Source organism: Dipteris shenzhenensis, chromosome 8, assembly GCF_047967505.1.
Source record: "Dipteris shenzhenensis isolate YYH24624 ecotype China chromosome 8, Dip_SZ_1.0, whole genome shotgun sequence".
Classification (NCBI taxonomy): Eukaryota; Viridiplantae; Streptophyta; class Polypodiopsida; order Gleicheniales; family Dipteridaceae; genus Dipteris; species Dipteris shenzhenensis.
In genome coordinates this window covers 14,111,512-14,183,600 of record NC_141603.1, presented here as the reverse complement: position 1 = coordinate 14,183,600, position 72,089 = coordinate 14,111,512, and the positions used below count along the sequence as shown (strand labels likewise).

The 72,089-nt window shown below is 42.1% G+C and overlaps 2 protein-coding genes across 2 annotated transcripts in view; one reads left to right on the top strand and one right to left on the bottom strand.

The window, feature by feature from the left end:
* The window catches only part of LOC147899152 (Serine/Threonine-kinase), a 13,927-nt gene extending 3,730 nt beyond the window's left edge, over positions 1-10,197 (bottom strand). The window contains exons 1-4 of the mRNA XM_087378403.1: positions 9,982-10,197; positions 2,324-2,397; positions 2,133-2,213; positions 1,473-1,565 (exon numbers count right to left, since the gene is read on the bottom strand). Of these exons, the coding sequence (XP_087234529.1) occupies positions 1,473-1,565; positions 2,133-2,213; positions 2,324-2,397; positions 9,982-10,156 (423 nt within the window). The 5' untranslated portion in view covers positions 10,157-10,197. The remainder of the gene's footprint in view (positions 1-1,472; positions 1,566-2,132; positions 2,214-2,323; positions 2,398-9,981) is intronic.
* A 28,989-nt stretch (positions 10,198-39,186) lies between these two features.
* LOC147899151 (protein LOL1-like) lies at positions 39,187-67,835 on the top strand. The gene is made up of 7 exons (XM_087378303.1): positions 39,187-39,452; positions 40,319-40,432; positions 58,172-58,285; positions 58,359-58,468; positions 60,142-60,222; positions 66,994-67,059; positions 67,174-67,835. Exons 1-7 carry the CDS (start codon positions 39,395-39,397, stop codon positions 67,213-67,215), a joined length of 585 nt encoding a protein of 194 aa, XP_087234429.1. The 5' UTR covers positions 39,187-39,394; the 3' UTR covers positions 67,216-67,835.
* The last annotated feature ends 4,254 nt before the right edge of the window (positions 67,836-72,089 follow it).

Sequence of the window (72,089 nt, the reverse complement as noted above, 5' to 3'; positions counted from 1 at the left end):
CTTTCCAGGATATAGACATAATTAAGAACTCTTACAAGGTTGTTATCTCTTGCTATCAGCTGCCTTCTTGCAACATTAAACGCATTTATATTTGGTAAACAGATCTCTGGGAGCTGACAGTGCACGTAGATTAGGCTCAGCTCTATTCCAAAACTTCTCATAGACATACATAAATTGAATGTAATCTGCACGCTATGACAGTAGACGCAGAGAAATTCTTCAGCATGCATAGTGTGCAACTGTATTCTAAAAAAATACATTTCTACACAATTCAGCAGGTGAAGCCTGAAGGTAATGCCAGAAATTGATGAACGAGAATATTATGCTATCATTCTGGAAGCATAACACAGAGACTCGCATGAGAAAAGCAAGCATTTTTGGTACTTCACTTCCCCATGTTAAAAGACGGACAGACTCACAAAAATGGAGAGCACGGCTAGAGACAACAACAAAGCAGGCTAAACTTTGTCATTGTCAACCCAAAAAACAAAGAAACGCATCTTGAATGCAGCCAAATAGTCCAAGAAAAAGGGGAGAAGCAAATAGGAAATGCCCTAGTTTCATAAGAAACAAGCAAATGGAATATTTGTATTGTTGGCCTTGTTGTTTATAGGCCCCTGGGTTAGTTCTTTCAATTCTTTTGATGATGTGATAGTTCTGTATTGGTGAGTACACAACTATCGCTTGTGTTGTAATTGTTGGGCATGATTGTTTGTTTAAATCACTTCTATAGTTATTGCATTGTGTGTAAAAGCTGTGAGGGGCTACTTCTTTGGTCATATCAATGTGTCTTGTTCTTCCTTTTTTCACCTATTTTTCTATGCACACTACTTTTTTACTTATTGATTTCTGTCTCGTTTCCTGAGAGTCTATTGGGAGCATTCCCAAATTTACATCAAGGACATTGATTCCTAGAGGGGACAAAATATTACATTCTAGTTAGAATGTATTATGTAGCATGAATTTTGGATGCTTTGGTTGACAAAAGTCTTTACAAAGTGGTTTGTTGTAACTCAAAGGTGTAAAGAAATGTAAAAAAGTTGTAGATTTTATGTGTGAAGTCCTATGTTATGTTGCGGATCAATAGGTTCATTCAATTGCAGGACTTAATTGATTGTAGAAAGATGTTTGTTGAGGTTAGTGTTGTGGGATGCAAGAAGACCAAGTATTTGCAAGGCTACGCATGTTCACATAGTGAAGATGTATGTAATGCCATATGAGACTATGGTACTACCAAAGAAGTGATGTGTTGCCAAATTGCATCAAGGATCAAAAAATCAAAAGAGGCTAAGGGACAGTCCTTTGCATGTAAAACTCCCATGCTGGCAGAAGAGGCATGGGGAATTGAGCAACCTATACAAGGCCTAGTTAATACCTTACTATATCTATAGCCCTAGATCATCCTCAAGTGAGATATGATTCCAATGCAAATAAGATCAATAGCAGTTTGGACTTGGGAAATATATGCTTACCTGGGCAAGGTAATCATCAAAAAACATTATTCCATAATCATCTTGGCCGGTGCTCAACTTAAAGATACGAATGGACATTTGTTGCTTCAAAACCTGCAAAGGCCATGAAAATATAATGAGTTCATGCAGCTTGACTTTATAAGAACAATAAAGTACAAAGGGGATCAAGGGCCTAGACATTTTCTCCTGGTCACCTAAGCTTGAGACAAAACGATTTCCAATTGTATTTCTTTACCACATACCAAGTACTACATTCAATATGAGGCTTGGTGCACAGACAATGTATGTAGACTAAACGAGGAGAAATACTTGTAAAGGATGGACAGTTCAACAAGAGTAAGGTGGCTTAGGACTTTATACAAAGACATACGATGTACAATCAATTTATAACTATAATATGATCCTTTTTTTACAAACGTCCTCAAATTGTGAATGCTAACCTTCAAATCTGGAGACTAACAAAAAAAAAAAAATACGTGAGAGAGTCAAAACTAGAAAAAAGTTGAGACGTTGGTCCTTTAAGGCACAAACGGGTCTCCAAGAATGAATCTTAAACATTTAGTTTGTAAAACGCAAGCTCACAAGAGAAGGGAGATTCTACCTAAGTGGCATGCCCACTTCTGCAAGTGTAAACATTCGATGGAAAGGTTTAAGGCAAACCTCTAGCTCTCTATCCACTAAAGTTCGATCCTTTACACTACTATATAGTTGAGAACGAAGTACAAATGGAGGAACCACAACCTGCAAGGAAACCAATGCCTTCTTTAGTTTTACAAAGGCGAATTCAATTAGACATTTTTTACATTTGGAAGAATATAAAAGGATTCATACAGGAAAAAATAGGAATCAACCTTATCTATCTTAGGAAACTGGGCATGCATCATTTTTAGAGCAATGGTTGTATCGGAAGGAATGTTCCAATCCTCTGCCATCCATCCAAAACATGAGCATGTAAGTGGCATTTTCATCTGTAAAAAACCCTTAAAAGATATCAACAACAGCATCCAACAAATGTCAACATTTCAATAGCTTGAAACCCTACCTTCAAGGATTTGAAACATTCAAACTATTTTCTTCTCTATGTTTTTACAAACTCTCTGCCCACAAGTTGAAGACATGCAAACCCAACATAAGAGAACTTCTATTCTCCAACATGTCTTTACGTATCCATTACAGGCACAATTTTCTAGGCAATATTGAATACTTCATACAACTAACAAAAAATCTTTCTACCAACTTTTGGAATCATTTATGAATTTCACGTGTAAGCAGCAACTTCCACGTCGTGAAGTTCGTTCATAATACTTCTTTTTATTTTTGCCTTTTCTAGGCTTTTTTTATGTAACATACTCCTCTTCATGGTGTCGAGGTTGCACATTGCGGAAGCATAACCGAGAGAGAGAGAGAGACCAACACAGAATGAGGCAAGATAACTTTGTTTAATGGAAAACAGTGCCAACCAAAGGTGAGTGAGCATGAAATGGAGCACCCAAATAGTGGCAAGGGAACCCTATTTACATTGCGGAAACATAAACGAGAGAGAGAGAGAGAGAGAGAACGAGGCAAGATGACTTCGTTTCTAGCACGGAAAACAGTGCCAACCAGAGGTGTGTGAGGAGAAATGGAAGACCCAAAGAGTGGCAAGGGAACCCTATTTATAGGGAAAACCCCGCCAGCAAACCAACCGACTAGGTCAGTAACCTAGATGACTCAACAGGACCAGATCTGGTTGGGGTGATCCGACTTCATTAGGTCGATTGACCTGACACTATCTAGGTCCTAGGCTGGCCTTAACCTAGCCATTACCTAGCCTGGTCTCTAGCCCAGATAATGGCCTATACCAAGCCCTAAATAGCCTCTACCAGGCCTACTAACTCACTGAGAAAACTATACCTCACTTTGGGCGCGGTGCACCCACATAGAAGCCCTCACTCACCAATCATAGTGTACAAATAGTCTAAAGAAGAAAGCTGATAAACATGCAACCATGGACCCTCTAGCACTGCAAATACTTAAATCAGGATCCTCCAATGTAATGAAGGGGGAAAAAAGGGCTACTTCAGTATCCCTTTAGCTAAAATTAGTGGGAAATGTGGAGGGATTATATAAGTCCCCATTGTACAGTTTTGATGTGACATTTAATCCTATCTGCTATCCTCCTTCCTCCTCCTACTTGCTGCCCCCCCCCCCCTTCTCTCTCTCTCTCTCTCTCTCTCTCTCTCTCTCTCTCCCCCCTACCCCTTCTCCTTGTTGGAAAGGTCACCTCCCCATCTATAAGCCCCCATATGAGGAGAGCATGCGGGAGGGAGGGGGAGAGCGTGCGGGAGGGACCTAGGGCATGTGCCAAAAGAAAAGGTGAGGGAGGGGGCTGCCACATGGGCAGCACCTCACAGGGAAAGGACAGCCAAAAGGGGCTGCCACATGGGCAGCACAGGAGCTGCCATGTGGGCAGCACAGCGGCCTGGTAGAGGCACTTCAAGGAGTGTGTGTACGGGCTGGAACAGGCCCCTAACAGAGGCGCGCAGGAGGCAGGACAGAGGCTGCATGTGGCGCAGCAAAAGGCGTCTGCAGAGCTGGCACATGACGCAGCAAAGGGGCAGAGGTGGAGGCTATGGATGCATCCAAGAATCTATAACCCTAATGTGCATCCAAACTTAAAAGTTTACAAAATATACATACATAAGGAAATATATAGAGAGGCAACATTAAGCCCTAAACTTGCCCCAACACCATACAATGAAGGATGAAGCAAGACACACTAGCAATAAACGAAGTAAAACATAGCCAGGGTTTTGTTTTGAATGGACTGTAATTGAAGAAGCAGGAGGAATGATAGTGGGTGGCCATCAAGTGTCTATCTAGATTGACACCTCATTATTATCAATCCAGATTGGCATCCCACTGTGGGTGAGCTAGATTCCTAGATCATCATAAATGAACTAGATTGGTGATGAACCATAACATGATTCCTAGGTCATGTCATCAGGTGATTATTAGTGTTATTCTTGTCAGCCAGTCTGGTCAGCCAGGATGAGGCTGGCTGGTTGGTTTTTACAGCAGGCCTTTGGGCCTATAAAAGAGGGCCATTCAGCCCTCACAAAATATCTTTTGGAGCAGCACTTCAGGGAGCAGGAAGGAGCAGCAGAGCAGCACCAGTTGGGGCTATGACCAAAAGGTGAACTGGGCTGAGCTGCAGACTTAGCTCACAGAGGGCTGCCTGCCTAGGCTGTACACAGGCAGTAAGGTAGAAGGATCTAGACGGAAAGTCTACATACGCTCGAGGTGGAGCACGCAGACTCGAGTCTAGAGATATCCGGCAGATAGTAGAAGTACCTTGTGGTAAGATCAAAGTACCACACTCTGGTGGGACTTTGGATCTACCTCTCTTTTGTTGTGTCCATAGTTTTGGACGGAAAAATATTCTTTTGGTAGCTTCTATATCTGGCTGGTTCATTGTCTATTGATGAGTCTGCACATCTATGTGATGCACATTAAGTAAAGAAGTTTGTGATTCCACACCCCACACACACTGTGTGAGCTCCTGGGCTATTCTATCAGTCTTCCGCTGTGCGTACCCTCCGTTGGTCGATTTCTAACATGGTATCAAAGCCCATGTAGGAGGCTCACACGTGTGGGAGCCTGAAGGCAAGGACCTTGCTAAAGGACGACCCTGATTCAAAAGCTCTTGGGAATTGACTTCCATGACTGGAGGATAGTGCCCTTGTGAGAAGGAGGGTGACTCAGGTTCAATCAGGTGCGTAAGGAGTTCTAATCTATGGAAGGTTGAGTTTGTTCGACTTTGCTGTGTGGTTTAGCAGCAGAGATGTCGATCTCAGAAGCCTCTTCAGCCTCTTCAGCCCCTTCTCTCCCTTCCTCCTCCCCCAGATTTCTTTCTTCCACCATCCCTAACTTTAGAGAGTCTCGGAAACTGGATGGGACAAATTACCCAATCTAGAAGGTGAAGATCCGGAATCATTTACTGGCTCGGAAGCTATGGAAACTGACAACGGGAACGGAGGAGAAGCCGAAGGATAGACAACAAGGGGAAGATACTCATACCAGTAGATGGAGAGGAGCTCGAAGCTTGGGAAGATAGAGACACCCATGCCCTGGCATTGATCATAGGGACTACAATAGACTCTGTGCTTTCTCACATCCAGATGGCCGAGACATCAATAGAGGCATTGGCCATTCTAAAGGATCTGTATCAGACAGATAACACATCCGAGATCTTGCTTTTTCAACATCAGCTCTATAGCTTGGATATGGATGAGGGAGATTCGGTACATGACCACTTGACGAAGGTCAAAGTGGTGAGGGATCAACTAGCATCAGTTGGTCAGAAGGTAGACTCGTGCCAGTTGGCCTTGATGGTACTGAGGAGGCTACCTCAGAGTTTCAAAAGCTTTGTTACGACTGTGACAGTAGGACAGAGGACCAAACCTCTGACTTTTGAGGAGTTGGGTCCATTACTGCTCTAGGAAGAAGCTAGGGAGAAGCTTTACAACAACGATAAAGATGACAAAGCGTTTCTGGCGAAGGATTACGCTAACAAAGGGAAGGGCAGGCCTAACGGTGGCAAGTCCAAGAAGGATGACTATGATGACGAGGAAACTTCCAAGAGGAAGCAGAAGAAGAAGTGCTTCTATTGTGACATGCCAGGCCATTTTGCAAAGGATTGCAAAAAGAAGAAGGTGGATCAGAAAAACAAGGGAGTCCGAGTCAAATTTAGAGGGCAACACAAAAGCCAAAGCTAATGTGGTAATCGAAGAGCTGTTCTTGGTGACATCTCCGTGTGTTACTAATGTCAGATATGCCGACCTAGAAACCGCAGTGATGATGTCTGACATTGAGATGTGGGTCAACGAGTCAGAGATCTTTGTGAAGGTGAAGGACAGTATGGAGCGCTTGGAATCTTCCGTGTGCGTGGCTGTTGATACTGACACGTGGGTGGATTCCATGGAGTGCCCTAGGGTTTCATGTTCAGATGGTTGCTATACTTCAGAAGGGGACAGTACAGGATTACACAGGTTTTTGGTATGTGCCTTGATGAGGTGCATGGTTTGCTTTCAGAGCAAGCACACAGGCAATACGACGATCTAGTATGTACTTCATGTTCTTAATTTGAACCTTCATAGCATGTTGTGAAGAGAATCTGCTCTTCATATGTCTTAGGTAATGCGAGATTGGAAGGAATGGGCCTTCTTCGAAGGCAAAAGGGGAAGTATGGGTGCTTCTTGAAATCTCGGACACAGATTGCTGGAAGGTTGCAATGAAAGGGGGAAGGACAGATTAGAGAAAGGAGTAGAATTGGTAGGAGGGAGAGGGAGAAAGGAGAAGAAGGAAACCAAGGGGTAGAGGGAGAGGAAGAGAGAGAGGAAGACTGAGGGGAAGAGAGAGATAGAGAGAGATTGGGAGAGACAGTGTAGGCACACCTCACTAGCCCTTTAGACCCCTCTATCTTGCAAACACCCCAAATACTAATTATCCTAACCCCCACTAACTTGACCCACTTTTGGCCTTCATTACAACCATCCCTCCTTAAAAAAGTAATTTTGTCCTCAAAATTGCAAGTGATGGGCCCCCCTGCTGTAAAGAGGACATACGCCATCATGCATACCACCAGGGTCTAAAGGAAATGTAATATATTCCTGTATATTGGGTGTTTTGGCACCTCCAAGGTCATGTGGCTCCTGCCACGATCATGATCATGAAACTCCATAATAACATAAGTTCTGGCTGTCCCCATGGTTTTTCTTCTGCACACCACATTGTGCTTTGCTGTCCACTTTTGTCCACATGTAAAGCATTGATTGCTTTGCCATATACCCTCAATGGTAGCTTCCATCAGCGCTTCAATGAGCCATCTTTACATTGCATCTCTGGTTATGCTGTCCTTGCCAAATGTCAAGAACTAAAAATCATCTTCATTATAGCTGCTGTATTTGGATTAAAACAGTTCCATAAGCTTCTTCGATACCCCAACATGCCATGGATCTAGAATTCTCCCATTAGAGACAACACAAGACTCCAATATTTGGATGCTAGTAGCATAAATGTCTTTCAGACGGCTTCCAGGTGCATCTAGCCTGCGAACAGCCAAATAATCTGAGAGAGACGAATTAGGCCTGCCAGGAGTCACATTGGCATAGGCCTGCCAGGAGTCACATTGGCATGGTCCCACAACCTTTCCTTGTCACTGGATACACAAAGTCCAACCCCATGACAACAAAATATTAAAATATATTGTTTGAACCTAATGTGGTAAAACAAGGAGGGGGCATTGGATAAAACAAGCAAATGCCAGATCTTGTGTGACCTCCGTTTGCTTCAGGCTGAAAAAGGTCAGCTGTCCATGGTACTGTTACAGCATAAACATGCCCATCCCCCAAAAGCTATCACCCATGTGCAACCCAAAGTGCATGTGGTGACCCATAGTCTTGAGTGTGCATGCCATATTGACTGCATCTGAGCACCATTGAGCAAGTCATCTCTGCCATAATCTACTAACCAAGCTCCAGTCAAGCACTCTAATGAGTAGCCCTTCTTTCTTGAAGGTGATACATGAAATTGCATATGTAGATGTGCTGCAACCAAATCTGGAACAGAATTACCATTCCCTGGTTGCATGCTTCTGGCCCTTTTCCCAAACAACACCAGCAGGTTGCGTGTAACATGAACAATAAATTTGGACTGACAAGGCCTAGCCATATATTCTCGTCAATCATTATGTTCCACGTGGCTCCTTCAAGCTCAGTTAGTTCTTTTGCAAAGCTGCCCCTGCTTAAGCTCTCCATACAAGGTACAATTCCCAAGATTGATATCATTGTAGGGTTTCCAATCAGCTGATAAATGAGGCTCCATAAATCCTCGTTGTGAATGGACTGAAATAGTGGCATGCTCGTAAGGCTGTGTAATGCATCACCCCTTGAAAAGAATTGCATCAAAAATTTCAGATCCATAGCCGCCATGCTCAAATCTGGAAGTGCAGAGGCTTCATTTCCGTCCAGGCTTGAAAGCATGTCTATCAAGCAGCCATTCATTTCAACTGCATGATTACCTTCTATGATTACATTTTGCATGTGGAATGAAGGAAATGGCAAACACATGGTGATCTTCCTGTGATATCAACACCCATGGACCTTCATTGTTAGTAAGCTGTAATAACTGCATGCAGCATAAAGAAGTATAATGTCCTGATGACAAATATGCCAAAATTTGTGCCCCACAAACATCACCATCACACTGCATTAGGACTGCAATCATAACAGCGCAGACATCATGCGCTCTGCTGCAATCATCATGATTATGAAACCATTGTAGCTTTGGGGAAGCATGCCAAGCGCTAACTTTGCCATCTAGGACAAAAAAAAGTGCTGAAAGTTGGTCCCTCGCTAGTTCACCTTAACAGTAAATTGTTCAAACAGGTGTCTCCTCTTTCTCGTGAGGGACTCCTTCCTTCAAACTCCATGTCAATCACAAGAGTGGTTGATGAGGCTCTGATACCATGTCCAAGAAAAGTGGTGTAGCTTCTGTGAAAACTCACAGTGGATCTCCCTCACACTCTCAGACCACACTTTGAACAGCAAACTGTAGATGAACCCACAAAACAGACGTATGCAGAAGATAAGACAGCAATGTTGAAGGCCAAAACATCTCAGTATAATCCTCTACAAACGTGGGCAAAGAGGTCAGAAAAGAGCCTAGACAAAACACAGCCAAGGACGGCTTCCAGAAGACTAAGGAAGGAAGGCTGAATATGATTCTGAGGGATGGGCTCTTGTGTGCCTCAAATGAGGGTTTCTCTGGGATACGCAAATGACCCACTTTATATAGGGCTAGGGCACTCTACACACAAGGCCAACCTGGTCTGTAAACCAGCCGGACTGCAGATTGGCCGACTGGGGGTCTGTTTGACCCGACCAGATGGTCTGTTCCAGCTGACCTGATAGCCAACTGGAAGGCCTCAGCTCTGGCCTATGAAAGTCCCAGACCACGACCTGTTCATGCCCTTCTGCCCTGCACAAACACTCCTGCAGCCTGCAGGTACCGATAATGAGCCTCTGACTGCACCTGTTTGTGTCCACATCTTATTGTTGTTGTCTGCAACCCCAACCTGCAGCAGAACAACCTCAGACAGACGACTGTTGCAGTGTCTACCTGCCCACATCAACCCCCCTTAGATCTACTGCCCCGATGTCCTCATCATATGGGGGCTCACAGTGATCACCAACACATACTTCCAATCAAAGATTAGCCGTCTCCTGGTCACTAAGCTTTCATGCGGATAATGTGTTGATGTGGCAAATTCAAAACCTTACATAGGTATGCTCTGGTTAAAGTCAAACCTGTAACATTTTTCGAAGAAAAACCCGGCAAGTTACTCAATTCTGGAATGCCAAAAGAGATCTGAAGTTCCTTTTCCAAGCAAGTATCATCGCTTGCTAGCAAACGTCTCGATTTTCGTGTCAAATGAAAATAAGACTAGGATTAAAAAAGGCAGTCCAACCTTCTTGTTGCTCCTCATGCGGCTTGTCCACTTTTGCATCTTCCAAAGAAGATTCGGCGGCCTGCTTTTGTGTAGAGGATGCATCTTTTGCACGTTTCCTGGACGTGTTTGGGTCTGAAGAGGAGGCAATGGATTGCGCCCACGAATAGACAGACTTGAGATCCCGCTTGTGCATGGAAGCGTTTGATCTGAATCTCTCGAGACTATTATATTTCAGTTTCTACTTAAAAAGTATTTTATGTTTCAATGAAAGGAGCCTTCTCCTTAAAATGCTTCCCTCTAGCAAGGCAATGGAAGTGTGGGTCCCCTGCATGACCATACACAATATTAGAGCAACCTATTATTTGTTGCTACCCTCTTAACTTGCAAAGAGGTTTTCAAAGAATTTGCATAATAAAATTAAGCAAGAATCTCACATTTGTCTTCCTCTATATAGTCTTATAAATTCCTAAAGAAAGTCCTTTCTCTTTATATCTATTTGAGGTTTTAATTTTTTTGCAAATTTCAAGTAAAATATATAGTAGCTTAGTTCATCATTTTCTAATACCTAACATATTCTCATTTTTTTATAATGAAATGCAAGGAAAAGGCATGACCTAGGAGATTTTGAGTGTATCAAAGGTGTTCTAGACTATCTTTTGAAAAGAAATAACATTTAAAAGAGTAAATTTGTAATTCATCGTATCCATACACTGTTTTAATTTTTTTACCTAATTTTATTTTCACTTTTTAAAAAATTGCAAACACGGATAATCCAAAAGAATGTAACAAAAAAAAGAATAGTTAAAGGAGTGATGACAAAGGAGAAAAGCAAACCTTGATTTCTCAGTTTACGAGTAAAAGTACAAATCATCTTCTTTGAAGCCAATATATTCTTAATTTCAGTATGATTAAAGGATTATGGCGATGAGATCCCACCAATGAGGATTTGTCTACCTTGCTTCAATATCGTGCTCTTTGATAGAGGTTATGAGAGGTAGGCGTGGAGACTCTATTCAACCGTGATTTCTTAGTTTATGAGTAAAAGTACAATTCATCTTCTTTGAAAACAATATATTCTTAATGTTAGTACGATTAAAGGATTATGGATGAGATCCCACCGATGAGGAGAAAGATTAGTCTGCCTTGCTTCAATATCATGTTCTTTGATAGAGGCTATGTCTTGACACCAATAAACCCCACCAAATATTTTCAAAACTAATGAGAAAGCTCTATGTTTATTTATGGATTGTATTCAAACACTAGGGAATCGTTTTTTTTAAACTAAATTCCCTTGTGCAATCAACCCATAAACAAACCTAGACCCCTTCTTGGACAACAATTTCATCTCATTATCCTTATATCCTTGCATCATTGTCTCATTATCTTTTAAAATAATTGATAGGGTATTGTAATCAAATGTAGTAAAAATTGTTGCAAATTGTCTAGCTTCGTAAGAGTCAATGAGAGATTCCTTATCAAAATCCTTAGCAACTTATTGGGGAAAGGTTGTTCAACAAGTTTAAATATGAACAATGGTGAGTCATGTCTATCCTATCAAGACTAAACTAGGTTGATGAACTAGTCCTTGCCCAAGTAGCCCAATAGCTTGACCCTTTGCCACTCAAGCAAATCAAAGTCCCCATCAAGCTCTCGGTTCAAGTATCTAGGATTAAATAATGCCTCCATGCTCTAATCTGTATTACTTAGAGTAATAGCAACTAAGGCATCTATGCAAAACTACACTCTAAGAGGCACCTTGGTCCCAGAGAACTACCCAAACTAATGTGGAGAGGATGAGGTATGTGTAAACCATCCCACCATGACTCCAAGGTCATGGATTTAAACTCCATCATTAGGCTCACATTCATGCCTCTACCTCCATGGCAGTGGGGAGGTGGCTTTGTGCCCCAAAGGAATTAATTGTTGTGCTATCCCACTATGCCCATCCAAAGTGAGCCAACTGTCCTAGCATGAGACCCTCCTAATCATAGACATTTGGATTCCAGGGGCTACCACTAAAACTCCTCATGACATTGTGGCCTGGCCCTAATGAGACACCTCCAACCAAATGCTGCCACACTTTGTGAAGGCTCCACATCAAGGGGGGTCCTTCCCTATGAGGGATCCTATGGAAGAATCCACCTATGGGACTACTACCACTAGCCTCTCGTGAAGGGTGTCTTCACTAAGCAAGAGCTTCTGAGGCTTCAAGCCTAGAGTGAGACCTCAAACCGCTAGCTTGCCCAAAAGGGCTCTACTCTACATACTTGAATCAATGATGCCGAGCCCTCCCTCTACCTAGGGCAAGATCATTGTTTGCCAAGCAACCTTGTACTCTAGTGTTTTGCATGACATCTAATCTCACCTATAGGAAGTTGCACTTAGGTGCTTGAGCTATCCGATGTAACCTAACATGAGGCTATGTACTAAGTTATAGCTAGGAGATTTCGCTGGTCACCAAGATCATGCTTTTGCAAGAGAGTTTGTTCGAGCTCCAATACAAAATCTTGCATCGCACATTCTGGAGCACGAGGGCAATTTGTTGTTTGTTGGAATGTTGATGCCCACCTAACAACCTAGGTATCTTGTTTTCTGTCCTCTTAAAATCCAATAGAAGCCTAGCACGGTTCCTGAATCTGGAATATCCTAAACCTAGTGAGGTATGCTGCTTTGGTATGCAAAAAATAACCCAATGCCTTTCAACAAAGAGAAAGGAGTGAGGGGGAAACCCTAATGCACTAAATGATAAATATCAAAGGTCTCTCTTGTGTGTTCTCCTATGAGCATCTAATTTATGTTGCAAGATACAAGGTTGATACCCCTCTAATCCATCTATCGGAGAAGCCCAACCTCTACAGAAAGTGCCCTCTAGGAAAGATGACCACCTGTCTTAAGCCTTCTCAAAATTTAAGAGAAGGAATTTAATAAGCTAAGACTCCTCTCGAGTTGAATCCATTATCCCCCAAAAGGTTTTAGGCACCATAGGCTAGGCATAAGTCCTAGTAATCATGAATGTCAACAATCATATATGTGCGGTAGTTACCAAGAACCATGATGGTAAGTTATAACTCCTTTTGGGATCTTCTTAGTAATGGTATCTTGATATGTAATAGTCAAACTATTGTCTGATTACTGTCCGACAAGATTTAGACTACATATACCTTTTGGGTAGGTTCTATGCTAGAGAGAGGCACCATTCTCTATGTTCCTGAATGGAAAGGATGTACCTTGGTTGTAGTTCCAATGTTCAAGGCTGTTCTTTGATGAGAAACTGTATTTTGATAGCTCTTTGTCTTCTGACTATGACTCAACCAACTATGTTTCGACTATGATCCGACCGACTATACATTCTTTTCACTGTTTTTATCTTAATAGTTGGCAAAGTTTAATCTTTGAGTGCTCAGGGATGATTCCACCTTGAACACATTTGGCATTCCTGCAGCTATTCAAACTTTTAGAAAAATAATGGTATGGGGAAAGCAAGCTTGAAAGCAGTTCAATCCTTTCTAGTGAGGATGATTGCCAAAAATGAAGGTGGTTGATAGCGAGTTCTGCAATGGCCATTTAGTCACCTACGGAGCAAAAGCAACTTGACAGTTACAACCATTTATATGCAATTCTCTATTTGTTGTTCAAGGGAGAGTTTTGTGACACCTTTTCTTGTCATTTTCTTCAATCTTTGATCGGCCAGATTATGGGAGTTCCTGTTCATCAACTATATTGCTGTGGAACCTAGAAAGACAGAGATAAAAGACAAAGGTCAATCCTACTAGTTTGTGACTTTCATAGTCACGAGAAGGCGGATCATCATAAGCTTCATTTGTAATCTACACCAGTGCACCCAGAATTCATGTTGATCATCACCACGGATTCAATAGCTTGGACACTCACGATTCACGAGACAGAAGATCATGAATGCCAACTTCTAAAGCATGAAGCATCATGTGGAGAAAACGCAGTGGGAACTTGGAAGAGCAGGAGCAAGAGTGGACAGAGGTCTACTGGAGAAAGATGTCCTTACTGTGTGAGGGGAGATGAAGCAGAAACCACATTGGTTATTGAAGGGGCCGCTTGATAAGACAAGCATGGAGGAAAGTCAACTTGAGCAACGAAGAGAAAGATCAAACTATAGGATGGTGAAGAAGGATGCACGAATGCACAAATATGCATGCATTAATAGATACCCAACTCCGATATCACTTTACATCCTCCTCGCTGGACATACTTCCATCTCCACACCTAGGATATCTCCTTGGCCTTTTCCTATTGCTCAAACCGATCTAAACCGTCGAGCTCATAGTGCCTCTCATCCATCCTTGTAGCATTGCTTGTTACATCCAAGCACCAAGGTGTTCATTGATGTCTTAGTTGCTATGTACTTAATAAAATCCAGTTGTGGAATCCTCTCAAGTATTGAACGGACAGGTCTGGGGATGCTCTCGTGGAGTAGCCAAGCATCTCTACATTGGATGGCCATGTTGAAATGACACATGTGAGATTATCATCATCACCATCTTGTTTGGGATCTTTGTGTCCCCTCTTGCTTTGGACTAATTGGTGTTGGCTTTCCTTTGAACATCTATTCATTGCAGCAATGGCCAGATTTAATGACCCAACAAACGATGTGTGATCGATTAATCATGATCGCACTTTGAAACAGAGAGGAAAAGTGGCTAGGAAGGAGAATTGGAATAAGCTCATGCACTTGTATATAGGTGGAGAGATGAACCGTAGAGAGCTTGAGGGATTGTAGGGACCTTTGCAGATACATCTATGGGCAAATGCTTACAAAGAACACAATAACCACGTTGTTTGCAGGACTTCTGCCAAGATGTAATTTCTTCAGCACAACTAGAAGCCAAAACTGATGAGCAACAAGAAAATCAATGTAGAGAAAGGGATTGATCAAGACCAGCTATAACAAGGGTGCACGACACCATTTGAAAGCCTGGAGGAACCAACCATTTAGTTGGAGACAATCTGGTTCAAGTTCATTGACAGACACTCCATCCATTTCACCGATTGTTTCACTAACCCATTAGCACTTCTGCTTGATATCAACATACCACCTGGGCTCCGATCAAACACAACATTGATAGATAGAAATTTTACCGATCAAAAAGACTCATGCTATAGAAAGGAGATGGTGAAACCTTAAAGGTAATTTTCTTCCACACAAATTCACCACTTAATCAATTGGAGAAGAAGAACACAAATTACACCACGAAAAGTGACATTAGACTGGGTACAATCTCCCCCTCCTAGATGAGTGGCTTACACTTCCTCATCTAGAGTATTTATGATATTTCATAAAAGCACTAAGGAGCCAAAATTATCCCTCTCTTCCAAAATGAAGGATTTGCTTTACATAGCCATCTTAGGGCCCAAAAATGAATTATGTCCACTCCAAAATATATTGCTCAAAACTCGCAATAATAAAGAAATACGAAATTGGCCCATGGCCATAAATAATGCTGCCAATTACATTAGTTATTAACAATCGATTGAATGAATCACCAAATCAATCGATCCCAACATAACTGCGCTCAAAGCACAATAATCAAGCACAACACGAATAACATTAGCGACATCAGTATTAACATGGAATCGCCCACAATATCGACCATCTAGCATGGAAAAACACAAGCTAGTCAGGCGTCCCCAACTAACCACACAAAGTATCCACTAGGACCCCCGCCGCGTTCGGTGTGCTCCTATGGAGTCCTTTGCCATAGTCACACTTGACTAAAATAATAATGTCCAAAGCAAGATATTCCAGAAATAAAATTTTCGTAGCATCCCTCTTGCTTGGATCGCAAAACTGACCTCAGTTGTGTGTTTGTTTATAGTAAATAATGAGGTCTAGAAAAGTTTAAAAGAACTGCTCAAGCATCCACTGAGCATCATCCCTCGGATGATTCTTAAATTTGAGCAAGTATTTAGTGTAGACATTCCCTTTTCAAGTTGAGGTCTGTTGATGATCAATAATGCATTCAGGTTCTAGTATTTCTTCTTCATCAACGATCAGTGGAGCCTCTTCATAAATAGGATGAATAGGTAAAGGTCCTTTGAAGGGCTTTAAGAGGATGATATGAAAAGCATTATGTATTCTCTAATTATCACGTAATTTAAGCCTATAAGCTAGATCATTGATTTTTTGAATCACCTTGAAAGATCCATAAAAATGAGGGGACATCTTGATTACTGGCCATTTCTCAACACTCTTCAATCTTCTTTTCTCAATCCGAAGATGTACATAATTATTGTTTTTTTAAAGCATGTGTTTCCATTTCTTATTAGCTCGTTTTGTGTACTTCTCTTGAGCGATTGCAATCGCTTCTCGAACCTCTTTGAGAATATTTTGATAGTCATGGGTAAATGCATCTGTTGCCTCCACTCTATGGGTCAATCGTGTGATAGGAATAGGTAAAACTTTCCCATAGATAATCTCAAAGGGTGCTCTTCCAGTTGCAGAATGAGGAGTATTATTATGAGCAAACTATAAGAGGTGAAGATATTTGTCCCAAGTCTTTGGTTGACTTCCCATATAAGCTCTTATCATGTACACAATAGTACTATTTGTGACTTTAGTTTGTCCATTCAATTCTAGATGAAAAGCTGATGAGAAATCTAACTTAGTGCCTAGATTATGAAATAATGCAGTCCAAAAATTACTGCAAAACTTCGAATCTCGATCAGACACTATAATCTTTGGCAAGCCATGATGAATAAAGATATGCTTGATGAATAAATGTGCAGCTTGCTGAGCTATTAAAGTCTTCTCACATGGGATGAAATAAGCTTGCTTACTAAAGTGATCTACTATCGTCTAAATCATATCATTTTGATTCACTGTAGTAGGAAAACCTATTATGAAATCCATAGATATTTGTTCCCAAGTTTGCGTAGGAATAGGCAAAGGCATTCACAATCCCGGCGTCTTTTCTTTATAACTCTTGATCTTTTGACAAGTGATGCATTCAGCTACAAACTTAGCCACATCTTTTCTTATAGTAGGCCAATGAAATTCCCTCACTATCACTTGTAAAGTGGCAGTCACTCCCCTATGTCCCATATATAGTTGTTGGTGCATTTCTTCCATTACAATTTGTCTAAAGGGTTGAGTGATGCATAATTTCTTTTGATAAAAGAGGTATCCATCATTGCATCAATAGTCCAACATAGGATTCCAATTATAATTCTCTAATTTGTTCCATATATCGAAAAAATCCGGATCCTCTTGATAAGAATTCGTCATACCTTCGAAAGGCTGGGTCTCTATAGCAATGATGTGATTAATACTTGGCTTTCTGCTAAGAGCATCAGCAACTACATTTTCTTTTCCAGGATGATACTGAATCATGGGCTGAAAACTCTATATAAATGATGCCCACTTGATGTGCCTATTAGATATTAGTGAGGTTGAGTCAACAAATGCTTGATACTTTGCTACTTGGTTTTGATAAGAAACTTAGCTCCCATCAAATAATGTTTCCACATTCGTAAAGCATGCACAACAGTGGTTAATTCTTTATCATATGTACTATAATTGCATTTCGCTGGTTTTAATTTTTGGCTCTCATATGCTGTAGGATGTCCATCCTGCATAAGCATGGCTCCAATTCCATATCCACTAGCATCAGTTACAACTACAAAGAATGGTCTAGAGAAATCAAGTAGTTGCAACACAGGAGCTTGTGTGAGAGCTTCTTTCAAAGCTGTAAAAGATTGATCTTGACACTTGGTCCATAAGAAATGCTTAGCTTTTCTAAGAAGGTCTGTCAATGGATGTGCAATGTATGTGAAATTCTTGACAAACTTTTGATAAAAGCTACACAATCCCAAGAATGATCTTAATTCGTGTATATCTCAAGGTTTAGGCCATGTGACTATGCATTCAATCTTCCTTGGATCCACTCAAATCCCATCAGCAGATACAATGTGACCCAAATACTCTATTTGACCTTGAAAGAAACTACTCTTTTCAGGATTTATGTACAATTGATTTTATTTCAAGAGTGAAAAAACTAGCTTCAAATGTTCCTTATGCTCCTCAATGTCTTTTCTAAACACCATAATATCATCAAAAAATACTACCACACAAACTTAGTGTTTAAGAAAGATTTGGTTCATCATTCTACTAAAAGTAGCTGGGGCATTAGTTAGCCTAAAAGGCATAACTAGGAATTCATAATGTCCCGTTTGAGTTCTAAAGGTAGTCTTGTATATATCCTCTTCTACCATGCGGACTTGATGATAGCTTTGGGATTAGAGATCTATCTTTAGGGATTGGGTATTTGTTCTTCATTGTGTTTTTGTTTAGTGCACGATAGTCTATCCACATTCGATAGGTTCCATTTTTCTTTTTGACTAATAAGACAGAAGAACTTGGGTCTTATCAATCCTCTCTCTATCAACTCCTCCACTTGCTTTTGAATTTCCTTTTGCTTTAGCTGGTTGACTCTATATACGGAGCTTTGCAAGGTGGAGTATTGCCCGATAGGATTTCTATCCTATGTTCTTTAGGTTAAGGACATGGTAGTCTAGGCAGTAAATCCTCTAAGAAACAATCAAAAATTTGAGAAAGAAACTTTTGTGTGTAGGCTTAGTGTTTGGTTGAGTAGCTATTACTGTAAACACTAAAATTAGATATGTCTTCTCATGTTTTCTGATTGCTCTCTTAGCTTGTGTGTGGTTGAGTAAAGGACTGATCTCAGGTTTCATAGAGCTTTTTAGACATATTTCTTGTTTGTCCTTCTCAATCCATATCTGATGTGAATCATAATCTATCTTAAGATTATATTGATGTCTCCATGGCATTCCTAAGATGATATCAACTCCCCGTAAGGGTGCCACTAGAAAGTCTCATCTATCCTTGTAGGGTTTGATTGAAATTTCAAGATTCTTGACTTCTCTAGTGCAATTGTACTTTGTCTTGGTAAAAGTAGCTTTGACCTTATAGTTAGATGGGAATGACTCTAGGTTTAGCTTTGCTAAGGCTGTTTTCGAAATGTAACAACCTCTTTGCCATTAACGAAACCTTTCATTTTCAAAAGAGCATGACAATTATACTTACCTCCTTCTTGCTTAGCTACTTCATCCTCGATCATGTGCACTTTCATTGTCGGGGTCTTCTTTCTTTGAAGACATTCAGTTGCTATATGCCCCACCTTGTTGCACCTAAAACAGCTTAATTCTTTCTTCAAAAATTTCCGCCATTTAGCTTCGAAGAAGAATCTGTCTTCTATGGAACAAAACCATTTTTAGATTTAAAGAAGGGCTTTTTATCAAACCTCTTTTGCTTCTGGAATGGTACAGGCCGTTCTAAATCTTTCCCTTCCTTTGGGATCCCATTCTTCCTCTCACAATTCATTACAAGAGAAATCCCAAAGTTCAATGAGTGAGGATGAAACATGTTAATCTCGGCTCTCAACTTAGATTTTAGACCTGCCACATACTTCCTTCGTTGATCTTGGTTGCTAAATTTCTCTAAGCAATGTAATTGGATCAATTTACCAAAACCTATTAGTGTATGTGGAGATTGTTTCTTTATTGAATTGCCTGAAAGTATCCCATTGTTGTCTAGCTTTTGCTTTGAAATGTGAAGGAAGGAAATCTCTCTTGATGAGCTTTTGAAAAGACTTCCAAGATTTTGGTCGCCTTTTACTATGCTTAGTGATGTTCCACCAAAGTGCAGCACTCTCAACTAAATGATTTGCAGCACATTTAATCTTATCTTTTTTAAAGAATTTCTCCCCTGAAAAATAATCATCTAGCTAACTGATCTAAGACAAAACAGTGCGTGCTTCTTTCTTTCCATCAAAATTTTAAAATGAGAAAACTTTTCTACTTATCTTACTCTCCTTTCTCAAATTATGTGCTCTCAGTGTGGCTTTGACTGTCCTGATAATAGGATCATCATCGGAATCATCGTCAGATGAATGCCTTTTCCTATTCTTACCATTGATTTTCTTTTCCAATCTCTCCCTATACTCATGCTCATCCGCCAATTGTGCTAGTAGTGCATCTAACTGCTCTTGAAGTGTGGGTGGTTGTGGTTGATTCGCCATGATAAAGCGACAATTACAAATAAAGCGAAGCGGAGAGAAATAAAACGGATGAAAAAGTGTAATTCGAGTGTGTGGTAAGAAGCGGATGGGAGAAGATAGTAAGTGTATGAAATATAAAGCAAAAGAAATTACTTATCTCACTCTTTGATCGGGGACGTAGAAAGGAATAGAGTGGGAGATATGTGACCGACGATGTTGCTTGTAGTCGTCTTTACGCTTGACCACTCTCCAATTAATTGCACAGTGATTACGTGGTTCCAAATCGCCTTCTTGATTCAAGCTTCCTCAGATTTTGTTTTGCTCTCTTTTCTTCTTCTTTTTTTGGTATGCCTTTCCTGGTCGGTGGAGTGGCCTTGCACTTGAGTTGCAGATCACCAAAAGGGGGAAAAAAATAACGTCTTCTTTTTTTTTGAGAACTTTAGAGCTCTTTTAAAAAACAATAATAATAAATAAATTATATAAAGGGCCTTTTTGAACCTTGGGGTCCTTTACCCTCGATTATGTGGTGGGTCAACTTAAGAGTTGACTTGAAATTTTGACGTCTTTATTGCAGGCGCAATTGCTGGGCTGCTAGTCAAGGTCAAATGGCTATCTACAGACTACAAGGTGGCTCAAGCTCTAAGGAACATTGATGATTGCACATTGCGTAGTGGACAGTGCATCACTATGCACGCGATGGCCCTTTAGAGCTGCAGAGCTTTGAGAACAGTGTAGCCAATGAGGTTCCAAAACACACGCGTGGGTACGTCCCTTGATGCACACTTTCTCTCTCCCATGAGCTCTATTTTTGCATATGTATCACAACAAGTCACATAGTCCTCTTGAATCTTCCATAAGACTTCTCTCTCTTTCAATTTCCACACGAGGGAGCTTCTCTTTAATTGCTCTACAAGAGCGTGACCAAAGCTCTGATACCACTGAAACCTTAAAGGTAATTTTCTTCCACACAAATTCACCACTTAATCAATTGGAGAAGATGAACACAAATTACACCACAAAAAGTGACAACAGACTGGGTACAATCTCCCCCCCTTAGATGAGTGGCTCATGCTTCCTCATCTAGAGTATTTATTATATTTCATAAATGCACCAAGAAGCCAAAATTATCCCTCTCTTCCAAAATGAGGGATTTTCCTTACATAGCCATCTTAGGGCCCAAAAATGAATTATGTCCACTCCAAAATATAATGGGTGGTAAGATCATAGTACATTGATTCTAATAGCATAGCTATGATTTATATTGTTGTTTTAGTATGGGATGATCCAAGGTAAATGAAAAATCGTATATTTGAACATGAAGCATCTCTAGAAAACGTTCTTCTAATGATTATGATGACTCCAATCTTCAATTTGTCCCCCCATGCTGAGGTATCATTCTTGAGCTTTCACATGTCATTTAAGGTCACTTTGTGTAGAAGAAACCAAAAGTGAGGCTATAAAATCCTTAAGATTATACCCTCAATATACCAAGTTACATATTAGGGTTCTTCTACCTAAGGGACTTACACCTAGCCATGCCACAAACGAGCAAGCAAGCATGAGCAAACAATCATCCCACCCCAAGCACATTTTTATCTATGTGTTGGCCACATTATTGCAAGCTAAATTACAAATCACCTTACATTAGTTATTAACAATCGATTGAACGAATCACCAAATCAACCAATCCCAACATAACCGCACTCAAAGCACAATAATCAAGCACAATACCAATAACACTAGCGACATCAATATTAACATGGAATCACCCACAATACTGACCATCTAGCATGGCAAAACACAAGCTAGTCAGGCGTCCCCAACTAACCACACAAAGTATCCACTAGGACCCCCGCCACGTCCAATGTGCTCCTATGGAGTACTTTGCCATAGTCACACTCGACTAAAATAATAATGTCCAAAGCAAGATATACCAGAAATATAATTTTTGTAACAGATGGCCACGTGGGTCAACAACAACATGTAGAGTTTCTTAGTAAAACAAGATGACCTTTGCCTTCGTGTACCTTCTCCCATGAAACATATTTCTCTATGAATCTCTTTTCTTTTTACCAGTCTTTTGAATGTGAAAATGCTGATGCTTAACATCACGGGGACTTTTGCATTGACTGGAGCACAAGCACAAGCATTGGTTGTAGACCTTTATCGAGGAAGCTTTTGAATTCTTGCCATACTCAAATGTAGAACAAGCCCTGAAGAGCTTCTCATTCGCCTTGACTAAGCTGCCATCCAGTCGGTAACCAGAAGAAATGATTTTTGGACAAGAAGATGGAGGCAATGGTTTGATTTGGCCTGCAGTTATCAAGAGACAATCTGACATAGTTTTAAATAAATTCTAAAGTCCAACCGGTTTGAAGCATAAATCCAAAATTTGAACAAATTGAATCATGTAGTTGAGGTACATTTATCTCAATATTTGCTGATTTACTTCAAAAAAAGCTTCACTAGTTTCTAAATCATCATGGCAAAGTCAAAGCAAAAGAAATGTCAGAGGATGCATTGTTTGTTGTCTACAATTTCTAATCATATGGAAAAGGATTGTTATCTAAATTTGTGTAAGTATTGCAAGCAACATGGTCATCGGAGGAAATATTGTCCATCACTTTTAGATGACAAGTTCTATGAGATCTTTCCTGCTTTATGTGAGGCAAAGTCAAATCAGAAGGTTAGGAAGTTATTGGATATGCTGTCAAAGTATTTAGATTTGCTTGATGATGCAAAAGCTTGGCATACCAAATTCCATCGAGGTGATTGGAGATCTCATTCATATGTGGCTGATATCTCAGAGCTCCAACAAAGGGTTTAGATTCTACAGTCCGAGCATATGCATGAAGAGGATGATGATTTTGACTCCAAAGATGGTGGTAAGAATTGCAATGATAATTCAACTATTTATGTTCATAATCAAATGGATGCAAATGTTTCAAAACATATCCAATCAGACTTCTAGTTCAAATACTCAGGCAATAGGCTGATGACAGTCCGACAGCAAGCAGCCCAAACAGTCGGACAACATTTTCGACCAATCAGAAAGTAATTCTACAAGGTCTAAAAGCAAGGAAGGTGTGTTTGAAGACTATGCAATGCCAATCAGTTTTGGATTTTTCCATAGACAAATGGAGCAACAAGAAAATGAGTTGTCAGATGATTACAAAGATTCAAGAAATGATTACTATCTGAAGAAAGATGATGAAGAGTCATATGATGAGTGTGCATGCTTTGCATTTGCACCGTCTTTTGATATTGATGTTATGTGGAAGCAAGAGAACATCAATCCAAATGCAATATTTGAGGAGCCTAACTATAGAAGCCCTTGCAACAAAGAAGGTTTGGGATATGTTTTTCATTCTAAAGCAAGTCAAAGCAATGAAGCTGATGTTATTTCTGATTGTTATGCAATTAAGTATGCAAAGATTGCAAATTTTATGTGTGAAGATGATGACACTCTTGAAGAGTATGCAGAAAGCTCAGGTCCAAATGGTTTTTCTCTTTCATATGGACTAATGGATCCAATACAACTGAAGACAACAATGAATCAAAACATTGATGCCAATTTAGATCATGATGTGTATGATGATGATATTCAAGTTGATAAGTATATGTGTGAAGAGGATGTTGTGCTTTATCAAATTTTGTCATTTATTTATGATGAGGATGCCATTTTGAACAATCAATTTTTCCCGATAGTAAGTGTAAATATTACGACATTAGTTCCAGAAAGTCAAGAAGCTATTCTAGATGATAAAACATCTATTTCCAATGTCTAGAAATGCATGAAGTCTGAAAATAGTGATGATGATATAAGCATGGATGAAAGGGCTAGGTGTTGAGGGGTATTTAGGCACCATAGATTAGGTATAAGTCCTAGTAATCATGAATGTCAATAGTCATATATGTGTGGTAGTTACCAAGAACCATGATGGTCAGTTATAACTCCTTTTGGGACCTTCTTGGTGATAATATCTTGATGTCAAACAAGATTCAAACTGCATATACCTTTTGGGCAAGTTCTATGCTGGAGAGATGTACTATTCTCGATGTTCTTGAATGGAAAGGATGTACCTTGGCTACAGTTCTAATGTTAAAGGTTGTTCTTTGATGAGAAACTATATTTTGATAGCTCTTTGTCTTCCAACTATGATCCGATTGCTTTCACTATTTTCTATTCATGGTTGGCAAAGCTCAATCTTTGAGTGTTCAAGGATGATTCCACCTTGAACACATTTGACAATCCTATAAATGGTTCATTCTTCATAAGTTTTACAAAATAGGATGCTTGATGAAGGAAGTATGTGCTAATTTTTTCAAAGTTTATGGCACATAGAGGAGTTCAAAAAGTTGAGGAAGCACATGGAGTTAGTTGAGCAGTCCATAAATTTAAAAAAGACTTGCCTGTTTTGGCAAACGAAGCATCCCATGAGAGGGGAAGACAGAGAGAAGAGGAGGATGGGAACACTGTAGTGAACCAGGGCTATTAAGGAGGAGGGGAGGGCCGCTAGGAGAAAGCTGTGAGAGATTTGGTGATCAGCCGCCAGCCGAGAGCCAAATCTTGACCGGTTTTTGATCGGGAAAGGCCGACTAGTGGATCTTCCTAACCATCAAGGGCTGCTAGGAGGTGGGGTCATGTTGATGTGGTATGGAGTTGGTAGTGTTGTGGCATGGATCATGGTCTTATGTGCCGTGTATGTGGCATTATGCATCGACATGGGTGGCGGTGGGTAGTGTGACCTACACGTGGTGGTGGGATTGTTGGCGTAGTGGTGTCATTCGCATGAGTGGTCTTTTACATTGGCTTTTGAGGGAGAGCTTGGATAGAGGATGGAGAGGTTGACAAAGATTGAGGCGGATGGAGCTCAACGGGGTTGTAGTGAAGTGAGATCTTAAGCTTGTGTTGACGGAGATTGTGAGCATGTATGTTGATTTGAGTTGCTATTGTGACAGAGATTGTGAGTGTGCATGCTGGAGTAAGCTCCTGTTGACGATGTGTGTTCGATGGAGGTGGTTTCTGATGGATGTTGTTGATGTTTGCAATGGTCCTTCCTTTGCTTTAGGAGTTGGTGAGGAGTTTGCTGGAGTTTATGTTGAAGTTGTAGCTTCTGATGTAGTTGGGGTTCGAGCTAGTGGATCTGGTAGTGAGGTTTGGGTTGGGATTGGTCGAGGTGTAAATCAAGGCGGTGTTCGGGTTCATCATGCAGTAGGTCAAGGTTGTGCTCGAGCTGAAGGTGGTCAATTTGATGGAGTTGCAAGTGTTGGTTCCATTGGTTCATGTGTTAGCAATGAGGTTGTGGGATCTGATGTTTCTAGTGTTCCTCATCCTCAAAAGTTGGTGAGAGTTTCTAGTTCATCAAGGATTTCTCAAGATGTTCTGTTTCTTGAGATTGATCTTGGGGAGTTGTCCCGTCTCGGTGGAGATATGCATGACCGTAGTGCGGAGAAGGACCTATGGGCTCGTAATCGTTTTTATGCCTGGTGGAAGCTCATGGTTTTGATTTAAGTGTGAAGCTTGAAGATCTTGATCTTCATGAGTTTATCGGAATGTTAGAAAAGTTTTTCATGCAGGTTCTCAAAATCAATGGTGAATTGTTTCCTATGGGGTCATTAATGGCTATGTTTCATGCATTTAAGAGAATTATTGTGAGGAAGCAGAAACTTCGTATTGCTGCGACAAGTGTTGATGAAATTCCTTTTGATATCTACAAAAACTTGATCTTTGCTAGTCTCATCGTTACATTGTGATGTCGATGAACCGATCCATTCAAGAAGGTGCATGCAAGCCGCAAAAGAAGGTGGACGTTGTTGGCTTCTCGAATGAGAGGAGTCTACTTGATGATATTGATTATTCTGTGTATTATCCTCGGGTTTTACAGAGGAGGTTTGTGTATTATTGTCTTGCGCATTTCTGCATACGTAGTGGGAGAGAAATTTACAATGTGACACAAGGCAATTTTCTTCGTGGATCTGATACTTTGGGTGATTATGTTGAGTAATTGGTCATTTGGTTTTGTGTATTTGTGATGTTTGGTTATATGTGTGGTCTTTCGTTGTTTTGTTTTGACTTTTATTGTTTGTTTACAGGTTTAATCAACCTTTGAATAAGAGCTATCGTGTTGATATGACTCAGTTTTCAAAGGACGACATGCATCCTCTTGCGTGAGTTCATGAGCAAGATGTCATTCTGACATATGATTAGTTGGAGAAGCATATGCCTGAGGATCCAAATGGGTGTAATTTGGCAAGTTATCAACAATCCTCGTACAGTGGTAATGTGTGTTTCTGCTTGTTCTTTGTTTGTTTTGATTTTGTGTTTGGATTTTTGAGTTCCTGTGTTAATGCAGGTCTGGTACAATCACAATCGGGTGAGCTTGAAGGGTTTGAGTAAATTTGTGAAGACTATGATGCAGTCTGTGGGATTTGATGGCAATTTTAGTAACCGAAGGTTGCGAGCTACTTTAACTACAAGGTTGGGTTTGTGTCGGGTTCCTTTAGAAGTAGCTATAAAGGTAACAGGGCATAAGCGGGATAGTAGCTTCATTAAGAATGATAGGAGTGAGAGTATCATGGTTAAAAATGCATTGGAGTTGGCTGCGAATACTTATGGCGGCCAGGATGGGAATTTGAGAAGTTATGATGATGTTTTGAGGAAGAATCTAGATGTTTATTCTAGAAAGGGTGATGGTGTTTGTTATAAACAACGAGTCATGAAAAATGACAACGAGTCATGAGTTATCGTTTGCAATAGGCTATTATGATTTTTCCTTAGTCTTAAATATTGATCAATTTTACAATCTTTTGGAGACATTAATGAAAACTATTTTCATAACTTTTACAAAATAAGCATAGTTTCAAACTTCTTTTGAAAAATGTACATATTGCTAATTGAAAGATGAAAAAGTTTATACTTTTCACATCAAATGACAAATTAAAAAAAACTGAATCAATGATATGATCTAAAACTACTAATAATTCATGCATGTTTATGTAATGTATAATACATTACTTGCTTAGAATTACAAAAATGTGCTTTTTCTTCTACAAAAACTTCATCCCAATCATTGAAGTTCAATATATGTGGTATTAAGATAAGTACTTATATGTTGAGGCTTGTTTGAAGAAAATATTTCGATAGATATAGAAAAGAAAATCAAATATCTGAGCGGTCAAATTTTAGACAATTATGAGTAGTACAATTCAGTGGTTTACTTTATTTTGATATAAATATGAATCATGAAGATGAAAAGTGTTGTCCTTCTTAAAAATGATGTAAATCTAGATTCTAGAATCCACTTTGTTGTCGTTGTGATAAAGTTGAACGGATAAAAATTTCCGTCAATGAAAAAAAAATTCATCTAAAAAAATAAAAATTTCTAACATGAGTGAATGTAAATGTCATCCTAGTATACACTTTAAACGTGGCAGGCCAAAAACCATACAAGCCAAGGAAGTAAGTCCTTTAAACAAATTAGGGTGATTGTTGTTTGCAATGGTGAAATCATTCGCCGTATCATTGATGGCAAAGTGAATCGGCCCCACATGTCGCTTCTTGATCGAAAAATTGAAGTCGATTGTCTCGGTTTTTCGATTAAGAAGGGTCGATTTGTGTAGTTCGAGAGCCGATTGTCCTGGTTTTTTGCCCAAGAAGCAACGATTAGGGCTGACGGGAGCTGGTTGTCCCAATTTTTCGATCAAGGCCAATTCAACAGTCAAGAGTTGGTTGTCTTGGTTTTTCGATCGGGAAGCGACGACCAGGGTTGATTCTTGACCGTCGGCGGTCTGGAGGTGGTACAATTGGCGATACAGGTTGGTGGTACATGTGGCGTTACGATTGGCACATTGTGGTGGTATTTTATTGGTGCGCGTGGCTTTGTCTTATAGGTTTGTTTGGTTGTGGGTAGTTGTTATGCCATGTGTGGTTGTGGTTTGATTGGTTGCATGGTTTTTGGACGGATTTTCATTTTGGACTATTGGATGTTGTGGATACGGACAGTGTGTGTGTGCTCTATTTGAATGTACTTGAGTGTGCATGTCTTTCGTTGTTGTTGTAGCTTGTTCGATGTCCATGGGGACTGTTGTGCTTGGGTTGTTTTAGCTTTCTTTTGCTGAGGTGTTTTGTGGTGGTACGGTGATGTGTAGGAGGATTTTGTCATCAATGCTCCTGGCAGAGGTGCTAGTTTTAAAATTTCGAATTGTTGGTGATGGCGAGGTTCATTTCGAATGGTTTGTGTGCTCTGTATTTAAGGCAGTACTCTTGCGGTGCTGTTTGGGTGGTTCTGATAGAGGATCTCGATGGGCCTTCTTTTAGCTTGGGTATGTCTCAAGTTATTTGTAATGTCAATTCAGTAGTATGCCTTGGTGTTTTCTGGTTTAAGTGTGGTCGTGTCTATGTCTATTGGGGATTGTGGGTCAAAGAGTGGTGCAGTTGTGTCAAGTGTTAGTCCTATGAGGATTTTTGGATCTATGAGTGGAGTTTGTGCTATCAGTGTTCCTTTTCTTCCAAGTGTTTTGATGCATGGAGCGAGATGCAAGGATATGGTTCAAAAGCTAAGATTGAGGATCTGGAGTACAAGGTGTTGAACGAGATGTTGTCAAAGTTCTTATTGCAGGTTGTAAAACTTGATGGCTCGTTGTATTCCCCGAAAAGTTTAATGGGCATGTTTCATTGTTTTGGAAGGATTTTGCGTTGAGAGCAGGATATACGTATTGCCACATTTAGTAGTGTTGAAGTGCTGATTAATATTGTGAAGAGTCCGCTGTTCAAGGCAAGCCAATGTGCTTTGGTCACGGCCATGAATCATTCTGTGAAAAATGCTTCTACTAATGATCGTGATAAGCAGTGTGTTGTTGGTTTCGGGGAGGAAAGAAAGATTTTAGATGATATTGACTTTAGCATGTATCATCCTCAAGGGGTCCAGCATTGCTTTCGGTATTACTGCTTGAGCCGTTTCTGCATCTGTGACGGCAAGGAGTTACATAATGTGCTTTGTGGGAATTTCTTGCAAAGTGATGATGAGCTGGGGCAGTTTGTGGAGTAAGTTGTTGTGTGCTTTATTTTGTAGTTTTTGTTTTTGTTGTTTATTGTTTGTATTGATCTTGTTCTGGCAGGTACAATGAGTGGCTAAGCAAGAACTATAACGTTTCACTGACGCAATACTAGAAGATCGATTTTCATGCTTCTATTCGTGTTCATGAGATGGATGTTGTTAGAAACATATGAACAATTGGTTGCCTGCCATTGATGATGGTTGTGCGAACTCGAAGTACCTATTTCGGCAATGCATAGAGAATTAATGTTCACACCAATCGTGGTATTTGTTTCTTATATGGTATTTGTTTTTGTTGTGTAGGTGTGGTTCAACACCAATCGTCTGAGTGAGAAGATGCTTAGTAAGCTTGTTAAGCAATGCTTGCTACTGTTGGTGAGTTGTCGCCTGGTGAGAGGACCGATAAGTCTATTCGAGCATCCACTGTTACATGATTGAGCCTATGTCAGGTTCCGGATGAGGTTGGGCAGCTCGTGATAGGTCATCGTCGGGCTTCATCATATAGGAAGTATGATAAGAGTAACAGAATAACATTGGCCGCAGTACGCAATCTTTGTTGATGATGAGCATGGAAACTTGAGGAATTACTCTAATGTGCTGATTGAGAGCATGAAGAAATTCAACGAAAAGGTTGATGGTGTTACTGCTTTTGGCGATGTTGGTAGTGGTCACGATGTTTCATCTTCAGGCAATTGTGTTATTGTGTCTTGTAATTTTCTTTATCATTCAAGTTTTTTTTGGTATGTTTATGTTTTGTTTGTTTTTGCAGGATTGAGTGTTGGTTGTGGTGGAGTTGGTGGTTCTGTTGTATCTATTGTTGCGGTTTCTTCTAAAGCACATTGTGAATGATTATTGTGGTGTTGATAAGATTGGAGGTTTTGTTCGTGATCGTATCGACGGTGTGCTAGGTTTTGTTTATTTGATTTTCGAGTTGTTTTTCCATTGTTCTTGGTTTCTAATTTTTTGGTTGATTGTTGCATAGTTGTTGATCTTTCTGGTGGTTGTATTGGTGGAGTTGAGGATGTTTCAAAGGCTTGTGGTGGGGGAGTTGCTACTTCTGGAGAATTTTTCTATGTCCATTTGAAGACTAGAAAGACAACCAGAAAGAAATGCTTCTGCCTAGTGCTCAAGAGATGATGGAGAATCTTCTAGAGTAGAATCGAATCCTCCTACAACAAGTTAAAGAACATGTAGAATAGTTGGAAGAAAGCAGAAGACAACTAGACCAGACAAGGCAATGCCTTGAAGAAAGAGAGGTAGAAAAAGCTCTTGAAAAAAGAGGAACCACAGATGTTGAAAACTTGCTCTTGTTAAAGCATGAGGAACGCAATAATAAGGAGGCATTGAAGAAAGAGAGGTAGAAAAACCTCTTTGAGAAAGAGGAACCACTGATGTTGAAAAATTACTCTTGTTAAAGCATGAGGAACGCAGTAACGAGGAGGCACTACAATGCACAGAGCTCGCCCAAGTAGAGAGGCAACAAAAACTAGATCGAGAGGCGATGCTTACTTGGTGAAGAACTCATGACTCAAGCCATTCATGCACGCAAAGGTCATTCTAATGATCAGGCATTCATAGCTTCAGAGAGAGTCAGAGGTAGATCATTCCAGAGAAGTGGCCATCATCATCAACAAAGTCATAAGCAAAGTCAGCATTAGCATCGGCATCATCCTCATAGCAATAGAATCAGCAAAGAGGAAATCATTCCAACCGAGGAAGATTCCAAGGATGAGGGAATGCATCCACCAACATGTCAAACATTCAATGCAAGTACTGTCATAAGTTTGGGCAAAATCTGAGTCTGTGAACCCATGAAGAACCAAGTCTTTCTTCCCAAAGCAAATGCACACATGCATTGTGCCCTTAAGATATCTCATGATACCTTTCACAGCTTCCCAATGCTTCTTGCCAAGTGTTGCCATGTATCTACTGATAACTCCCACTGCAAAGGCAATATCTGGATGTGTAGCCACCATTGCATACATGAGACTACCAACCGCGGATGCATAAGGAATCTTGGCCATTTCAGCCCTCTCATCATTTGACCGTGGGCTATCTTTCTGACAGAGTTTCACATATGGAGGCAATGGAGTACAAAGAATCTTTCCTCCCTTTATATTGAAACGTTGCAAAACCTTGCCAATGTATTCCTTCTGATATGCAAATTCTAATATGGGCAAATATTGTTCTCAATTAGTTTTCCGTTTACTTACATATGCTCGAAGCACATCCTCAATGACCTGATTGACCCTTTCATTTTGACCATCGCTCTGTGGATGATCCACGGTGCTCATATTCAAAGAAGTTTCCAACCTCATAAACATAGCCCTCCAAAAATTGCTTTTAAATTTGCTATCCTGGTCACTAACAATTCCAACTGATAGTCCATACAATTCATAAATATGCTCCACAAACAGCCTAGCTAATTCTGGAGTTTTAACCTTTTCATTGGTTGGAATAAAGTGAGCCATCTTGGTCAATCGAACCACACTTACCTAGGTAATCCAACAATAAAATCCATGGAGATGCTTTCCCATTTGCCAAATGGAATCTCCAATGGTGTAGGAGACCTCCTATCTTAAGGCATTCACTTTATTGACCTAGCATTTTTGGCACTTCAATTCATAGTCTTGGCTGTCCTTATCTATTTCACGCCAAAAGAATTGCATTTTCAGAAGCACGTCTTCTGAATTCCCAAATGTCCGGCACTCGGACTATCATGACACTCGAATTTATGACCAACCTGTGGTGTGTCACCATTTCCATGTGACTCCTTAATGAAAGCTCCTCCATTAGTTGGATCCCTATTCTTAATTGCTTTCCATATTTCAAAAAAGTGAGGATCACACTCGCATTTTCATTTTAAGGACTCTATGAAATTATTCTAGAATTGAGTTGTACAACCAAGGCGGTCAATCGAGGAAATTACCGCTGAAGAGTAAATCATCGTGGTGGTGGTATATGCCAGAGAAATGTGGTGCTTTTAGTGTTAAAGACCCTCTCGTTGATTATGGAGCTTTGTATGGTGGGGATGATGATGTAGAGATACTAGAGGAGTTTAGTTGTGTGTCGCATGTTGCTGGTGGTGTGTTTGGATTGAAGTATCGCGATGGGGATGCTCCTGTGGCAATTTTATGGGGCATGGTTTTTAAGAACTATTGTGTGCAGTTCATCAGCAAGAGTTGATGTGCTAGTTCCACAGGATGTTTTCTGTGTTCGCAGAGGTTTTGCCAATGTCAGAATTTTTATATAGCCTATTGGCATGTATCTCCGACATATGTTCAAAATTTTTGGGCAATGTAATGTTTGCGACAGTGTAGCATGTCGGCATATGTTTTTAGCAATGTAATCTTCAAATGTTCTTTTTACCAGTTCGTCCGATTTTTTTGTATATGAAAGTTTATGAAATAAATCTTCATGGGTTTTGCCTTTGTTGCTATTGTTTTGTAATTTTTATTTGTTGTGTGAGTTTGATGTGTTGAAGTCTTATTGGTTTGTAGGTTTATTTAAAATTCATTTTGGTTTGGTAATGTATTGTTTGGAATGGTTTGTAATCTTGTCTGTAAACACTCATGGGGTATATTACCATTCCGCAAATTTTTTGATCGAACAGCTAGGATCTGGTTTCCGCCGACCCTAGTCATTTGCAAATCAAACTCCAAACCTCCTTATGCAAGGCCTATAATGTAAGCACCCTATCAATGTGAGTCTTGGCCTTCAAATGGTGAATCCATATAGCCTTATATAATATTGCCACATGCCAACCATAAAAAGAGAGTCCCTCACCTTGTCTTGTTTCCATGCTAGCTTCCATAAAAAGTTTTGGAATCCTTACTTATAATCAAGGCTTTCTTTAAGACTAGGTGACATTGTACCTAGCAAGATCTAGAACATTGCCAATTTTAGTTATGCTTGCCAAGGTTATGCTCCTTTCATCTTATTGCAAACTCAGCGGCTCTTGATGAGCTAAGCCTATTGATTTCGAAGTGTTGAGAGATAGCCTTGTGTTTGATTTTGTGGCTCTATATAAGGCCTTTTTTGGGCTTTTTGCCACTCCAAGAACGTGCAATCTCCTCTTATGTTCTATCTTCTACCTGTACTCAAGGCTACTTCTTTGTTTTGGCTCTTCAAAGACTTTGAAAGCCTTCACAGAGTAGAAAACTCTTTCATCTCTTCTAGTCATCCTAGCCACTTATTATGCCACTCACTACTCATCACCTAAGAGAAGAAAAGGTTCAAATTCTTTGGCGAAAATCTGCATCCACATGCTCTCAAAATAATAAGAGGGGGAAGGGTACCATATACTCTTGAAGTTTTATGTCCTCTTATCACACTAAAGTCTCCTTCCCTATATAAATTCATATGTACACATCTCTTTTTGTTAATAGAAAGGAAATCATGTTTTTGTTAATAGAAAGGAAATCATGTTTTTCATGATCAAGTTGGAATTTTTGGACTTTCTTATAACTTTAGAGGGCATCAAATGAATATTAAAAAAGTGGTTGTTACATTAATGTGCCACATTCTTGAGAGTATGATAGCTTTGAGATCTCTCAACATTTGTAAAACATATCATGTGTATATTATAATATTGTATTGCTATTGATTACAAAAAGGAACCTTTTATCAGGGAAAATAATCAATGTTAATGCAGTGATTTGTCATGCATAACATGAGTTTCAAAATGTTAGAGAGTGCTTTAATGATTGGAATAAGGGAACTCAAAAGACGAAGGAGTATGTCCAAAGCCTTTGGCCCAAGGCTGTGATGATTAAACATGGGATAGTAGATGGCTTGCATCTAGAAATGTTCAAAGCTATGCAAGCTATACCATAGACGGTGGTATGCTTAAAAGAAATAGCAAGGTGGAAACACTTAGACAAATTTATCTTCGATAGAAGATCATTCAACAATGCCATGATAGTCCATGTGCGAGACATCCAAATGTCGAGAAGACATACGAGCTCATAGGGCAAGATTCCTATTTGGTCATACATGAAGAAACGTGTTCATGAATATGTGAGACATTGTTTTTTTTGTCAAGTGAGTAAGGGAAGCCACCTAACCTTTATCCATGGATTTCATAGTTTTTATGCCGACGACACAAGGAGGATATGATCCCATTCTTGTGGATCATTTTGGATCACTTCATTCCAAACAAGGAATCAATGGGTGCACCAAATTTGTCTATAATTAGTGTATTTTGTCTACATAAGTTTCTTAAATCCATGTGTCAAAAAAGGATAGGAGATTTGCTAGTTCTTTTTGGATTGCAATGTTTGCTAGTTCTTTTGGACTACAATGTTTGATGTGTTGAGAACTAACCTTGGAACGAGCAAAGGGGATCATCCTTAGATAGATAGTCAGACAAAGAGATTCAACCAAAAGTTTGAAGATACATTAAGGACTTATGTCTATTTCACACAAAGTACGTGGAACAAATGGCTTCCATTCCTAGAAGTTGCCTATAATAAAAAATATTCATCCATGCGGAGATCATGAGTCTATTTGAATAAAATTCTGGTCCAATACAACTATCGCTAGAATACTCCTAGCACAATGAGTTATATAATCCAATTACAAGAAATGTTAGCACTCACAAAAGCAAATATCTTCCATGTAGAGAGAAAAAAGTTGTGTAAAACTTTTAGCTTGTTTGGCCATATCTAGTACTGATGGAGTCTTGTCCTTTAAGCACAAAGCACTAAAACTAATGACCACTATAAAATTTGGTTGACTCAGTTTCTAAGTTCTAGCTTATCTAGAAAAGGCCATGGGCAGTGTAGATGGCCAATTTTTGTAATAGTTTCTCCTTTTTTGCACTTATATAATAAAAATATGCAAGTTTATGTTTAAAAAATAAAAACAATATGGTGCACTTTATATGCAAAACACTATAAGCAATATAAAGTCTTATAAAAGAAGTAGCGCCAAAGATTGTAGGCTTTGTATAAATGATATTGGAAAAAAGTGCAAGGGCATGTAGATTTCATACAAATATACAAGTGGTTTTTTATAGAGACATTGCAAAGTTTCCTTTCAGTTTCCTTTCTATGTACCTTCTATAGTTAGTCAAGATTGAATGAAGTATATTCTCTATGTGTCAATTGCACTTGGTTCATGCTACCATGAGGCCTTTGAATTCTTAAGGGACCCACAATGGGGATGGTTGGCATCAATTTCCAAAATTAGTATATCTTACCTTTTGGAAGGGCTACATGGTCCTTGCTTTTGATGCGCATGGAAATGGTGCAATCTCTCTAGTACCCTTCTACCTAAATTGGCTTTTCCTGAACTTGTATGAAAACCATTGTTCTTCAAACCCCACAAACCATCACTTAGGGTGACAACTCCAGTATTGCAAGAATGGGTTTGTGATTTATGATCCACGTACATGCCATAGACACTAACTATATTAACTTAATGATAAAAACATTGACTACACTCTACAAAAGATTATGCTCCATTGTCTCACAAATGAGGTAATGCTCTAACCCCAATGAATAAAATATGTAATGTTCACGGACATAAGTAGGACCTCAAAAATAAAATTTGAATAGAATATGTGATGTTAAGGGACATAAGTAGACCTCAAGAAGTCAAAGGTCCCTAGTTGCCATACATGAAATCAAAGCTGACACTAATGATACATTTATCTCATAAATAATGGTTCTTGATAGGAGCATTGATGGAAACTACTAGAAAGCCACCCCTCACCACTCCACAAAAAGAGTGGCAACATACAACTCTAAATTAGATTCTTATGAGAAGAAGATTCCAAGGTAGGATCACTAAGATTGCTACTGAGTATGCTTGTGAAAATAGGCAAAAGAGTGTAAAAGGAGACTAGACTATGTGCAAATAGCAAACGAACTTTGAAGGAGAAATTTAGTTCATACGTTGAAGGAGAACTTTAGTTCATATTGTTAAAGCATGATTTATAAAAGAATGAATTGTAAAGGCAATGCTGAGCCATAAGATGGGCGAAAGATTGACATCCTTGACAAAATGGAAAAGAAATTTGTTCTTCAATGCAAAGCTGATGGTTGAGTTGTGTTGGTCACCAATTCCATTTAAGATAATTTCAAGCTAAACCATGTATTTGAGAGAACTTAAAAGTATATAGGATTGAAAACATTGGTATCCTCCCCATTGGACAATTGTGCACCAAAAGTTGAGCTCACCTAAATTATGCATTTGCATAGGAAAGTCCCTTGATGAAGCTATCCTATTATACTCTTATTTTAATCGAGGGGATAAAGTCCAAAACCTTTGCATCAATGTTCACGTTATTATACATGCATGCCTTTGATGTCTTGAGAGGGAAGTTTCTAGAACATGTGAAAGGATAAGTCAACTATACAAATTTGCACAAATGTCAAGGCACAATTAGTTCACTCTTAAGGCTCCTACAGGTGCTAGAGAAATTCTCTTATCCTCTTTTGGGATCTCCCATCTCTCCTATTTTCTAATAAAAGCCAACATTTTCAAAAAAGAAGAAGAGGGATCCCCCACAATGGCTCCCACGGCCATACTCACAAAGAATGGTTCCTATGATCACATGGTGGAGAAATTCTCTTATCGTCTTTTTGTTTAGATAAAAGGGATCTCCCATAAAGGCGCCCACAATCTACCTCCCACTGTGCCAAATGTGTTGAATATGAATATAGAAGGCATTTGCCAAAGAATCCTTATTTAGGAGACACCAAGATGAGTGTCAATATGAAAGACATTGTGAAAGAATCATTATCTAAGAACCATGAGAGAGAGAGAGAGAGAGAGAGGCTACCACAATGGGTATGGTCGTGGGCTTTCTAGCCCAACTCAACATGGAATTTAGTCTTGCATGATCTTTGCCAACACATTCTCCTCTTGGAAAGAATTGGCTAGCCATGGGTAGGTTCATGCTATTAAGTGCTCATGCATTAGAATCTATAAGCTTGACTGATATTAGGATGTATTAGTTAAACCCATATAGCTTTTATGGCAATGTGAGGGTTATTGGCTAGGGAATTGGAAAAGTGGAAAGACTTATGCATTGCAATAGAATAGGAGCCTGCATCTATTCCCCACCCTAGTACTTTTGTAAGGTGTTTCTTTTGCATTTATTCCCCACCCTAGTACCTTTGTAAGGTGTTTTTTTTCATCATAACTAAGTTGACATTTGAAAGAGCTTGAGTAATTTCCTATGAAATGACTATTAGGGACAATAATTTCCTATGTTATCAAATAATTTCCTATGTAATGACCATAAAAGACAAAAAAAAGCAAATCTTGGAACACCATAACCTTGTGGCAGTGTTTTTCTTTTGGGCAAATTTTAGAAAATTTGTAACTCCTTTTGGCATTTAAAAAAAGAGGAAAAACGATCACCAAAAAATAGCTAAACTTTGGCAGCCCATATCTTTCGACTGCCAAATCCAGATGGGTCATGTAGCATATTGAATCTAATGGCAAGGCATGTTTTACATGAATATTGTGTTTGTTGAACTTCATAATTACAAAAAGGGCATTTTTTGAAGTTATGGGTAAGTTTTTCCATCATATTGGGCAAGGTTACCCATTTTAGGCTATCATTTTAGCCCACTTCACTATCCTTTTTCAAGGGGTGGGTTCCCAATTTAACAAGATGAATTTCATTCATGTGGCCTGCCCTAGATGGTGAGCTGAAAAGGGGGTGAATGGTGAGCTGAGAGGGGGAGAGAGAGAAGGAGAAGAAGAAGAAGAGAGAGAGAGAAAGGGGGGGAGAAAAAAGTATAGGATTGAATGGATGAAGAAGAAGAAGAGGAGAGAGAGAGAGAGAGAAAAAGGTGGAGAATTTAATGGGATTCTCTACTCCTATAATCAATGGATGCCAAAAAAAAGTGAACTTAAAAATAACTAAATACTTGATTTTTCTCTTTCGAGGCCAAACGATTACTAAGGCCTACCCATTGAGGGCAGGCCAAAAAAGCAGCATTGCCTTGTGGTACTACACATGATGGGTTGCTTGCCTTCACATCCACAAGCAAACGATGTAGTACAATAAAATTCTTTCTTGATGAGCAGAACTCACACAGTTATCATTCTCTGTGAGAATTGAATGGAATGGTGTTGGGTGTGTTTACACATTATGCACATGGGCTTGCCAGTGCGTGAACCTACGTGTATAAACACCATCGATGCATTGAATGCACTTGGACCTAGGTGCTAGATGTGAGCAATTGTTCCCGTCCATAATGTGCGTGGGGTAGTTTGTAAACACCCTTATGGTGGGTAGATTGTTCATCCACGATTTGTGGGCATGTGCACGGTGGGGTAGTTTGTAAACACGCAAAGAGAGAGAAATGAACCAACCCATGGTCTCATTGTTTGTGGGGGCATGATTTGAAGGAGCTCCTCATTCAGAGACACGACAATGACAGGAAGCTGATCTTGCATTCAACACCTCACAATGTCTCCATCTTTCTAGGTTTGAGTGCTACAGTAGCACGATCTTTCCATGTGCCAACTGAGAAACTTCAAAATCAACGCCTTTGTCTTGTTTGATGTGACTGGTCGTCGCAGTACAGGATTTGACATATACGAATGAAGAGGCCACCGCGATCTGACGACTGGAATTAAATTCTAGCCGGCCGCGGACCTTGACATGGTAGGGAGAGGATTCGAAGGAGGGCAGGGGCACGGGCAGGGTACCGTGGGGCGGCACGGGGGGGGGCAAGGAAGGGAGATGTGATATAGAGAATCTAAGAAAGGATATGCGGAGCAAAAAGGTGAGGAAGGTGAGGAAGGGGGGTGAGCAAAAAGGATTGGCCTCTAGACCCTGGCAACGAGAATGGATTCCCCTTTTTTAGGGATTCCAAAACATGGGAGGATGACAAGTGTCCTTGCATCCACGTGGTCCCCACCTCCTAAACACATGAAATGATGCCATGTGTCCCCTTCTACCTAGACATGGCCATCCCTAGTTCTTTTTTGGTTAGCACATGGTGGGATGGGGATAGGATAGAAATATGCATGGGACCACTTGGGACCACCTTTTCCCATTCCCATCCTATTTCTTCTCAAAGTAAACCATGGTAAAAAGTGGGGAGAGGTAAAGTGAATGATGATGATGGACAATCGGTGCTCGGGCTGTGTGCCCCCTCACCTTGAATACAATACAACAGGGAAACCTTCCCCTGCAATCGCCATAGCTACCATCTCCATTGCCCCAATTCTTCTCCATTTTAGGTCTCCATATCTCTCGATTCAACCTCAATTTTGCCTCGATTACACCACTCTCATCGCCTCCCTCCATTGCCGATTCCCACTTCCCTTCATCCTCATTTTCCTTCCGCCCCCATGCCTGTTCCTTTGGTGCCTTACCCCCCCCAGCCCCAGATGGCACCTTCCCCTTCCGGTAAGTCTCCGGCATGAAATTGGTTGACGTGTTTGGCCTACACTTTTGTATCAATCGCCTCTCGAGGTCGGGCAAATACGTGATCCTTGTACTGCCGTTTAGCCCCGAGACGCACGTCATCTGACATGTTTGTGGCTCGGTAGACAATGTAATAGAGGCTTGGAGCCGTTCCTGCTTTTCTGGCTTCTTATCCTCTTTTGGCGGGTCAGATTAAGCGAGACAACTAGTTTTGATTATCCTGTCGTAGTGCTCCTCATCCAGAGACTTGTTCATGTCCTATTTTGTATCCGTCCATTCCTGCAAATACATAGCTCAAGCCATCATGAGAGCGATGAAGCTCCGTTGATCTGGGGCATCAGAAGCACCCTTGATTTGCATCACTTGCAGGAATGCAAGACACTTAGTGAAGCGATCCTCATCCAGAGATGCTTTCATGTCCTACCTTATATCCGTTCATTCCTACAAATACCTTGTAGTGGAGGAAAAATAAAGCTATATTAAGGAAAAATGCATTAAACGACTATAAAGTTTAATGCACTAAACGACTGTAAAGAGGTAAGTCTTGATGCTTATCTTCCCCTAACGGTATTTGGGTTACAGATGTATAATGGTGCTTTCTCATATATGCATATATAAGCAAGGATTTGAAAATTAGGACTCTTATCCAAATCCAAGGTGTAAAAGTGAGAGGTTGAAAGGGTTATTTGACCTATTTCTTTTATCCTTCTTCCTTTTCACCAACCTGTATATCTTCATACTCTTTTTGTGTGGCCGATGCTCAGGGATATACTATCTAGTTTGTTTTAGTGGCTCTTTTAGTTCCATGTTTTGTGTTTCTGCTGATGAGCTTTTGATGGATCGGGCAGGATCACAAGGACAACTTGTATGCAATGGTTGCAGGACTCTCCTCGTATATCCTCAAGGAGCTGCCAATGTACGGTGTGCTGTGTGTAGCACTGTAACCCCCGTCCCTCCTCCAGGTCAGCTCCGCATCTCTACTTGAGGTCTGGTTGCATCTATAAAAATGGCTTTGGGCATGATGTGGATGAGCCTTTTGGATTGCTGTGAGCTTCAAGTTGTGCTGCAGAGGGGTAAAATTTTAAGTTGCTTTTAGAAAGTCTGCTATAGCGTAGTGCTAACTCAAGAGGCGAATATGTGAGGTGAAGCTGAACTGTATTACTCTTGTGGTCGAAATGTTACCCATTGTAAGATAAAGCATGGACATTTCTGGTGAAGATGTTAAAACAGACGAACCTGTGCCTAAAGCATTTCAAAAGTGCTGTGTCAACTTTGTTGTAACTGAGTCTGCTCTTCATTGACTCAGCATCGACAGAAAATCAGTATGAAGGCCTTTGTATAAATAGATGCTCAAGTGTTTGTGAATAATAATATGCCTATGGGAGAACATATTTTTATATTGTGGTCTACCCCCTTTGTTGGGCACTAATTATGTTGGTGGAGATGCTAGTCCTTGCTATGCAGGATGGAGTTTATGATTTTCGACCTTGTGAATGACTGTCATGAGGTCATCATGGGCATTGATGACGTCAATAGGGATGTCATAGTAGCTAATCCCTTTTATGGATGATGGAGTTTATGGTTTTCAACCTGGTGGGTAGGCATGAGGTCAAGAGTGCACTATTTGTTTTGTTTTAGCGCGTGAGTTTGCGCATGTTTTTGGATTCAACTGGATAGGTGATTTGCAGTGTGGTTCTCAGGTTTCTACCTTATGCCCACGGTAGCCGTCGTGTACCGGTGTGGTAGACTAAAAAACCAGCAGGTCCCTTGACCCACGTGCTTGACCCGTGTGAATGTGGAAAATGCCTTCAAGACTACTTTTTGATTAGCCTTCTCTTTTTGTGCTAGCCTTTGTTGCACTTGAGTCTGCCCTTCACGTCCGGACTTCCCCCTCTGTTTGTTGTCAGAGTCTATACGTTGCACCTGTCTGCTTTTCAGCCATGGCTCCTTCGAAGGATAGACCCATGTAAATCCGGAAGGTCATCAATAAAGGTCACAAAGTACATATTTTTTCTCAAGGATGGTGTCCTGATGGGACCACACACATCACTGTGTGTAAGTTGGAATTTTCTGACAGTCTTAACTGATCCATTCCCTTGGAAAGGCAGTCCTGTGAATCATTCCTTAAAAAAATCCTCCAAGGCATGTTTTGGAGGAGTCTCTGGTGTAGGCATATTCAATACCGTATGATGTTTCCGTAATAGCTGCAGTGTGCCGCAGTTAACATGGCAGAATCTGGGATGCCACTATTCTTCATCTTTCTCTGCAGAAGTTACTGTTACCACACGAGCTTTTTGCATGCTGTTGTCCTGTGTATCCTACTGATATAAACCACGACGTAAAGTGCTTACTGTGACTATCTGGTAGTCTTTTTCTCTCTCTCTCTCACAATGCATTGCTCAAGTACGACAACATATCCTCTTCTACCAAAGTATTAAACAGCTTCACAACTGATCAAACCACTTCACAGCAGAGCTGTTTTGGTGGCGATCTTCCAGAAGTGGCGGCCAGTCAAAAAATCAGAGAGCAGGTCCAAAACACTGGCAGCCTGATTTTGCAGCCCCAAACAAGGCCAACCAGATAGGACAAAACTTTTGTAGAAGGGCTGACGAGCAATGTTTGTCGTGATGGAGCTGTCCCACGAGGGTGCCAGGCAATGGAGTTGAGGCGGGCAGGTGTGGAAGGGGCAAGGTGCAACTTGCTCTAATACCAAATGAAGGCAAATGGATGTGAGAATGCAAGGATGTGAGGAGCTAAGGAGATGCTGAATAGAGGCGAATCAGAGAGAATAGTGCAAAAGGGTGTCAAGATGACAAAAGCCTAACTCAATTCTTAACTAGGGTTTAGAGAGCACACACAAACCTAGCAATGCAACCGTTAACCAGGGTTAGGGGAAAAAGAAGCAAAATTTGCTCTAGTTGGACCACCTCTAGGGGTTTGAGCTTGAAGACACGTGGAACATTGGATGCGTGGTCCATGTCATGGGTATGGAAGGAACTGCTCCCATTGGGACTTTGTATTTGCAACATAACATTCCAACATGTCAAAGGCCAGGCGGTTGTAGATCTTGATATGTCCATCGGATTGAGAATGAAATTTGCTGGAAAAACTGCTTTGTACCAGAGTTGTTAAATAGAGTCCTCTAAAACAGGCTGATAAACTTGGAGCCTTTGTCAGCCCCAATGGCCCTAGGAATGCCACACATAGGATATCATCAACAGAGAAATAGCGTGGCTTTGTCTTGTGCATCAATCATGTGTTACTTCACAAATTATGGCGAGATCCAAACCTTTGGTTTGATAGTTGGGGTGGGCCTCAAACTGGTGCTACCAGTGGGCTCCCACGTAATATCGTTGCTTGTGTCGGTGCAAGGAGAGGATCACAAAGTGTGTTCATGTCCTATGATTTCACTGTTCGAATCTTTGGGTACAACTCTACTGTTCAGTTCAGCCTACCACCCAGAATCAGATGGCCACACTGAAAGAGTCAACCAAGTTCTGGAAGAAATGCTTCAACATCATATTCAGTCACGCCTAGCAGCTTGGGAAGAGTATCTACCACTCCTTGAGTTTGCTTATAATAACTCTTTCCATAGTGCCATCAGCATAACTCCATTCCAAGCAGCTTATGGGCACACTCCGATCGTACCAACGAATTTTGTACTTCAACATCGAGTGGCCCTAGCTGATCAACTGGTTCAAGAAATGCAAGACATTCTACTCCAAGTTAGGGATCATATGCGAAAAGCGCAAGAGCGGTATCAACGGTTTGCCAACAAACATAGACGTCACCTAGAATTTGACACTGGTGACATGGTGCTATTATTTGTAGCCCCACATCGCTATAAGACGGTTAAGTCTGTGTTTTCTAAGTTGCAACCAAGATACTATGGACCTTTCCGGATCGTCAAGAAAAATTCACCTTTAAGTTACAAATTGGAATTACCACCATCATGGGGTAAAATCCATCCGACATTTCATATTTCTTGGCTAAAGATGTACATTCCAGGCGATGAAGTAGTTCCTCCTGCAGGTGATTATGTCCCAAAAATCAAAGACGATTATGTTCTCCTTATTCCTGAGCGTATTTTGGACCATCGACAGCGAGAGACTCGACATCGACTTATCACGGAATTTCTTGTTCTTTGGCGAGATCTGGACGACTCCGATGCTACTTGGCAATCTGATGAAGACTTACAGCAGTACCCTGACATTTTATAGCAATATTTTCAGAATTTACCGTGATATTTTCTACATCAGTTCATTATCTCCACCAGGGTCTTATTTTGAGTGGGAGGGGATGTCACGATCTGTGACATATTCCTTTCTCTATATCTTAGACTTATGGATGGTTTGATGAATGGACACTTGTGGAAGGGTATGCCCTTTCGACGGGACACTTCCTATGAGGCACAGCCCTTCACAAGAGACATTCTATTGAAGAGACACTCCCATTGTAATGTACCCTCTCATCAAGGGTCACATATGATCAGGAGATCACTTGGGGAGTCATGGCACTTTATGAGAGAGTCTTGGATAGGGTTCGGACAGGTGCGAGGTGGACAAAGGAGATTATGAGTATAATTGGGGTCAAACAAGGTTGTCCATTAGCATGAACCTTGTTTGGCCTTTATATAGATGAGCTTGAGACTTTTATTGGGACTATAGGGTGTGCTGGCTGCTCTAGCTAGATTCTTGCTCCAGATTCTCTTATACGCTGATGACGTGGTCTTACTCTCCTCTTCAACAGAGGGGCTCCATCGACACTTGGATGCACTTCATACGTTTTGTGAAGACACATGACTTGAAGGTCAACCTTGGTAAACCAAGGCCATGATCTTCAATACATTTCAGATAGCCTTACATAGAGAGCACTTCACACTAGATGGGTTACCGAGGGTGGTGGATGCATCCTATAGCGGCAGTGCTGTCACTCTCATTTCTAGGATTCTTGGACCAAGACTCTTCTCTTTGACTTTTTTGGTCCACCCAATAGGTATGTATGGCAGCCTTTGTTGGGGGATCTCTTGGAGCTACAAACATTCAGGACTTGGTTTGCACCTTGCGAGTTTCCTATGAAGCTCAGTTTTTATAGAGACTATTGCTTGCGGATTTCAGCGGAGGGCTTCATTGCAATATCCATTTGGATACACATGGATAAAAGGCCTGCCACCTGCCCACTGACAGTCACATTCCTTGCTGCAGATCTGGGCCTGCACTCCTTGCCATGTCTGTGCCTCTGCAAACAGTGCGCCTCCATGTCCTAGATCCTTTGCAATCTGTCCCAGACTATCTTGCTTCTGCTCCGGGCTTGTTCCAGCTCTAAGGCTCCTGCCTGAGCTCTGTACGCCAGCCGTACAGCAGGCATCTGTATTCTGCCATCCTTCTGTACTTTCCTGGCCCTCTGTCCTGCCCTTAACAGTTCTAGATGTGCTGCCCTCATGCCAGCCATGATGCTGTCTATGTGGCAGCCCCTTTCTCTCTTTTCCTGTTGGGTACTGCCCTAGGTCACCCTCCCCCATGCTCTCCTCATATGGGGGCTTACAGATGGGGAGGTGACCTTTCCAACACCCCCTCTCACCGACACATCTCAGCCCAATGCCAACACGTCGATGAAGATGCTCCAGTAACTCCCTGGTCGTAGTCCTTTGGAACCTTTCGGTGTCGAAATCTTTTCCTGGCTTTTCATCCAGTGGCTCCTGCTACCAGGTCCGGTTCCGCTTCCGCACACCATCCTGGTACACAGGTCCATCTCTGGTAGCACCTCCTGGTACCACCTCCTTCAGTCGCATTCCCGTCTCTGAACTTGAGCAACCCAGCCGTCACGATCTTCCAGTCGTCCCCCTCATAATGAGTGAACAACCTGGAGTCTTCCAGGCACCATGCTCTGAGGGTCTGTTTCAACCCGTCCTTCCTTTGGCAAGGTCTGCGACCAATGAATATTTCCAGATAATCTGGACCATGAATGCTCGCTGAGTTGTCAAGCAGGTACTCTTCTGGCTCCAGTACTCTTTGTCCACCACCTTCTAGCAATCTGCGTCCGAGATTTGAAGAGGCACCAATACTTCCCCTTCTGCCTTCGAAGAAGGCCAATTCCTTCCAATCTCTTATCACCTGAGACAAATGAAGAGCAGAATCTCTCCACAGCATGCTATAAAGGCTCAAATGCAGAATATCAAATACATACCAGACTGTTGTACTGCCTGAATGTTCGCTCTGAAAGCAAACCCTGTACCTCAATGAGGCACCTGCCAAGATCCTGTGTAATCCTGTACTGTCCCCTTCTGAAGTCCAGCATCCATGTGACCATGAGACCCAAGGGCTTTTCATGGAATCCACCCTCGTGTCAGTGTCAACAGCTACACACCTGGAAGGTACCAAGCGCTCCATACTGTCCTTCACCTTCACAAAGGCATCTGACTCCTCGTCGACCCACATCTCTATGTCAGACATCCTTACTGTGATTTCGGGATCAACATACCTGACCTCGGTAACACTCGGTGATGTCACCAGGAACAATTCTTCGATTACCACATTAGCTTTGGCCTTTCCCTCTGAATCTGGGTCAGACTCCTGTTTGTTTTTCAGATCCGCCTTTTTCTTTCTGCAGTCCTTTGCAAAATGTCCGGGCGTATCACAATAGAAACACTTCTTCTTGTGCTTCCTCTTCGAAGTCCCCTCGTCATCAGAGTCATCTTTATTGGACTTGCCACTGTTAGGCTTGCCCTTTCCCTTACCTGCGGAATCCTTCACGAGCATCGCCTTGTCATCTTTGTCCTCGTTGTAGAGCTTCTCCCGAGCTTCCTCCTGTAGCAGTAAGGGACACAACTCCTCAAATGTCAGAGGTTTGGTCCTCTGTCCTGTTGTCACAGCCGTAACAAAGCTTTTGAAACTCCGAGGCAGTCTCCTTAGTACCATCAAGGCTAGATGACACGAGTCCGTCTTCTGACCAATTGCTGCCAGTTGATCCTGCACCACCTTGACCTTTGTTAGATGGCTATGTACCGTATCGCCTTCTTCCATATCAAGATTGTAGAGTTGATGCTGAAGAAGCACGATCCGGGAGGTATTATCTGTCTCGTACAGATCCTTCAGGGTGGCCCACGCCTCTACTGACGTCTCGGCCAGCTGGATATGCGGAAGAACAGAGTCCGCCGTAGCCCCTATGATTATTGCCAGGGCATGGGCATCTCTTTCTTCCCAAGCTTCAAGCTCCTCTCTGTCTACTGCCATGAGTACCTTTCCTTTACTGTCCACCATGTCTTCCGGCTTCGACTCCTCTCCCGTGGTCAGCTTCCACAACTTCCGAGCCACTAAATGACTCCGGATCTTCACTTTCCAGATCGGGTAATTAGTCCCGTCCAGGTTCCCAGACTCTCCAAAGTTAGGGATAGTGAAAGAGAGAAAACTGGAGGAGGAGGAAGGGATAGCAGGGGCTGAAGAGGCTGTCGACATCTCTACTGTATATACCACACAGCAAAGTCAACCAAACTCAAATGCAGTAAACCAGAACTCTGAACGCACCTGACTGAACCTGAGTCACCCTCCTTCTCGCAAGGGCACAATCCTCCAGTCGTGGAAGTCGATTCCCTAGAGCTTCTGAATCAGGGTCGTCCTTCAGCAAGGTCCCTGCCTTCAGGCTCCCACACCTGTGAGCCTCCTACTTGGGCTCTGATACCATGTTAGAAAAGACCCAACAGAGGGTACACGCAGCGGAAATAATGCCCAGGAGCTCACACAGTGTGCGGTGTGGGTGTGGAATCACAAACTTCTTTACTTATGTGCATTCAATAGGTGTGCAGAGTCATCAATAGACAATGAACCAAACCAGATAGAGAAACCACCAAATAATATATTTCCGTCCACAACTATGGACACAATACAAAAGAGACAGATCCAGAGTCCCACCAATGGTGTGGTCCTCTGATCTTACCACAAAAGTCCTTCTCCTATCTACTGGCTATCTCTAGACTAGAGTCCGCGTGCTCCACCTTGAGCGTAAGTAAACTTTCTGTCTAGAATGATCTTCTTCACCTTGCTGTCTGGAAACCAGTCTAGGTGGGCAGCTTCCTGCAAGCTAAGTCTGCAGCACAAGGTACTACTTTCTCCTCCTGACTGTAGGCCCAAAGATAGCCCTGCTGCTGCTCCTTCTGCTGGTGGAATTGCTGCTCCAGATGATACTGAAATGAGGCCTGAATGGCCTCCTTATATAGGCCCCAAGGGGGGCTGATAAAAACCGACCAGCCTGTTACAGACTGGCCGACCAGACTGGCCGACCAGTCTGTGGCTGGTCCAGCCCTATAAGGCACACAAGTCAGGCCTTTTATGGCCCAAACTTCCAGGGCTTTTGGCCCTCCATTCAATGCAAATATGCAGCCTATAAAAGGCCTGCCACCTGCCCACTGACAGTCACATTCCTTGCTGCAGATCTGGGCCTGCACTCCCTGCCATGTCTGCGCCTCTGCAAACAGTGCGCCTCCATGTCCTAGATCCTTCGCAATCTGTCCCAGACTATCTTGCTTCTGCTCCGGGCTTGTTCCAGCTCTAAGGCTCCTGCCTGAGCTCCGTACGCCAGCCATACAGCAGGCATCTGTATTCTGCCATCCTTCTGTACTTTCCTGGCCCTCTGTCCTGCCCTTAACAGTTCTAGATGTGCTGCCCTCATGCCAGCCATGATGCTGTCTATGTGGCAGCCCCTTTCTCTCTTTTCCTGTTGGGTACTGCCCTAGGTCACCCTCCCCCATGCTCTCCTCATATGGGGGCTTATAGATGGGGAGGTGACCTTTCCAACAAGTATTCATACAACCCGAATGTAGTGTGAAAAGCTGTCTTATGCACATCTTGTGGTTGTATTCTAACTTGATGATAGCCACTCTTCAAGTCTATCTTGCTGAAAACTGTTGCTCCTCTGAGTTGGTCAAGCACATCATCTATGCATGGTATCGGAAATCTATTTTTGATGGTCATCTTATTCAATGCATGATAATTAATGCACATTCGAAAAGAACCATATTTCTTCTGTTCTAGAAGTACTGGTGAGCAAAAAGGAGACGAGCTGGCCTGAATCAACCTTTTGGACAGCAAGTCCTGCACTTGAGCCATAATCTCCTCTCTCTGAGTCGCACTGACTCTATAAGGTCATCTATTTGGTGGCTCACTACCAGGCATTAACTCTATCTGATGATCTTCTGGTCTCTTTGGGTGTAACTCCCCTAGCAAAGCATTGGAAAAGCAATCTTTAAAGTTTACAAGAAACTGATATTTATCTTTGTCTGCATTATTCATTTCAGCATGCATATCATTTTCTTTTTCTTTTACAAAAACCATGTACGCAGAAATTGCAGACTTTATTGCTTTACTACATGTAACATCAGATACAATGGATATAGTCTCCCCTTTATTCCTGGCAACTAAACGCTGATTTTTCCCCCTATCGATAAAACTCAGCACCCTCTCAGGGTATACTATCGTGACTTCCTTTGGATTGAACCACGGTGTTCCAAGTACAACATCATGCTGCTTGAGAGAGAGATTAAGAAGTCCTCCTGATCTACATAGCTCTGCACATGGACACGAAGCTTTCCAATCAAAGGAGTAACTTGCACTGGATTCCCTTGGAACATTTGATTAGCATCAAGAGCTCTGCCTAGCTCTTCAGTTTTAATCGGTAATCTCAGGGCTAAATCTTCTGATATGAAATTGTCTGAAGACCCTGGATCAAATAGGATTAATGCTTGCTGATCTCTTATCTTTCCCCATGATAGCAAAAGCTCTTTTTTCTTTGGGTTTGAGGTACTCCCCAAAACATTTGGGACTGCTCCCACCATTGGCCTTGGTGGTACTTGTGGCTTTTTCTGCTCCTTAGAACCCGAAGGCTTCTCAAGGCACTAGGCAACCATATGCCCCTCTTTCCCACATCTAAAGCATTTCCCATCTCTGGGGAATTCAGCTATCTGTTCAGGAGTGAATGGGGATTTGCCTTTGTATGACTTTGAAAGCTGAGTACCCCTCGGCTTCTAAGGCTGAAACCCTTTCTTTTCAACCTTGGGATACTCTTCTTTTCTGATTTTGAAAAATCAGTTTTCTTCCTTTTAGCACCTCCTGCATGCAAGGATAGGACCGTGGATGGATCTTGTAACGGACAAGACTAGCTACTGAAGCTGAATGATATATAAGATCTTGAATGTTCTTTGCCCCCAAAGCATTCACTACTGCTTGAATTCTTGGACTGAGACCTGCTTTGTACTTTCTCATCTGGGTTCTTTTGGAGATCTTTTTGAAAGGTGCAACCTGCAAATAAGCATCCCAAAACTTTTGGTTGTACACATCCACTGTATCTCCTGCATCCATATGCAAACTGCCCCAATCTTGAAGAACATGATCTCTAAACTGTTTAGGCATGAACTGCTAGTAGAAGGCTTTCTTGAAGCCCTTCCACCTCTTTGGGGCTGACCCATCTGTGGTCTGTGCACTGCACCATGCACTAGCTGTCGCTGTCAAGTGCAAACTGACCATTCTTAACTTGGAGGATTTTGAAAACTTTTCTATACCGAATGCAGCATCAAACTGCCTGATGAACTGCAATGCTTTGTCTGTATGACCATATTGTCCATCATAGGTCATAAACTTGATAGATTTACCTCCATCTTTGAATTCCTTGGTCTCTCTGGAAGACTTGCTCTTCCTAGACTCCTTCTTTTCCTGGATGGTTTATTTGATAGAGAAGAAGATATAGAAGTCGAGCTCTAGGTAGACGGTGAAGGACCGGGAGATCGGTGATGATGCCTCGATCTCTTCCTGCTATGAGATTGTCCCCTTTGAGATCTGTCTCTCTCTGGCTGTACACGAGAGTGTGCCTTTGGCATTGGCACAGCATAAGCTGCATTAGGCATAGTTTCTGCTTGAAACAAATGTTGAGCTCTTGGATCCCTTCTGAGATTTTCATCTCCTGCATACGAGTGTGTACCATCTGCTCAAATTCTTGCTGATTTTGCTGCACACTTCTTTGTCTTGGATGTGTATCCCTATCCTTGTGAATCCCATTGGATAGGTGATTGAGCCATTCTCCTTCAACTTGTCTGAGATCTGCAAGTTTCTCACACACACTGTGTATGCACTGATGCACACAACCTTTGCTTTTCAAAGAGAAAAATTACCTCAACAAGAGGTGTCTTGCATTCACAATTTATGCTAGTACCGGGCTGTCAACTCAAGGCATATACCCACAAAGTGGCCAAAGTTTCAATGACTGTGTTGCCCCTTTCCTGGTTGCTGCAAAAAGCACTTAGAATGCATTTTGTTCTTCTTTTCTGTGCACAAAGGCATGCATTTTCTCTTTTCTGCAAATCTCTGATTTTACTGTGTTTCTGCTTTTTTTTTTTCTGACAGTAAATACTCTCTCAGGTAGGTGGAAACTGCTAACAGAAACAGTCTCTGCAACTGTCTTTTTTTTTTGGACAGTAACCAGATGGGTAACTACTGGTTACTCTAACCAGACTGACTGGTTCTGGTTTGGGTTAGTCTGCAACTAGACTAACTGAACTGGTCACATTCTGGTTACAGTGACCAGACTAGTCTGGTTGGGTCAACTAACTGGACCTCTAACCAGTACTAACCAAGGTTAGGTTGGCTTAACCTCAAGTCTACCACCTCAGCTGTCTAGCTGGCAGTCCAGGGCAGCTGCCACATGTCCTGCCATGTCATCGACTGAGCTGTTTGCCATGTGTCAGTGCCACATCAGCATATGCACATGCATGCCACCTGGCTGCCACATCAGCTCGCATGTGTGGACGCCACGTCACTTGTGTGCCACGTGTCTATTGATTGCCTCTGCCATGTGTGTGCCACGTCAGTGTTAGAAATGACCCAATAGAGGGTACGCACAGCGGAAGACTGATAGTAATGCCGAGGAGCTCACACAGTGTGGTGTGGGGTGTGGAATCACAAACTTCTTAACTTAATGTGCCAATATGTGCAAGCCAATAAATAGACAATGCTCAGAAACAAATATTGAAGCAACTCTTTATATTTCCGTCCGTCCACAAAGTAGGACAGGATACAATACCAAAAGTTTCTCCTACTAGATGTCAAGCACTTCTAGATCTCTGAGCCCGCGTGCTCCACCTCAAGCGTTTGTAGACTCTCTGTCTAGTGTGTTCTTCTCCACCTTACTGCCTGTGAATTAGCCTAGGTGGGCAGCCCCTGCCAAGCTTTGCAGCACACAGGTCCCCTAAGTCCTCCTGAATGTAGGCTCCAAGATAGCTGCTCCACTGCTCCAAAATGCTTGTGAATGGCTGCTCCAGAAGATGATCATCTCAGCAACCTTCTGCCCTAGAAGACAGTCTAGGTTCAGCCTCTCCCTGGAGCTAAGTCTGCAGCAACACGTCTCTCCTCCACTTCCTGTGTAGAGGCTCAAGGATGGTGGATGTGCTGCTCCTTTCTGCTCCTCCCAAAGCTGCTCTGCTGGATAGTTGGATATGAAATGAGGCCTGAGGCCTCTCCTTTTATAGGCCCCCAAGGGGCTGTCATAAAACCGACCAGCCAGCCTCATCCTGGCCGACCAGACTGGCCAACCAGTCTGCTTGCTGGCCGACCTGGTTGGCTGGTCCAACCAGCCCTGTATAAGGGCCCTAGCTAGGCCCTTTTGGGCTGCTGCTAGGCTACCCTTTGCTGCTGCTGTCCTGCCATCAACAGGCCCTTGTGCAAGCCCCAAACCTGCCCCGCACGTGTGTGCCTTTGATGGTGAAGTACCCCGCCCTGTGCCGCCTTCATACGGCCACTCCTTGCCTTTGTCTGGAGCTAATCGCCACTGATCTGCTTCTGGACCTGCTTCTGCCAGTCGCCTTATCCATAGTGCTAATCCATACTCCCAGATGGCTCCAGGTACTTCTCTAGATGTGTTGCCCACATGACATCCATGATGCTGTCCATGTGGCAGCCCCTTTCTCTCTTTTCTTGTGAGGTACTGCCCATGTGGCAGCCCCCTCTCCATTTTATTTCCTCTAGGCATGCTGCCCACATGGCATCCAAACAGATGCCCATGTGGCAACTCTTGCCCTAGGTCTGCCTCCCCCATGCTCTCCTCATATGGGGGCTTACAGATGGGGAGGTGACCTTTCCAACAGTCAGCTGGTGCCTTGCCTGCAACGCCACGTTGGCTGCCACATCAGCCTAAGGTTGAACCTTGGATGGAAAACTATGCGCAGGTGAATCGTCTAGAGCATCGTGCCTCAGAGACTGTCACACGTCACGGGCTTCTGCGTGCGCTTCACTATCTTGGCTGTCCGTCAAACTATGGAAGTACTTGCGTGAACGTAGTCCATGCCTTCACAACGCCTTCACGCTACCGGACGCTCACAATAGTGTTGGTGCCAAAACATGAGCCCAAACGTTGGCGCACGACTCAGTCGAGTTAACCCCTTGCTGGTCTCTGGATATTTGGGCACGACGCATGTCTCAGGCTTCTCCACAGGACTGCAAATTTTTAGGCATCTCTTCGTCAATAAATCCAAAGCCGCCAAATGGAGAATCACCCATAGTGCAAACGGAAAATCCCACACTCACTTCCGCTTGCTTCTGATCCCAACACAAGCTCTTCCAACTGTTTCCTTGATAGTACAACTATTCTCTTGAAACAGATGTAAAGAACAGAAGCGTGTAACTCCCTAATCCTTTAGCTTGATTTACCCGCTAATCCATCCCTGCTCTTCAGACGCGTCAAGCATTCTCAATTAACTTGGATCATCAGCCTCTTAAGAAAGGGCTTGATCTGAGCTCTGATACCAATATAAACTTCCTCGTAAAATACATCAAAGACACTCTCATTTGCTCTCCCTCTCTCCCTCTCTCTATAGATACACTAGGGCCCAGGACAATCGTCGGGCTGGACCCCCTCGAAGGTTTTTATTCATTAGAGAGAAAAATGGAGTACATGAGTTCAGCGTGGAAGCTGTTCATACAAATCCAAACGTGAATGAATCATTACGTGAGCTCTTAGGCTCCCTTTCTTGGCAACAAGCCACTTGTCAAACTCTACATTACTTTCCTAATTACATGCCACTAAGGGCAACTCTGGAGTCTTCGAAGCACTTGGTCACGCGAACCGCCTCCTAGACTCTTGTTAGGCTCCATTGCACCTAGGAAAATAACTCTTCCTAGTACTTGCAAGAATTAATTAAAGCGCACTACCATGGCACCCATTAATTGTTAGCGCTTTGCATGCAAATAACACACTGTGGACTAATTCTAGTCACGGTGGGCATCCCCACTGAACACATGTGCACACATAACAAACATAAAAATATATATTTGTTCTCTGGTTGGCCGAAGTCAACACTCTTGATCATAATTAAGGGGCTTTGACCAAGGATTGAGGCACCTTAATTATAGTCAAGTCTCTTCAAGTGAAGTTGGCACAACTCTCCAACCGAAGTTGGCACATCTTGGTTAACCGTAGTTAACTCTTTTGGCGTATGCCAAGTCTCGTTGACCGAAGTCAACACTCTCTGACCGTAGTCAGCTTTGTGGTTCTGTGGTTAACCGTAGTTAACCCTCTTGGTAATAAACAAAGTCTCCCCGACCGAAGTCAGGCTTACTTGATCAGATTTAAGTACCTTTGACCGTAGTCACTTCTTTGACCAAGTAAAAGAACTCTTTGACCATAATTAACACATATGAAAACTCTTTCTTTGACCATAATTAACACATATGAAAACTCTTTAATTATGATTAGATAAATGGTCAACTGTACTTTGACTTAGGATATTTACATTGTGGTGACACAGAGGTTCCAGGCAGTGATGTTGGACACTGTCTCCCAAACACTATTCTCCAGCTAAGGCTGCGGACGAGTGCAGAATGGCGGTACGGCCTTGAGAAACTCAATCCAGAAGACTTGCTCCCCATGAATCTTGTACACCGGTCAAACTGGATCATTAGATAAAGCATGGTGTCCCTCTGTGAGACACGCCACCATTCCCCACGTGAAATCTCTCCGCATCCTTTGTGTCGTGGCCATGATCTGGAAAGCTGCTGTCGAGATACTTTGTGTTGTCGGACAGCTCCACAAACAGTGTGGGATTGTCTCCAACTTCCCTTTGCGTAGTGAGCACATCTGCCGTCCACCCGCATTTGCTCTAGCCAGGGACTGATAGGCAAACCCCCATGAGCCACCATTCTCAAGAAGTACGATATCTATCGTGGTCTCAGGCTGGACCATAGTCGTGGCCAGAAGCGGCTACCTCCTTGGGAATCTCCTTCTGTAGCCAGTGTCTCTCCCTTGAGGGGGTCCATGTTGTTGCCTCCAACTAAATGCGTCTGCCAATGCATGTCGTGTACGAACAGAAAGGCACCTCCTCTATCCTATTCGAATGTCCCTGCTGCTCTAGCCAGTACCACTTCCCTGGGTCCCACTAAATATCTCGAAGGGCCCTGCTCTCCCACAACTGGAGACGCCATAGGGCTCCCTTTGGACTAGATAGGACCATGGTCGGATCAATATGCCACACTTTGCCCGGACGTCCAACAACCTTGATCCTCTGCCACCTGGTCCCTGTTTAGAGTTGTGGTGCCATGAGCACTTGTAGAGCAAAGGTATGAGCAAAGGGTAAGCTGCCACATGGCATGGAGGAGATATCCCACATGTGAGCAAGCAAAATGGATGTAAGTACCCTCACCTATAAAAGGGAGGTTCATTTGAAGTAAATCAATCAAGCACTTTGCACTATCTCGAGATTCTCTTTATGAGTCCAAGCTAATCTATCTTGGAACCTAACTGACTTGAGATACATGTCATGAGCACTCTCTTCATCATGTTTCCACACAGGTTTCATCCACCTTAGAGCGCTCCATAGATCTTGAGGCACACATGTTTTGTCATGGTATCAAAGCATAGGTTTAGCTCTCCTAGTTTAGCTCATTAGTAGTTCACTAGGATTGCTTCCATTCCTAGAGTAGTTGTAGGCATGTCTTAGGAGCTCATGTTTTTCTCCTAGGTTAGTTTCAGTTTTAGAGTGAGTTTTTTCTTGAGGGATCTTTGTGAGAGAAAATTCCGTCCATAGGCTTCGGCTCTTTTCGATTCTTCTTGTGAGAACTTCATGAGTGAGGTTTTTTTGAAAGAATGATATGTATCTGTGAGATTGAAAGGAAGCTAACACCCTGAGATAGATCCTGAACTCAAGGAGATGGGATTGAGAGAAGAAAATGTCTTAGGAACAAGATAGAGAGGCGGATAGAACTCAAGGAGTCTCTGAGAGAGAATCAACACTGTATGACCAAAAGCTTGGCCGACCAAGTGTCTCCTTCATCGAATCAACGCTCCTTTCACTCAAGCAAGGCAGCTTCAGCCTCTTGCCTTACGAGACTGTAGCTAAGGACAAGGAGCTCACGGCTCCCTTCATCAACCGACAGAAACAACCTCCTCTGCTTCCAAGTCTCCAAACGATGAGCGGATAGTCAGCATGTGCCTTCGAAGCTCCAAACAAGCCTCTCTAGCCTCAACTCTATGCCGCCTATAACAACGACCTTGATCAGCGACTCTACAACGGACGAATGGCGGCGTCTTCAGCAATCGACCACACAGCAAAAGCACACAGCAACGCATCACCAAGCTACTTCTGACACCCCGAATAGCCTATCCGAATGCACAACGAGCAGCAAGCTTCATCGACATCTGCGCAAGCTCTCAGCATCAAGCAATGCAACAGCCCCGAACGTCTTCGACCTGCAACAACAGGCAACGACCTTAGCTGCAGCATGCTCATACGACCGCCCGGACTTCCAGCTTCTTGCAATAGCTTCATGACCAAGCTGCACCAGCCGACAAATGCCCAGCCCTCTGACGACTCACACCTCTCTGTACGGGTCTTCAACGCTCCAACATAGCGTGCAACCGCCATCGGGACTGCAACAGAACAGCGTCGACGCCCCATCGCCATCGTCGTTTCTGAGCATCCAAGGTCTCAGGCCTTAGGAAAAGCCACGTGGCAAACCGTTGTTAATTCTAGGTTAGATTAATGCTTTGGTTGAAATTTTGCCACGTGGTCAACTTAACAGACCATGGTTAAGTTAGAGTTAGAGTTAGTTAAGCCACATCAGCATGCACAGTCAGCAGTGCCTTCAAAGCACACAGCCTCTTGGTAAGCACAGCATGTGAATCCCTGTGCCACATCATCAAAGGCCCCTCTTCTTCACAAAAGCTTCAACAAGCCATAACTTGCAATCCAGGAAGAATTCGCACATGCTCCAAAAATGAAAAGTGATCGTCTTTTCATGTTCTACGTACTTGTTAGATCAGAATCATTGTATGCAATTAGACACTGCCAATATTGAAAGAAATCAATTGGTAAGACCTTTGCAACAAATGAAAAAGCAAAGCATGAATGCACACATAATTGTCATAAGCATGCCAAAAGCACAAGTGCATGAGATGACCATAGCAGGAAGCATGGCATCCACACACAAAAAGCATCAAGGCACATGGAAGAACAAAGCATCATGCATGAAGCTACACCAAGCGAAGAAGCAAACGCCATCGACATGAAGCATTGAAAAGCAAAAACCTTGCCAACCTTGCCTACATTTTTGTAATCAAACCTGATCACCTGAGAGTAGCAATGAAAGCACCCAGGGGAGGTACTGACATGTAAAAGCCACACTTTACCACCTTAAGTAGCAATGTATGCACTAAGGGGAGGTGATGGATTTGTAACTCACATCTGACCACCTTGCAGTAGCCAAAGGATTATGGCACCAAGGGGAGGTGTTGAGAGTTGTGGTGCCATGAGCACTTGTAGAGCAAAGGTATGAACAAAGGGTAAGCTGCCACATGGCATGGAGGAGATATCCCACATGTGAGCAAGCAAAATGGATGTAAGTACCCTCACCTATAAAAGGGAGGTTCATTTGAAGTAAATCAATCAAGCACTTTGCACTATCTCAAGATTCTCTTTATGAGTCCAAGCTAATCTATCTTGGAACCTAACTGACTTGAGATACATGTCATGAGCACTCTCTTCATCATGTTTCCACACAGGTTTCATCCACCTTAGAGCGCTCCATAGATCTTGAGGCACACATGTTTTGTCAGTCCCACCCTGTAGAACTTGCATCGGATGAATTTCAGATGCTCTCTAAAGAACCGGACCTTGAGAGGCACCCCTGTTCTCAAGAACTGACCGTCCCAGGAGTGGGGGGTTCACGGGCTGCGCAACCCCTCCCCCTCCCACCATGACCCAAGGATCGCTGAGTCAATCTCGGTCATCCGTATACTTGCTCCTTGCAGGTGAGCAAGTGCCCGTGCCCTCGAATAGCCAAGCATTAAGCTGGCTCAATTATGCTAGGACAAGTTGGCTTTTATTCTAATTTTAATTTAAGAAGGATGTGTATGTTGATAAAAAAGCTTTCTTCCAGTTTCTAGAGAGAGCTTTGGGCTATAGGTTAAGGTAGTAGATATATTTTGTGCTGAAAGGCTGGCAGGTTGATTTCACATTACAGGGCTCTTATGCTGTATTCTGTAGTGAAGATTTGAAGGTTGGGGATGGGAGTTAGTCATGTTGTCATTGAATGGCCTGGCGTGCTCTTGAAATCTTCATGTATGTGAAAATTCGATTGAATTATGTAGGTTTTTAATCCACATTGGGTCATGCCTTTTGAGTCTGGACTCTGACTCGGCTTCTTTGCATGGTTATTATTTGTGCACCTCAGGGACAGAGATGGCCCAGCTAATCTGTGGAGGCTGCCGTACTTTGCTCATGTATGTTCGTGGTGCAACTAGCGTGCATTGCTCATGCTGTCATACAGTTAATCTTGCCATGGAAGGTTTGTACCATCTTTGTTAAACTTGGTTTATAAGTTTAATCTCTTTCCCCATTAACATGAGATTGTTTGACAGCCAACCAGGTTGCCCATATTAATTGTGGAGGCTGTGGGACTATGCTGATGTATCCATACGGAGCTCAATCAGTGAAATGCGCTCTTTGCCAGTTTGTCACTTCAACTGGAGTATGCTATTCTTACCTTCCCTGCAAGCATTTGTTGCAACGAATTGCTTTTAATTGCATCGTGTTACCTGAAGTTTTGATTATGAACATGTAAAGTACTACCAGGGCCCTGCACTTTATATCGGTATGCACAATCTGGCTTACACAACACTGCCGCTCATTTTTAGTGACTATGCTGAGCTTATATATCAATGGACTTTCAAATTTTGTTTCATCACTTGCATTCTTTTGTGGCATGGTTTTGTAATGTCAAGTACAGAAGACAACGTTTTTCCTGACGGCCTTCAAGGGTGCATCTGTCATTGTCATGGAGGCTCCATATGCTTAACGCATTAACTAGGGAGGGTAATTAATTACATAGGAGCTTTGCATAGGTAGGTAAGGTATGAAGTTGTCTCTTTGCATGAGTAATGAATTAGATTGGACTTGAGTAGTGCCTCAGAAACAAGTACTTCGGGTTGATTAAGGAATCTTTCTCTTTCTGCAGCAACATTCAGACTTCAGGGACATCATTTGGTGTTTTTGAAGTTTGCTCTATCTACCTTTTCTGTATTTGCTGCTCCTATGTAATCTTCATCTGTCTTGACTTCTCACTCTCTATGGGCTATTTCACAGTTTATGGGCCCAGATAGCCTACACTCTAGTATGGTGATTGTGTATGCTTGCTTTGAGAAGTCTCAGGCGATTTCCCCCTTTTTATTATAAATAGTCTGGCTAGTCTCAAAGAAACTTGTATTTGACTCTGGTTTGGTCTAAAGTCACTAATTAACTTTGTGGGCTGTATTGGATTCATACCTGTGTCACCTTTGGACAAGCTCTGCAAGTCTGTGGTGCTATGACTCACTCAATTGTTTGATGGCATATCTTAATGAGGAAAAAATCTCTTGACTGAAATGCTTTTGTTGAGTTTTTGGCTAGAAGTCGTAAAATATTCAGGCATGCATCTTGCCGTCTTCCATGAGCACCAAGGTGGGCCTTCTCTTCGATTGGCTGTTTCGAGGCATTGATTGTTTATTCAACCTTGAGAACCCCTCGTACTTCGTAAGAGCAGATACCTAGCATTACTGGTCATTAACCTTTGAAGTGTTCTAAGTACCGAATTGCTAAACCAGTATTCCAATCAGAGAAACACTCAGGATGATGGGCTGGGCCCCTAACAGACTTAAAGGAAGTACTTCTAAGTTGAGTGGAAATCTGCGTCACTTGGTCCAGTCCATGTGATGTGGCAGGGTCCGGTCCATTTGATGTGGCAGGCTCCAGTCCATGTCATGTGGCAGGCTTAGAATGGCCAGACCACCGTGAAAACTTGTGACTATGGATTTTGATGTCCAAATTTGACACCTAAGTAGGCTACTCCTAATTCCGCATCAAAGTCTTTTTAGCAGTATTCCTTGTCAAAGCCTTTTTAGTAAATGTGGCATATGGTAGGGATTTTGAAAATATGCATCTACAAACGATTGGACATGGGAGAGGGTATCAGTGATGACTAGAGCATGCATTTTTGGGTGAGGCACACTATTGTGAGTGTGGAAAGATATTTAAACTTGCCATCTATTGCTAGAACAAGCACATATGTCAACTGAGTAATCACAATTTTTTTTTGGTGGGGGGAGTTTTATTAAAAAGGAAGAAATATGTAGGTTTTCAGACTAACTTCTGCAGATGTGGCTTCAGATGAGTAATGCAAGGATGCCGCTCCCAGCACAGAGGCCTCCCTCAAATATGTCACCCGTGCAACCATCTCCAGCTATGCAGGTTTGTTGAGGTGTTTGTCAATTGTATGATTTGTGATTAAGAGTTATAGAATGCATCATGGGAAAATTATTACATGGGAAGAAAGAATCATGCATCATGGTTACACCATCTTTTTTATCTTTCTTCGGCAGCAACATTGAAGATCAAAATTTGATTTTGAAATTTAAATTTAGCATTAAATTGGGCATCATGGAGATGCCCATCGTGCTTGGAAAAAATCTAAAGTTTTATGTAAGATGTAAAGATCATGATTCAAAAGAGACAAATGCAAGACTTTTTTGACGAGTCGATAAAGTTCTATGAATTTACTCAATTAGCAGGACATAAAAATGTCTTGAGTTGCAATTTTCTTTCAGCTCTAACAGATCAATCCCTTGGAAAGGCACTCCTGTGCATCTTTCCCAAAATGCCACTCTTCACAGACTTGTCTTACAGGAGTCTTTCTGTAAATCAGCAACTAAATTCTTTGTAGAAGTGATGTGCCCTATCTAGGAAGCACCAAACTTCAGCCACATAGTTTGCTGAAGGATTTTCCTTGTTTGCATTTGATGTTTAGGAACCTGAAAGTGTCATTCCAGCTTCCTTCTTTTTCTTTTCTTTCTTCAACCTTTTCTGCACTCACTGATATAGTGTCCGGTCTTCTTACAGTGATGGTACTTAGTCTTCTTTTTGGGCTGACCTGCAGTATCTGAATTTTTCTTTGATGGTTGTACTTAATCAGTCCTCTACTGATGGCCACCAAAATGAGGCTTGTTCTTGTCTTTTGCCATCAAGGCTTGAACCCTATCAGGCACATCAACGTACATGTTCTTTCTTGTCCGGTCTTGCTACAACAAGTCCCACTAGTTGTTGAAAAGTGAAAGAAAGTTTATTTATGTCTCTGGTGGTTTCTTGGAGACGATTCCGCATTACCTTTGGAGCTGTCGCAGAGCAAGGAGGATCTGGATGGGAGCCCTCAGGATCATGACCCGTATGCAGAGTCTTGAGAGGGACTACACCTGGGGGATGGTGGCTTGGTTGATTGAGGGAGGACACACGTTTCAGATTGATGAGATCTCCCCAGCCTACCGGATACAGGGTCAGAGCATTCAGAGGATAGCGCTCCATGAGGCAGTCCCTCCTGAAAGCCTAGCTCCCCTATCTCCTCCAGAGGACAGCTTTTGGGAGGTGGTAGCCAGTATCACTGCGTGGAACATTTGGGTGGCTTGCTGCAATCTCGTGATGGGTGAGCACCCGGTTCTACCCTTGGCTACCAATGACCATGGTCGCCATTTGGCAGGATATCATCTACACTCTACGCTCCACCAGGGAGCATGGGACTCCAGGCTCTAGAGCGACTATTGAGAGGCGTGCTCGATTATGCAAGGCTTGGCCTGCAGGAGTTTTCTACATCTTCACTCTGCGAGGGATTCGCTGGTTGTATAGTCCCACCACTTGGCTGTTAGCCCCAGTACTAGAGATCCCCTAGGTAGTGAAGTGGGTTTTTTTGGAACAGGCCGGTTTTACTTTCAGCCTTTCCCGGTTTTTTCCATACTCAGCACCTTCAAGGCTGCTGTTTTGTATGAAGTCTTTCAAGCATTAATAGAAGGTTCCTTTCTTTGCACAAAAAAAAAAAAAAAAATACTCCACCGGGTGGTTGGGGGTGGACAAGAGGATCTCATCCGATAGTGGCTTTAGATCTGAAGAGGGCTTGGGTCATCAAGGAAAGGAATAAAATATGTAATGCTACGGGTGCTCAGCATGGCCAGTTTCCTCCCTCCTCGTCTGTACCCTTGGGGTAGTAGCTCGTTTTGACAAGCGCTACTATCACTCCAGTGGTCTGTATACCCATGTCAAATAGTAGAGAGATATCTGCGGTCCTCATGTAAGAGTCGACCCGAGGTTTGGTCTGTCATCCTGCTTCAACATGTATCCACTTGCTTGGTACTATTTCTTTTTTGTTTTTCAATAGTATGCTTATTAAGAAATGAAATGTTTTCCTTCTGTTCAGTTACGGACAATGGGGACTAGGTCTAGCATTTGAGGGTGGACCCCCTTGCTTGGGGTTATGGGCATTAGTGACCCACAAGAGTGATGGCCTCTCTTTGAGAGGGACATCTAGAAACCACACCCCACCTGAGTACCCAAACATGGGACCAATCAAATGCACAGATTGCATACCGACCTAGGAACCATTCAAGAGAATGTTCCCTGAGCTTTGGGTGTGGGCCTGGCAGCATGCCAAGAGTAATGGAGATACAAGATAAGACGACAAACAAATGAGCTCAGTATGGCTCAGTTATGACCTTAGAGTACGTCAATAGATAGTCTAAGCTGTTAGGAACCCGTGGGTGCGATCAGAATTAAATTCTGACAACTTTGAAATTTTAGGGTTTTTGGGAGTGACGTGGCAGCTGACACGTGGCAGACTGCCACATGGAATCTGAGCTGGCAGGTCAGACCACCTGTCCCACACATGTGGCAGCATGCATGGCAAGTGGCAGGGCATGGAGGCCAAGTGTTTGGCCCCAAATCTGGTAGATTTAGGGCAAGTGGTGGGCTGTCCTCTTTGGGACTGCAGCCCACCGAAAATCTGGGACAAGTGTCCACCTTCCACTCTAGGCCTAGGAGGGGGGCTGAGCCTATGAAAGAAGACCTCTCCCCTTCATTCCACACATGAAAATTTCGTCACTTTTCTTCTCCCTCCTTTTAGATGATGCAACAGAACCTCTCCAGCTCCTTGGGTGCAGCCAGCTTCTCCCCAGGCCATTCTCTCACCTCAGCAGCACTTTCTCTCTCTACAACAGCACATTCTCTCTCTACAGTTCCAGCGCCTTCTCTCCAGAAATCTGCCCCCTCTCAGCTCTTGTGAAACAGCAGCAGCATCCTCTCTCCTTCACCTAGCCTGGAGCAGCCACAGCCCCTTTCTCTCTCCTGCTGCAGTCTTTCTCTCTCTACTGTAGAATTTCTCTCTCTACTGTTCCAGCCCATTTCCCTTGCAGAAATCTGCCTTTCTGTGCACCTCTGGAACAGCAGCAGCTCCTCTCTTACATCTCCTCCCTTGGGATCAGCATTGGCACTCTCTCTCTACAGCTATCACTCCATAAAAGCTTTCTCTCTCTAGCCTACAGGCTGTTTTTCTAAGCTGTTCCCATTCCAGCCCCATTTCCACACTCCCCTCACTCAAGGTAGCTTCAGAGGCATCAAGGACTTCATCTACAAAAGGGCCAAGTCACGAAGGGAGCCTGTACTGTCAAGTTTATCTCATTTACAGCACTATTTCATGTTGTTTCTACTATCTTTCTAGAAACTAGTGTTTGTCTCTAATGTTGGATGTAAGTGGTGATTGTTGCAGGCTTCTTCCTTGTGGATTGGGCAAGCCAAGAGCTGAAACCTGAGCTTGGAGTCCTCCTTTTTGTTGTCTACCTTGTACATATGCTCTTGAGTCTTGTATCTAGGTCCTAGGTTTTCACTGAGTTCATCAGTTTGGAAGGTGCATTGCACCTTGGTCTTGTATCTCCATTTTCAAGAATAAAGTGAGCCTGGATAAGGGGGGGGGCCCGTCTTGGCCCCTCAATCATATTGCATTCTCCAATGATGTCACTTTGTGTTTAAGCTGTATAAGTCTTAATTCCAGCTTAATTGCAAACTCTTAAGTTCAAGTATATGTGTTTGGCAACTCGCAATCAACTCATTCAAATGCCTCTGCAAAATCCGTTGTTTGATTTGATAGAAAGCACCGAGTAGTTTACATGGTCTCTCTAGTCATGCTCTCCGGGTCTCTACTATGTCTCGCCTCTTGCCCCTTGCTGCCCTTAGTTCTGGTCACCAGAGAGAAAATATGTGATTGTCCTCTTACTAGGCTCTGACGGTCCTCTTTGTGCTCTCCTCTGTGCTCACAAGAGCTGATCTTTGTTGTTGGGACTTGAGAAGGAAGCTGGTTCCGTGTCTCTGATTTGGGTGTACCAAGATAGGTGTGGTTAGCTCCAAGTGGGTGTGGGCGGATGGAGAAGTTTGTGATGTGAGAGGCAAAGGCAAGGGAACCATGAGATAGTCAACTATACTACCATGTGAGCCCATCGGAGGAGCTCATTCATGCTTCCTGCCCATGTCTATGAATGTATGCCCATATGATACGTTGGGGATTGTTGGTCTGCAAAAGCTTGAGAGATATTTGCCTCATCTAGATCAATGTCAGGCAATAGGATCAAATCATACTGAAAATCAATAATCTGGTGTAGACATTTTTCCCTAGGTCATGTGAGATATCATCATGATATGCAGTCCCTCAAAGCCCGTCCTCCTTGAGGTGTATGGCCCAAAAAGCCCCTGCATACATCGTTTGCATAAAGCAAGATGGGTATGATGCACTGGGCTAGAGTCGACCCCGACCTCCCAGTGTGTCTGCAAAGGAGGCTAGCTCATAAGACCACATAGGGTGGGGGCATCCTTGCTTCACCCAAATGGTGCTGCTCGCCTCTTCGCGTGCTCCCTCTGTGGTGCGTACTTTACCAGTAATTTTCTCATATAAGGCCATGACTGCCCATATAACATCGTGGTCCATATCCAAGGCTCGAAGGCGTGCTATGCGTCGGGCTTGATGTACATAATCAAAGCCTTCTGGAATAAGATTTTTGGAAAGAGTTCAAAGTAATAGGTGCAAGCTGGATGTCAGTATGACCTCATCGATATTCAACAATTGACCTCTAAAATCTTGGATCTTAGTCAAGTGATATGACAATTTAATCACTCTTCTGCATCCTGACAATATCAAGCTCAAGTAAGAAACCTTGGCCTCATTCCCTGCTTGATACATATTCTCTAATGTATCCCAAGCTTGCTTGGAATTCTGGGAGGAACAGCTACGAGTATAATGAACATCTTAACATGCAAGGCATAAGTCACATAGCCTAGGCATCCTTGGCATCCCATCTCTTCTTATTTTGAGTAGAAGCAGCTGGACTTACTTGAGCTTGCTGCTTATCATGTGCATTACGTTCTTGCTGTGGTGTAGCAAGAGCAATAACTGCATCTGTTAGGCAGGGCCTTGTCGCCTATGACATAGCCCCATAGACTCTTAGCAACTACCTGATTCTTCACCATAAAAAATTGTTATCCAATTTATCCTCTGGGGCTAAAACCCCAAACACATCTCTCGGATTTGGATTCGGATTCTGATTCTGAGCCATCTCTGATGTATGCACAAACTGCCCACTAATTCACATGCCATTAATGGTATTGTACCAATAATATCACACTGCCCCACCAGCCAATACTTGGCATACAATTCCCCCTGAATGAGGGATAACCATAAATGAGTGGACAGCAAACACTATGATTGAAGTACAGAGGTCAAACTGCTGGGCAAAAGCCAATTCAAAAATGACTGAGCAGAGCTGTTTCGATGAAAAACCAGTAGCACTCCCCAATGCAAGAACTGAAGAGGCCAAGCCTGGACTTGAAAAAAAAGTGCTGACTGAAAGCCTGGAGTATAATTGACAGCTCCAATAGATGTCAACTCAGGCCAAACAGTTCACCAGCAACCAAAAGAATGCCCAAAACTGAGGAACAGCCACAAACTGAATCCCTGATGCTTGTACTGTAGGCAGCCTATGTTAAAACAGTCCCAGCAGCTGACAAACAGGCGCGACTTGTCTTAACACAGAGATAGCAGCTCTAGAACAGAGGTATGTCCTCTAAAATATGGTCGACCAAACAGCTAGATACCTCCAAAGGTGGCGGCCAAAATCCTTGTAGAAGGTGGTGGCCTGACTGGAGAGCTCCAAAACAGCAGGCGGCTGATCAAAAAGCACCATACAACATGCACAACTCTCTAGAACAGGGCTGTTGATGAAAATGAGCTTGAAGAGAGGTTCTTGGCGACAGAAGTGCTCTCCTGTGGCTGAAAATGGTGCAGGCACGTGTAGGGGAGCAAGGGGTGCCTGCCCTCACACCAAATGTCAGAAATGGGGGGAGGATAGGGAGTGGAGTGAGTGGGAGGAGTGAAGCAAAACAAGATGCCGATATTGCAAGAGTGAAACAAGTACAAGTCACACTAAGGGTACCCTCAAAGCAAAATAATAATCCTAACTAGCTCTAACTAGCCCAAGGGGGATAAACCCCTAACTGGGGACAAATGTGCCCCTTGGGGTGAGGTGTTCACACTAACCCACTGCTAACATCTTATAAATCTATGGGTGAACTGTTGCTCTGTCAGAAGCGATCTCAAGGATATTCATGGTTGGATTGATGGAATGATTTGTGGGTGAACTCTTGTTCTGTCGAAAGCACACACATTTATATCAGGCTGTATTATTAAGGAAGGGGAGAACACGAGCTTTACTTTATGACAATTTTCGTCACCTGTACCAGGGAGGGCTTTTAAACGATCAAAGTTTTAGGCAATAATTATATGATAAAAAGGGAGGTTAGTATGTGTAGGAACATGAAGGGACTTGGGGCTGAGACCTCATTTGGTCATCACTGTGGCCTGTTGGTGTCTTTGTATCAAGAGTTAGGTCAATGCCATCAGACACAGAACTCTAACCAAATGTATTCGAATTTCTTTTTAATGTGACCAATCTATGTGTTTGTGATCGTTTGTATGAGTACTTCCAGATCTTTGTTTAGCCAAGTTAGCAAATGAATAAAATCATAGTCGAAAGGCGGGCAAATTTGTACTTCTTGGGAATTTGATGAAAAAAAGGCTTGATGAGGGTCAGAAGGAAACTTGCGCATGCAATAGACAACATTTTCTTGCAAAACCTGATGCTGTTGGTTCTGGTGGTGTAGCCTACGTCACGAGCCCAAACAGTGGTGGTGGAGAATCCAATGACACTGGATGAAAGCGGCAAGCTGGTAGTGTTTTTGGTTACTGGCCCGATTTTGGCTGGAGAGAGATGTCCTCAGTCTTTGAAAAACGTGACCTTGTTTGTTAGCACAGGCTTGATTAGTAATCTGGTTGCTGTACAGGTAAGTAATGTAGCTGTTGGAGTCACCTCAGAGAAAAAGTGAACATGCTGTAGCAAACAACTCGGGTGTGGAGAAATGGGAGTATTGCTGGCCGTGGGTTGGTAAGGAAACCTGTCTGCACATAATTTTGGACTCACAATGGTCACCTCCAGTCACGACATTGATACTGCTCTGATAATAATGAGAATATCTTGGGACTTAATAGTTCACCTCTTGGTTAGTTTCTTCTACCTTCCTGATTAAAATATATCACTCAACAAGAAAATATAAGGCCACAATATCTTGTTTATCATGTAGAGTTATGCAGCAGAACTACAGCATTTATCTTCCCAGGCATTTTCTTCAATTTGCACTCTGTCAACCCAACTTTCATAACTACTGAGGGTTTTGTATTGTATGGAAGAGTGCCATCATGTCTAATTGCTACGTATATATTTCAATGTCATAATATCGAGACCTTAATAACATGGTAATGAGATTGGTCTTCTTTAACCTGCTATCATAGTTCCAAAGAGCAAGTAGCACAGGTTGGTGGGGAAGTGAGTAGTCTCTTTTCATGGAGGCAGCAGAGTAAACTTCTCATCTACAAATGAGTGTGGATGTCAATTTAGTTGTAAATATATTTTTTGTTGACCTTTTAAAGGTACCTCTAAGAGATTTTGGTATTAATAATCAGCTTCTTTTACAGGTTTGTCACGTTCTGTTGTTGCTTCTTGGTTCCAGTGCAAGTGCAAACTTAGATTAGAACACATTAGTATAAGATACACGAAGACGAGACTTTGCATGCTTACATTTTTTCTAAACTAATACTTCAGCAATTACACTACTTCACAAGTGGCGAAAAGTATTGTCACAAGTAAGGGGTCCATGATTCAGCCTCACCTTTCCCAACCTACTAAGGTTTCTGTGGAATAGCTTTTGGGTTGCCAATTTGCTTTCTATAACTAAGACTGAGTGGTGATAACTTAAGCAAGCATGTTTGGCTTGCTTGCCATGGCAATGTAATAATATGCCTTGCGGTAGGGTACCTTACGTTACAGCACTAGTTTATGGGTAAAGACTTGGGAGTGCAGAGTTTAATTCTTGACGATTCTGCTTAGGTCCGTCTCTATTGGAGAAACCAACTTAGCTTTTTCTCTATTTCTGTCAAGATTCTGCGGTAATTATCTGTATATTTACTTTCACCTCCGGAGTGCCAACAGAAACTGAGTACGAAGACCTTTGTGTAAATGGATGCTCAAGTATGTGCGGGTGCATGGGTTTGTATGTGTGAGAGCATATGTTTATACTATGGTCTACACCCATTGTTGGGCGCTGATGATGTCAGTGGGGAGCTAGTCCCTGCTGTGTGTGGATTGGGCATGTTCTTGGATTCATCTAGATATATACGTTTTGACCTCTTTTCTTATCTATGTAAGAGCTGCTAGAAAAAAGTTTTATGGTTTAGAATTTATGTTTAGATTTCTCTAGGGCTATGCTTGCCATTGAAAAAGGTTTGTATCATAGAATGTGGGTTTTCAAAATTTATTTTATTAATGAAGATAACTAGGTAAGATGCTTTCAATGTGCTAAATAATGTGGCTTGAATTTTGGTTGATTAAATAGGGTTAATGCACGTCACCTCATAGAAGTTATAGAGGGCATGGGTTTTAAGCTTTGCTACCCCTTCATGTCTTTCAGATTGTAACATGGAGCTGAGCAAAGTTGAACAACTTAATTATCCTATCCTCGCTTGAGTTTATGATGTTACTATCAAAATGTTTAAAGAAGTTCAATTGTTGTTTTCTTAAACAAAGGTGTGGGTATTTTGACTAACATAGACAATGGGAAGTCATGTAAGCATGTGTTTCTTATTGGCGATCTGAGCTACAAAAATTAGACCATGGGAGAAGGGATTTTACAAAGTAAAGAATGGACGAACACCCGGTTTCATGACACTCTCTCAGTGAAAGATCTAAACATTTTACTCAGCCCCAAAAGCTAATTGTTGTATTATTTGGTAACACCCGGTTTCATGGCATTCTCTCAGTGAAAGATACCAACCTTTGTACTCAGCCCCAATAGCTAGTTTTTGTATTATTCGGTCAAAATTTGTTTCCTTTGAAACTTGGATTGTGTTGTGTTGCCTATCCTTGTTAATAGAAGTTTCAACAGGCCTTTATTCAGATTCTCAGACGACTCTGTGGTGAATTACATTTGTCATAACATAGTACATGTTAGTTTGTATATGATACATTAAAAAGAGCCAGCTATTCTTGAAAAGTAAATGTTGGCCATGGCTTTTACTTGCTAAACATGTGTGGATTAATAAATTGAGACCTCCCTCAAGACTGAGTTTCAAATGTTATTAAATGCTGAGTAATTAATGTTGTATATTCAGCCTTAGGTCTAGATGATATTTATAAAGATCTGGTCATGCAATATTTAGTGATTGCCCTAATCTAAATTTTTTTGAACGTAGTTAGGGGCTCTTTCATAAGGACTCATTTACTAAGATTCTCATGCCACCATTAATAGGTTTTAAGCGCATGAGTCATTAGTTGGGAATGAGTGATGAGTAGGGGGTGGTCTAGAATGAGTAGAAGAGACACAAGAGTTTTCTACCTTTGTGAAGGCTTCTGAAGCCTTTGACGAGCCACAATGAAGAAAGAACCTTGAGTAGAGGTATAAGATAGATGATATGAGGAGGTCGCAAGTACTTGGAATGGCAAAAAATCCCAATAAAGGCCTTATATAGGGCCAAGAAACCTAACACAATGGGAAAAAGGGTAGCTCTCAACTTCACCATTAGCTCTCAAGTTCACCATCAAGAGGCTCACCTCATTAAGAGTAGTTGAGTTCGCAACAATATGAAAGAAGCACAACCATATGGAGACACAACATGGCAGGTGGCCATACTATATAAGGAATGTATCTTTCAAGACTCACATTGGTGGGGTTCTCAAGTAATAGGCCTTGCACAAGGAGGTTTGGAAATTGATTTGCCAAGGGCACCTATTGTTTAAAAAGAAATTGAACCTATTGTTAAAAAAAATGATAGTTTCTATTCAAGGAGCATGCACCCTTGACACATTAGCATTATGCCTCCTTATCGACCCCTACTTAGCTAGAGGTGAGTATGCATAGTGCATCTTTGGTTATGAGTATGCATAGTGCATCTTTGGTTATGAGAGTGGCATCCCTTCAATCAAGCGTAGTAAAACCTAAAGGAGCCCCAAAGGAAAGGTGGTATCTTATATCTCTTGTGTAGAACTACCTCCACTTATCAGCCTTAGTGTGAGATCATCTCATGGTGCTTACATTTAAATGGTTGGAGGTTTGTGATAGTGGAGGGTTACTAGGTGAATCTCTTTGCCTCTTTTTCCTTGGTGGCTCTTGTTGTTGTGGCATAATCTAATGCAATGCTATTCTAATGGAGCCATTTTGAAGCTAAGGAAACAAGGGACTTTTTGCGTGCTATTGATAATATTGTTTCTCACCTTTTGGATCAGTCTCCTCTTGTAAATCAACCCACCATGGAGCACACTTCTTCTCCCATTACACTAAGCACCTTCCTATAAAGTTTGCATAATGGAGAGAACATAGTGACCTTGTTTTGGTCCACGTGATTCCAAACTCCAACCTCATGAGGCAACTGATGGATCAACTCAGGCGAAAGAAATTGATTGAGAAACTTGCATTAAACACAATGAAGGCCAATTAATGATATTCATAGTAGCACATGTTGGCCATCAACTAATGAAGGTGAAACCATTTGAGAAAGGAAGCAAAACTAAAGCAACACTATCCCTACATTCCAATTTCAAGGGGTTCAAGTACTTTGGTATGTTACTTTTTATCAAATATTTGAATGCTACAAGCATACGAAAATAGGTGATAAGATTAAAAACAAGTAGCATATGATGAATTAATAGAACGAGGACAAAAAATCAGAGCACACCTTTATGATTTGATGATGAGCTACTTGAGAGAATGTTTTGTGCTTTTGAAGTAATGTGTGGGTAGAAGACCTCAAGATTAACCCAACTCATCAGCAATTTGTCCCCTTGATTGATAGAGTAGTGTTTCCTCTCATAGATGATCTCCAACAAAGGTTCAAGAGCTTACATTTCACTTCATATGGAATAGCAACCAAGTGCAATTAATTTAACTTTTCCACACAAAAATGGAAACTCTTGTCATTACTTGTCTTTTTAAAAATGGGGTAATTTATTCTATTCAAAACAAGTTATACAAGAGGTGGGAGAGTAAGAACTTATTCGTGACTTCTACAATATGATTGAAAAGCCAAGGGGGTGGTGTATAGTACCATGAGATCCCAAGTGGTGTCAAATTAAAAAAAAGCAAACAATCTGAATGAGCTTGATCTCTCTTGCACTGTTGCATATGACTTAGTACATCTCTCCCACTAACTGCTCATTGAAATAAGGTCCACCCAAATAGAATTGACTATATCAACCAAAGTGGATGGTTGGTTGCCTAAAACATGTGCACACCTCCAACACCAGATCTGCCACAATGTAATGACAGATAACACCTCCCAAGCCAAAATAGCCAGTTATGAAGGCAAGGAATCTTGAGCTTGAATTGGATTAAAAAACAAATCCTGCAGATTCATGATGCTAAGATTTGTAGGACCATGTCTTAAGCAACACAGCATGAAGAAATAATGCTCACTAGCTTGAGACTCATATAAAGCAAAGGCACCATACCCTCTGCCCCATATAGCTGCTCCCTATGTCATAATGAAAGCCTCGGATGTGATATAAGAGAACAATATGAAAACACCGGTCCAAACCACCTTGGCAATGTGATAGCTCCACAAGCAATTCTTGTTGGAAGATTCCTTTGCAAGATGACACCTCATGTAAAGTGAAGGTCTACCCATTTGCTGTAACCAATGCCCTGGTAAGCCA

What these genes read in the sequence shown, in the direction of transcription:
- LOC147899151 (XM_087378303.1), top strand. Translation starts at nt 39,395, where the DNA reads ATGCCTGTTCCTTTGGTGCCTTACCCCCCCCAGCCCCAGATGGCACCT. An exon ending in GATGGCACCTTCCCCTTCCG is followed by an intron (nt 39,453 to 40,318) that starts GTAAGTCTCCGG and finishes TGGATCGGGCAG; the next exon opens with GATCACAAGGACAACTTGTA. An exon ending in TGGATGAAAGCGGCAAGCTG is followed by an intron (nt 67,060 to 67,173) that starts GTAGTGTTTTTG and finishes GTTGCTGTACAG; the next exon opens with GTAAGTAATGTAGCTGTTGG.